The sequence below is a fragment of the Nicotiana tabacum genome, chromosome 12 (assembly GCF_000715075.1).
Source record: "Nicotiana tabacum cultivar K326 chromosome 12, ASM71507v2, whole genome shotgun sequence".
Taxonomy (NCBI): domain Eukaryota; kingdom Viridiplantae; phylum Streptophyta; class Magnoliopsida; order Solanales; family Solanaceae; genus Nicotiana; species Nicotiana tabacum.
The window spans coordinates 123,741,859-123,805,580 of NC_134091.1; the positions used below are offsets into that span (position 1 = coordinate 123,741,859).

A 63,722-nucleotide genomic window follows, 5' to 3' on the forward strand; every position below is an offset into this window, starting at 1 on the left:
CGTTGACGCGCTCAATGCGATGGTATGTTTCTCCACACAACTTCCTTTTATTCTCGACGACCGGAACAGTCTGATTGGTATAAATGGAATTATTTTCGTCTCCATGGATGATCACTTCCTGATGGTTCCACTCAAACTTCACGGCCTGATGTAGAGTAGAAGCTACGGCCCCAGTGGCATGTATCCAAGGTCGTCCCAACAATAGGCTGTAGGTAGTAGATATGTCCAATACTTGAAACTCAACATCAAACCAGGTTGGGCCCATCTGTAGGCTGAGGTTGGTCTCCCCAATTGTGGCCCTTTGAGACCCATCAAATGCTTTCACATTCATAATTCCTACTCGTATCTCGTGCAAGCCTTTACCCAATCTTTTCAGAGTAGTTAATGGACATATGCTGAGACTCGAACCCCCATCTATCAGGACTCTGGCAATGAATTTGTCCTCAAACTGCACTGTGATATGCAGTGCCCTGTTGTGACTTAGTCCTTCTGGTGGCAGCTCATCTTCATGAAAAGTGATCTTGTGGATTTCCAACACTTCCCCTACCATGTTGGCAATTTCTCCACTGGTGATGTTATTGGGTACATAGGCTTCATTCAACACCTTCATCAAGGCATTCCTATGCGCCTTAGAGTTTTACAGCAGTGATAAAATGGATATTTGAGCAGGGGTTTTGTTCAGATGATCAACCACAGAATATTCTCTCGCCTGCACCTTTCTCCAAAGATCATATGGGCCAGTCTCAATGACAAGCAGCTTAGAGACGGCTTCTTTGCTTGTTCCTCCCAAATGCTCGAGTGTATAAACCCTACCATCTCTGGTCATGCCTTGCGCTGCACCTATTTCTTTCATTTTTGCCTTTCCTTTCCTTGTTGCTTCCGCAACATAGTCCCAAGGTATAGCATTAGACTTAAAAAACGGTGTAGGTGCCACCATCACGGTGAAGGGTATTGTTACTTCAACCTCAAACGGAGTTGGTGCGGCTACCTCAACTTCAATCGGTGTCTGAGTTTGTACCATGATAGGTGTGAGAGTGACTGGAGATCTTTTAGGATTATCCCCTTCTCGAATGAGTCCAATTGACCCCTCTGAGTCCCATTCTTAATCGGTCTCTATCACATTTACCCCTTCACCCATGTGATCCGGGAGAGGATTGTTATGGACATTGGGTGCATCCTCTTTTGCCTGTATGACATTGGTGTTAATTAATGTATGAATCTTATCCTTCAAAGTACGACACTCATCAATAGTATGACCCTTCATGCCTGAGTGATAGGCATATGTCTTATTTGGGTTAATCCACTGGGAAGAGTTTTCCATAGCAACGACGGGAATGGGAGTGACATAACCGGCAGCCTTTAGCCTCTCGTATAGTTGCTCTATGGGTTCAACAATTGGAGTGTATTGTCTGGGTGGTCTGCGATCGAAGTTCGGTCTTGGATTTTTGTAATTTTACTGGGCTAGTGGTGAGTGGTAGTATGCCGGTTGGGTATTATAGGTATGGTAAGTGGAGGCAGGTTGTTGGTATTGGGGAGGTGAAGGCTGATATGTGGGTAGAGGTGTTGGGTATGTGAAAGGAGACTTCGGACCTTGGGCTACCATTACTGCACCCACTTCTTTCTTCTTAGAGACACCTCCCGACTGCAAAGCTTTATTTGTGGCCTGAGTGCTTCGAAATTCGTCACCATTCCACTTTTGATCCCTTCTTCTATTCTCTCTCCCAGCTTGATGATGTCAGAGAACATATGGTTTTCAATAACCATCAACCTTTCATAGTATTGTGGGTCTTGAGCTCTGACGAAGAACTTATTCATCTGTTCTTCTTCCAGTGTTGGCCTTACTTTTGCAGCTTCAGACCTCCACCGAGTAGCATACTCATAGAAAGTTTCCGTTGGCTTCTTCTTGAGATTTTGAATGTAGAAAATATCTGGTGCGTTTTCTATGTTAAACCTGAATCGATCCATGAAATATGATATCATGCTCACCCAATTAACCCATTTCTTTGGGTTATGACTGATGTACCAAGACATGACGTCTCCGGTAAGGCTCCTCATGAACAGCTTCATGCGTTTCTTTCATCCTTGCCAACTCCTACAAGCTTGTCACAATACATTCTCAAGTACAACTTCAGATCACCAGTCCCATCGAACATTTCGAACTTAGGAGGTTTGTAACCTTCTGGCAGTTCTACATCTGGCTGAATACACAAATCTTTATAATTCAAACCCTCAATGCATTTGCCCCCTTCGACACTTTGAACTCTGCCAGTAAGTTTCTTGAGTTCTTTTGCCATGTTCTTGATGAGCAAGTCCTTCTCGGCAGATTCGGGTATGTATAGGGTATATTGTGGGGTGTGGGGTACGGTTTCCACATATATGGGATTTCTTTGGTGAACTCTAAGAATTTGGGCATAAGGGTGGTCATTGGTTAAGTTTTGGGGATCAGGGGTAGGTTGTGGTACGTTATGAGGAGTGTGATAAGTGGTGGTTTATGGATATTGAGTCAGGTGGTGATGGTGTTGTGGAGGGGTAGGTACTGGTGGAGGGTTGTGGTTCTGAGGAGGTGTGGCGTATTGATGTGGTGCGGGAGGATTCGATGGTGGGTTTTGATTCTGCGTATTTTGGGCAGGTGCCGGGTTTTGGACATTTGTGTTTTGTTGGTTGATATCAGGGAAGTTTAGGGTGAGGGAAAGGTTTGCCAAGTTTTGGACCTGCTCATGTTCCCCTTGTAGCTCTAGTATTTTCTGTTCCGGGCGTAGGACCAATTCATTCTATGCTAGGGTACTCCGACCATCCGGCGTTTCAACATTTTCTGCATTGTCCTTTCTAATACCACTTAAATCGTCCATCTTTCCTTTCCCTTTGCTTCTGCCTTTAGGATCACTTGGTGGAGGAGGAGGTGGAAGACCTCTGGATCTAGTGTAATATGCGGATGATGCTAGTATGCACGAACTAACCTTGGGGAATGGGAATAAAGAAAAGAAAAGAAAAACAAAAAGGTATCCAAGTCAATAAGGAATATTGAAAGAATGCTTGCAATATTGAACATGCTTTGCAAAATCATGTAACAGATTCGTGTCCTAATTTGGAGGACCTCGTTGTGCCCGAGGTAGGCCTAAGCGACACATCGACTTGGAGAAAATTGATTCCAATAATTGTGTCATTTCATTAATACGAAAATGAATCAGATCCTTACTAAAACGACAATAATAAGAAAATTACTAATGGCATTTGCCTTATTACAATCGAAATCTAAAACTAAGCTAAAACGTAGTAAAGAAAGTAAAGAACATCATTTCCTAATCTACTTGGCCCCAGAGGGACCTTCTCCATGCTTGGCCTTCTTGGATCCATCAATCAAGTTCCCCAGGCCGCGCATGTCCAATAGTAGGTAAGCCCTTGCTAGATGCCATCCCTCATTGCCTTCCGTATTTTGACAATCTGAGAGCCTCTTCCTCATTTTCCCCTCAAGTTACATTAACCCTTGCTCCAAATATTCCAATCTTTCTGTTAATTTAGTAGAAATTTCCTTCCATTCGTTGATTGCTTCTATATCCACTTTGTGTTGTTCCAAATGCCTAGCTTCAGACTCGAAAACCCTCTTGCGCAACATCCTATACTTGACTTGTGCTTCAGCCGCGTCATCTATAACCCTATTTTTTAGATTAATCCTTGGCTTGACATCTCCCGCTATATCATCTACCAACCATGATGGGTAGAAGTATACATGGCCGACATGATACCCGTCTGGCTCGATAGTGTCTTTCTCCACAATGACCTTTTGATTCCACATATGTTGTGCCTCGAACTTGAACGGAATGATGTTCTCTTTAAAGTCTGCTTTGTAATGGACCATGTTGGAAACCCGAGGTATAACCTGCTTTCTTCCCATTTGCCTCATTGCCCTTATAGGAGCATAAAGATAGATAACTCTTAACCCGATCAGCACTAAATGAGTGGTTTCTCTTGACTTGATGATGAACTCGCTTCTAGGGAAATATTCGAACATCCAATGTACCTTTTCGTCATCCAAATTGATGACGAAGCGTACCCAGCTCACAACACTTCTAGGTTGCGCGAACCTATCTAGGATAAAAGTCATTCTTTTTGGATGATGGTAGGCTATGTAGTCATACAATGGTTGTCACAGAAGCTCCTGACGATATTCACCTCTCTGGAAATGTTCTAATAACCAAACCTGCAGCAACACATTACATCCCTCGAAGTGCCTATACCCCTGCTTGCATCGATCTAGAGCTTGGTACATTTCGGCCAAGATTATGGGGATGATAGTGTAAGTTTGTCCCTCAATTCCTTCCATTAGAGTCCTAGCGACCATGGCTAAGCGAGTGTGGATCTTCCCCCCTTTCATCGGAAATATCAGCAACCCCAAGAAACAGACAATGAACACAAAAACTCGGCGGTGTGTCCAACCCAAAGAAGTAATGGCAAGTTTATCATGGTGAAGGAGATATGACTTGCTATGCCCATAACATTCATAAAGGAATTAAAATGGTATGTATGACTTTTTCAGACAGAGTAACTCATCATTTTTCTTGAAACCCATCATTTTCAAAAAACCGCGGGGAGTGCGATTTTCTGGTACTAATAAATACGGACTATCCCATGGCAGCCTAGCGAAACCTCATATTTCCTCTAAGAGAGAAGTCATTTCTACATCACCAAAGCAGAAGATAGCTCTTTTCTCATCCCAAAACATAGTGGAGGCCTCAATCAATGACCTGTTTGGCCGAATGTCCAATAAGGAAGGTAAATTACCAAGGACCCTTTTTATATGATTCTTGTCACTAGGTGAAAAGTTCTTCCACCAATCAAGCAACAAAGGTGGGATGTTTTGGACCATGCCGAACCTGGGGACTTCGTGCTTCATTTTCTACAAACAAATAGAATTAGCCCTTTCCCCCTTCAGATTCGACTATTTACACACTAATGATCAACATATTGGCCTATTTTCTCCAAGTAATGCACATAACGTGACGGTGTCCATTGGGATTGTGAAAATCCCGTCGGACTTTAGACAAGGCTTATCTTAGCGAGCTATCACGTTAGCAACGTTCTAACCCGCACTAGATTTAACATGATACGTGTACATTTAATGTTGGAGTGAGGTTTCTAGAATGGCCTAGACTGGTACTCCCAAGTGGAAAACTTGAGAGGGAAAGGCACGGGACCGTCGACTGTACCGTTGATCGACTAGTCTACCACAAATAAGCCTTTTCAATTTAAAAGGGGAATTTTGGAAGAGCGCGGACACTCATCAAGCGCCACTATGTTGATAATTGGCACGAGTGGAGTATGATGTGGAGCATGCTTTATGCAAAAATAATAACACATTTCCAAGTATTTGCATGATAAATATGTAAAAAGCAGTAAATACAGTATTAAGGTAAAACATGAAAAACATAAAAGAAAGACAAAGGAAGAAGTTAGTCCGTGGAATATATGCGAGAATGTAATAAGGGAGTAGGGATGGGAGAGGCATGATATAGCTAATGAAGAGCAGTTAGAGCAATTAAGGGCGAATAGGGAAAGAGATGTACACATTATAACGAATTTAAGTAAATAAAGGTGGAGAAGAGAAGGGATGTGCATGTTATAACGGGTTTAAACAAGTAAAGGTGAACGGGAAAGGGATGTGCATGTAATAGCAAAATTTACCAAATAAAGATGGAAAAGGAATGTGCGTTTTATTCCACATAAGCCAAGTTCATTATGATAAGAGCCTAAGTTTCCTCAGCAGAGTCACCATGTTGTCGCGCCCCTTTTTTTCTCGCAAAATCGGGCTTCGACACGTGACAACTCTTTTAAGGAGGTATTAAAAGAGGAGAGTCGCCACCTAACAATTTTTAAGGTATGTTAGGGCACCTATTTTGCAAATGACTCTACTTTAACTAGTCAACGCCACTAAAGATCGGGTAAGGGCTCAAGTTACCTCAAAGAGAAGGTGTTAGGCACTCCTCGAGGTCCATAACTGTGGGTCTCGACCAAACTTAAATTATATGGATTAGTCTATGTGATCAAATAAGCAAAGAGAGAACAAAATCTAAGAATTTTATTACAAAGAGATCTTGAATAGGGAGGTGCAACTATTTTTCCGTTCTAATAGGGAGGGGGTCCTAAGTTTTTTAGCCTAAAGGATCACTCCATGCAACATAAATAATATTTTGCAACCCCCTTAAGATAGGGTGTTACTCATATTATCCAGCGGGCACAGGCTATCATCTCCTGCTACCCGATTACTATGTTAAAGTCATTTACCTAAAAGCATTTAATTCAATTCTAAGTCGTACCCTACGCGTGCACTAACCGTCCCATATCTATGGTCCATGAGGTATTGGACCTCTATTTGGGTGGTTCTAGACTTTACTTAGGCTGCTCAAAATAATAAAACTAGGCGACATACAAAACAAATTGGACTTCATGTAGGGACATTTAAGGGCTCAAGTTAGCCTCCACACTTAAACAACAAATGCACGCGAAACAGGTTCTCACATTAGGCGTTAGACAACTTCGAAACTGAGGCAAATTAAAGCCATTAAGCCCTATAGACATGGTTTCTATGTGACCTTGGATTCAAACGTGCATGTAGTCTTAGATGCAAGGTGCCACTTTAAATTTATGGATATGATTTCCAAACAACGATACAGTTTAGGGGTATCTAGTATTGCAATTACAAGTTATAAGTGATTAAGCCTATAGACATGATCTCTAGGTGATTTACGCAGTGGTTGGCAGTGATAACCATTAGAAATACTCCGAATTACTCAGTTTGATCCTATGGGCATGCTTTATAATAGTGGCACGGCTAAGCAATGAAACAATGTTTGGAAAGTTCAGCATTAACACTTTAAAGCGAGTAGTAATACCCTATAGGCAGGATTTCCAACGATTAATGACTGTAGCTGATATTTTTTATACTTAGCCCCTATAAGCATGTTTTCTAGGTGAGCAATATGATAACAATAGCAAATCAACCAATTAAGGTCCTATAAGCAGGTATCTAATGAATATGCTGCAGTTATGCAAATTGAAAGAATGATCATCGACATTTTTAGTTCCTGTAGGCATGTTGTCTAGCAGTAGACTTAGGAATAAATAAAATACTTATGCTTTGATAGTAGGCAAGTTGTGTGAGTGTGTGATTTTTCTAATAGCATGATTTCTACCAGTGCACATGGAAATTGAATGGCATATATATAGCAGGTTTGACAACAAGTAGACCATACGAACCCTATAGGCGTGTTTTCTACCCTTTCTTGGAGTATATCCATTTCCCCGATTTCACTAACACCCCCAATTATTTATTATAAAATTATTAGAGACCCAATAATGAATGTAATTACAACATATTATACAAGCAATAGTAGTAGGCCTATAGCAGGCCCAAAAGGAGATACCTAGTGTTTTCTGGGCCTTCAACAAATGCTTTCTTCACAAATAGCTTGCCCAGATCCCAACATGGGCTATATTCATCAGCACAGCCCAGAAACTATAGAGGAACTCAAACCAAACCAAACAGCCACAGATTGATCATATGACCCAAACATTGAATCACACAGAAACCACTTAAACAACCCAATTTACATAGTCAGCAGATAGAATGAGGAAAGAACTGAGTGTCAGAGATAGCTAAGGTCTCAGTAGTAAAGAGGGTGGCCAAAGAACCCCAAATCCTAGTGCGTCAGAGTTCACAAGGGTCTCAAATGGACCCCGAGCAGTGTTCAACTAGGGAGGTCAATAGAGAAAGTCTTAGTGTCCTTGGCTTTCAGCTGGCCAAAGAGTGATAGATTCAGAATAGTGTAGGCAACAAATGAGAGTGAGAGAACAATGGTTAAGGGACAGAATTTGAAGAGATGCACTTATATTTAGAAATAAGACATAGAAAAGTTGTCTAAAATACATAACATGCTAGTTGAGAAGGTCAACAAGACTTAGAGGCAGATGGCTATTACAGGTTCAACACTTAGCAAGAGATAACACATTGGTAGAAAGCACAATGAGAGTTAGAGGAGAAGCAAATTTCCTGAGATCACAAGGTTAACATACAAAGGTGCATAATACCAAAAAGGTCTAGGTAGGGCACTAACTTAAAGGGTTAAAGCCTAAAGGTCCAAATCATGCTGAATATCCTCCATAACACCAGAAAGCAGACATGCCAATTTATCACTAAGACAAACAGTCTCAAATATTGTAAGGAAACACAGATTAAGATAGTCATTCTAAAGTTTCAAATAATCACTAAAGGGGTAAGGAATTGAGGAAGCCAAAGACATGCTGAGTAACACAATAGCAGGGGAGCAAGTCATAGATTATAACACATTATAGATGTGAGGCAGTCATTGCAGGAATTCAAAGTAGAGTAGGAAAGCAAACTCATGTCAAACAGTAATGTAGACATTCAAGTACCAATACATTAGGCTAAATGAACTTAAGAGAGTCTAAATTATTCAGGTGAAGCATATTCAAATAACATATCTCAAAAAACTGGAGATTTTAAGTAAAAGGCCAAATGCTAAAGAGGTTCAAATCAAAATACGAGTGCAATGTTAGTAAATTTACACGTAGAGATGGTATAAGAGCACATTTAGGTCATGAAATTCAGAGGGGTGAATATGCAGGACATGAACACAGAAGAATGAAATAGTAAAGCCAAGAGACTTACCAGTTATCAGTTGAATAAACAAACAACAAGAAAGAAAAAATTCCACAGTGCTCTAAATGTCAACAAAGAGCAAGAACCCAGATTCTTGGTGCGTCAGAGTTCCCAAGGGCTTCAAATGAACCCCGGGCAGTGCTCGCACTAAGAAAAGTTGAAAATCAAATCTCGGTGGCCTTGGCTTTCAGCCGGCCAAGAATCTGAGTGTATAACAAGAGAATAAGAGAACAATAGAGTAATCGCTTCGATTTTTAGTGAATCTGGGTGATTCAAAGTCTGTCTCAAAGGGGAAATGGGAGGTTTATATAGTAGAAGGAATCAAGCAAACAAACAAGTAAAACAATCAATCAAACATAAAGATAGAAAGAAAGTACCATATGTTATCAGTAATGGAATGGATAAAAGGAAAAGTATAAAATTTCGAACCCTAATTCGACAGAAATCAAGGAATCGACCAAAGGTTTTTGGTGAATCGGCTTATATCGTCTTGCCATGAATGTATATAGACGGAATAATGATCAGAATCAAAGGTTCAAACCACTTTGGTTCCATCTCAGGAGGTCTTGCTTGCCAAACTTAGGCAAGCACCTAAGTAACACCACAAACGGACGACCAGTACCAAAGGGCTTCAAACATGGTAAAAATATAATGGTCGAATCCCATTATCAGTGGGATTAGGAGAGGGAATTAAGGGGAGGCGGCTAGGGTTCTTTAGAAGAGAGAAGGGGAGGTTAAGAGTGTTTAGGGGCGGCGGGTTAGAGGGGAATGGGTTAGGGTTTCAGGTCTAGGGTAATTAAAAATGGTGGTGTGATTGTAGACCGTTGATCTTGAAATATCAACAGTCGAGATTAAGGGATAAGCGGGACGGGTCATTTGGAACGGGTATCAACCGAGTTAATTACTGGGGTCATTTGGATTGGGCATTGGGGGGTTGGTCCAGAGATTTGGGGCTTGTTTGGTCCGAAAATTGGCTCAAAATTTGGGCCAGCCTTTAAATAAGAAATTAAGGAAAAATATTTTAATAAAATAGTTAAATAAATTATAAAAATATTGTTTATGTAAATTAATACCTTAAAACAATAGTATAAGATTATAAAAATGTAACATATTATTTTGACCCTGAATAAAATGACAAATGTAATACAATTGTAAAATATAGGCTATTATTGTGAGATTGTACAAATAGCCTGAAAATACTAATATAATTATAAAAAATAGAGTAAAATACCATAAGCAAATATTATAGATGCAAAATAAGGATTTAGGTAATTGAGTCATCACAAAATAATTTGAAGGAATAATTAATAATTATTCAAGCAATTTAAATACAAAAAATCAATTTAAAAGCTCTAAAAATTATTGAAAATGATAGAAGATGCTCATAAATCTTGTAAATTAAATAATGATGCAAGTTAATGTTTTGAAAGCATATACGCTTATTTGCAAAAAATATGAGGGCAAAATTGGGTATCAACAAATCCTAGGGAGTTTAGATTCCACCTTGTCTTGTTGACAAACTAGACAGGTGCGCACGTATACCTCGATGTCGTCCCGCATCTGAGGCCAGTAGTAAGACGACTCAATCAGGGCCAATGTGCGTTTTTTCCCTGGATGACCTACCCAGGTAGTGTTATGACCCTCTTTCAGTACAATTGTAAAATATAGGCTATTATTGCGAGATTGTACAAATAGCCTGAAAATACTAATATAATTATAAAAAATAGAGTAAAATACCATAAGCAAATATTATAGATGCAAAATAAGGATTTAGGTAATTGAGTCATCACAAAATAATTTGAAGGAATAATTAATAATTATTCAAGCAATTTAAATACAAAAAATCAATTTAAAAGCTCTAAAAATTATTGAAAATGATAGAAGATGCTCATAAATCTTGTAAATTAAATAATGATGCAAGTTAATGTTTTGAAAGCATATACGCTTATTTGCAAAAAATATGAGGGCAAAATTGGGTATCAACAAACCCTAGGGAGTTTAGATTCCACCTTGTCTTGTTGACAAACTAGACAGGTGCGCACGTATACCTCGATGTCGTCCCGCATCTGAGGCCAGTAGTAAGACGACTCAATCAGGGCCAATGTGCGTTTTTTCCCTGGATGACCTACCCAGGTAGTGTTATGACCCTCTTTCAGCAGCGTACGCCTGAGATTTGCCCACTTGGGCACGTACACCCTTTTGCTAGTGGTGTATAGGAGACCGTCTTCTTCCCAAAATCTTTGATTCTTGCCTTGACTGGCCAAGGTAAGAAGTTTCTTTGCTACGGGTTCATGTTGCATGCCCTCTTTGATGGTCTCGATAATGCCACTACTTGCTGAGCTAACAAAGGTTGTCAGCACTATTTTGCGACTTAAAGCATCGGCTACCACGTTAGCTTTCCCTGGTTTGTATTCCACGGTGTAGTCAAACTTGTCTAGGAAATCTTGCCAACGAGCCTGATTGGCGGATAGCTTCTTCTGGTTCTGGAAGTAGCTAGTTGCGACGTTGTCGGTCTTGACAATAAAATGAGCCCCCAACAAGTAGTGACGCCATGTCCTTAGGCGGTGGACTATGACCGTCATTTCCTTCTCCTGGATAGTGTAACGCCTCTCGGCATCGTTCAGCTTTCGACTCTCGAATGTTATAGGATGGCCTTCTTGCATCAATACTCCTCCTATAGCAAAGTAAGACGCATCGGTCTGAACTTCAAAAACTTTAGAGAAATTAGGTAGGGCCAATACGGGCTCCTTGGTGATGGCTGCCTTAAGTTTTTCAAATGCCTCCTGGCATATGTAGCTCCATTTCCACTCCTTGTCCTTCTTCATCAAGTCAGTGAGTGGGGATGCAGTAGCCGAGTAACCGAAGATGAATCTCCGATAATAGTTGGCTAAGACTATGAAGGACCGAAGTCTCGGTACCTTCGTTGGAGCTTCCTTGTTCTGGATAGCTTCCACCTTGTCTCTATCCATCCGGATTTCCCCATGGCTGATGGTATGCCCGAGGAACTATACTATGGGTTGTGCGAAGCTGCACTTCTCACGTTTTACGCATAGATCGTTCTCCCTTAGTACCTTGAATACCCTGCGAAGGTGATCCGCATGGTCTTCCATGTTGTTTTTGTAAACCACAATGCCATCTAAATAGATGACAACAAACTGATCTAAAAAGGGATGGAACAATTTGTTCATCAACATACAGAATATTACAGGAGCATTGGTCAACCCAAATGGCATTACCAACCATTCAAAAGCCCCATAGCGTGTGACGTAAGTTATTTTGGGCTCATCTCTGTCGGCGATCCGCACTTGATAGTAGCTCTTCCTCAGGTCCATCTTAGTGCATACCTTGGCCTGCCCCAAGTGGTCAAATAAATCAGCAATCAGAGGGATGGGGTACTTGTTCTTCACGGTGACCTTGTTAAGGGCCCGATAATCAATACACAAGTGCATGGTCCCTCCTTCTTCTTCTGAAATAAGATATGAGCTCCGTAAGATGCCTTGGATGGACGGATATGGCCAGCCTTTAGCAACACCTTGAGTTGCTTCCTCAATTCCTCTAATTCTGGGGGTTTCATGCGATAAGGCGACATGGAAGGTGGCTTTGCCCCTGGAACAAGTTCGATATAATGATCAACATCCCTTCGTAGTGGCAATTGTTTGGGAAGTTCCTCCGGCATCACATCCTTATTATTTTCAAGGACTTGCTCAATGCAAGGAGGCAATAATACTGCCTCAAGGGAGTTCTCGACGATTCGCGTCAAGGTTGCAAGAAATATTGGTTCCCTTTTCTTAAAACCTTTCACAAGTTGCATCGCGGACAGATGCATTCCATTTTGTGGCACCCGAAAAAGGGGCATAATGCACGAGCCTCCGGGATCGCTTATATAAAGCTGGTTGAGACGCGATGAGATAAGCGCATTGATCTCATACCAGAAATCCAATCCCAATATGATATCAAATACGTTCATGGGGGCAACGGTGAAGTCCGTCAATCCCTGCCAGCCTCCTAAAGCAATGTGCATGTTAGGATCAAAGCCATGAACGGTAGTGGGGAGGGCATTGACGGTCTTCAACAGCGTGTCGCTGGATACAAAAACAAGTCCAAGATCCCTAGCTCGTTCCTCTGTCACAAAATTATGTGTCGCATTTGTGTCCACCATGATGTGCACGTCTTTGCCGTTCATCTTGGCATCGACAAATAATGATTCACGCGTCCTCACACGAGGTGGTTAGGAAGCAATAGCGGCAAGGGTCATGTGGTTGATTAAGGCTATATGATTGAACAAGCCCACAACTTTGTTCTTCCATTATCCCGCACCATTAGCTGGTGCTCCATGCTCCTCGGGTTGCTTGCCAGTTGGCGCAGCTGTTTGTCTTTGCTGCTGGTGGGCTACAACTATTGCTTCTAGTTTGCTCAGTGTAGGGCAAAATCGAGCAACATGAGAAGAGTCTCCGCAAAGGTAGCAAACATCCCTTTGAGCACCTCATCTCTTCTTCTCCTCATAATTCTTGTGGAAGTGGGAAGAGTGGTTGTGGTTGCCTCTGTTCTCGTTGCTCCGGTTAGGAACATATTTGCCTTTACCTCGATGGGTGTCCGTCTTGGGAGCAGCAGCAGCTTGGCTCCAGTTGTTATTTCCCTTAGACGCTCCGGTCCGGAAATCTGACAATGATTCGGCTATTACAATAGCCTCATCTACGGTGTCGATATGTCGCCTTTGCAACTCTTGTTTGGCCCAATTCTGCAGGCCATCCAAGAAACTGAACAATAGATCCTCACTGGTCAAGTTGGGGATCTGAAGGGTAAGTTTGGTGAACTCCTTCACGTACTCACGGATGGAGGATGTTTGCCTAAGCTCCCTTAACTGTCGGCAAGCCTCGTGCACTACATTTTAAGGGTAAAATTGTTATTTTAGCTCCTCTTTGAACTGCTTCCATGTATTAATGGAGCATGTTCCTTTCTCCATATCTGCCTTCTTCCTCCTCCATCAAAGCATGGTGGTGTCATCCAGGTACATGACTGTCATTCGGATCTTGGCAGCATCACTTGCTATGCTCATATGTTCAAAATAAGCATCTAATTGCCACAAGAAGTTTTCCACGTCTTGAGTGCTTCTTTCACCCCGAAATTCTTTGGGTTTAGGAGCCTCAATACGAGTTTCTCGAACAGTGAAGGGACTACACCCGCTGGCTCCTGTGGTCTCCTCTAGACGCAGTTTTAAAGCCTTAACTTCTGCCTGCAGGGCAAACAAAGCCTCAGTGAGCTTGAGTTCAAGGTTGGTTAGCCCTTCGTCTTGCTCCTGAATGTTCCCTTTGACTTCGCCAAGTCCATCAAGGGCAAATGATTCAAGGGAACATAAATTGTTTTCGGCGGCGACAATACGACGGTGCAAGGCCGTCAGACCAGTTTCTACCAAAACCACCCTCTCATCGAGAGTTATAGTTTCTGAAGTTTTGGGTTCCACGTAGGATAGAAACTCGCTATCGAGTGGTGGAGATGCGTCTCTGACCCTACTTTTGTCGCGCTTCCTGGCCATACCTCTCTGTACTTCTAAGTTCTCTTCAACGTGGGTTTCTTCTACGTTGCTATGTGAGTTCTTAGCCATGTAAGAACCTAAGCTCTGATACCAATTGTCACGGGGGCGATTTTTCAAAGGCAGCGTGGGATAACCCTATGAGCAAAATCGCTATCTAAGGCTTTAGTCCTAAAACAATGAACAACACAAATGGCAAACACACGAAACAAGCAAGAAAGCACTGAAAGAAAGAGACTAAGATATGGGAGGCAAGTGCCATTTTCTGTTGTATTTATCAATTATCTGTTGCTTACAAAGAATGAGCCTAATGACTATTTATAGAAATCAAAATGGCTATACAAGGGGAGTGGTTGGCAGGGCTGGCAAGGCTGGCAAGCAGCCTGGTGCATTCCAGCCTGGCAAAGTTGGCAAGCTGCCTGGTGCATTCCAGCATGGCAAAGCTGGAAAGTCAGCTTAGAGGGATCCTGCTGTCAACCATGGCCCAGAATATCAAAGATGCTCTTTCACTTTCGGCTGTTTGTCCCTTGGTGTGCTGACTTTCGGCCAAAGATACTTTTTGATGGCATCTCATGATTTTCGTGAGGCCTCAAGTGTTTTCCCACTGATGGTTGTCCGAGATTTGAGCTCGGGTAAGCCTCGTCGTCACTGGAATTGCGGAAAATTAATAGGTGTGATGGCGGGGCGGTGCACTAGGCAACTTTCTCGCTGATTAATAACTTAGTAGCAATGGTTATGCAGATATTATTTTTCTGTATTACCAAATATCATATTATTTCAAACGAAAATTTATGTTAGAATTATTTTTAGTAATGAGCTCTTCATAGAGATTATAATACACATATTATTATACGGTAAACACAATTACACGATATAGAGATACAATTATGTGGTGATTTATAATAAAGGAACTACAATGCAAGAATTGCGTACCAAGTCTTGAACCCGTTCTACTAATTAATGGATGTATAAGTTCTATTTAAACAAAAATTTAAAATTTTATTAAAAGTCTTACGATATAAGACACCCATGATTTTCAGTTTTACTTAATTGCAAAGTTACTAATTAGTCTGTGGTACTTTTACTGATACACATATTCTTCTTTTAAGTTCTATCACTCTTAAAATAATATGGAGGTCCCTACATGAGTTATACATATATTATTATAATAACCTAAATGATAATTAAACATTATGTTATTAATGCATAGCTTTATGTCGGATTTATTTTTTCTTATGCAGAAAACCGATCTCTCACGACTTACTCCAAAGATTGCAGTCCCCTACTCTGAAAAGTGAAAATAATCCAACAAATGTGCTAAAGAAAGGTATAAAAGGGCAGCCCGGAACATAACACATTCTATTTCATGCAATAGAAATCATTTTTCAACAATTAGTATTTTCAATTCTATACAACAAAATGAAACAAATAAACACATATGTTAGCTCGTCAACAGAATTAAAATTGAAGTCGCTGCATTACAAACAAGGCTTATTATATAATCGATGGAAGAGAAATCCACAAGATAACCTCTCTCTTTTACTATTATTTTTAACTAAAGTTAGAGGTAAAAGTTACTCAAGATTAATTATAGGGATAGCCAAAAATTGGAACGAGTTTAGTTTCGAGATAATGTTAAGAAAATGGACAATAAACATAACTCAACTTCAAACGCTAACGAATGAGGTCAGGGCTGGAGCTAACTCTTTCGTTACGGATTCGGCTGAACCCAATAGTTTTGGTCCAAGTATTTGTCTTAAGAAAATTATTGAATATGTATAAATTATTAATTTATAACTCATTAACTTTAAAAAAAACTAAAATCTTGAACAAAGAAATGAAAGTTTGTACTTTGTAGTCATAATTTTGCCACTATACAAGCTTATGCTACTGCATTACAAACAAGGAAATAGAAATCAACAAGAAGACTCTTTCTCTTTCAACCAAAGAATTTAGGATCATATCCATTGCTAGAAGTGGCAAGAATATAGTAAGCAACAATATGACCAATTGAGCCCCAAGCAAGAACATCAACTATGTTGAAACCAACAGGGTCATTAGATTTAAGCAGACTAACATATTCTTTAGCTCTGGAATCACCAGCTTCAAAATGGCTCACTCCATTTTGCTCAGGCAACCCTTGTTTGGCCACATTCTCTCTTTGGAAATTGAAGAAAACAAATCTTCCCAAGAAAAGTGATAGTCCTGTGCTCAAGCTAATAACAAGAGATGTGTTGAGCTCGGCTTTAACACCAAGATTGCATCTTTTCTTCATGGGTTTGTAGGAATTGACCTTAGTGTTGAGAAAAACACAAGAATCAGTTGGTTTGTTGAGAGGTCTTAGACCTTGAAATGTTGGTGTAGAGAACAAAGAAGAAGCCATGATTACAGCAGAGTTTTTTTTGGAGAAGAGGAATTGATCTTTAATTTGGATATTGGAAATTGGAAAAGTTCAAAGATGAGGTTTATACTCACTAAAGGCTTTGGGAGAAAAGAGATAGATTTTGTGAGGATGGGAATGAGGCAAAGAAAGATTTTGGATGGTGAGTTGGCTTTGCTTCATTGGTTTTTCTTGGATCACAGATTCTTGCCCCAAACATAATCTCTTCACTTTCCATAAACATTTACACAGTCGGATCTTTTAAACAATCAGGTTGTAAGTTTATCATAGATAAATTTCTATGAGAAACATTACTGCTCCCTCCGTTCATTTTTACTTGACACGTTTTGATTTGTATAATTTACCATGCTACCCATATTAATTGATGCATATTTTATTGGATTTGAAAAAATGATTTAAAATGAATAATAAATATCGTAGGTATAACAGGAAAATCTTGATATGCGTAAAGTGACAAGTAAAAATAAAAATCTATTTTTAATATACATGTCAAGTAAAAGTAAACGGAGGGAGTAGATATTTTGATAGAAATAGTAACTAACCTGCTAAAATAAGTTAAACTATATTAAGTGTTAAAGAATATCTAGATTGTTACTGTATATAACTTAAATCCTAAAGTAATATGTGAAACCAAATGAACATAAGGATACTCAGAGAGAAATTGATTACTAGTAAAAATTTTCATTTAAAAAATTCGATCTAAAAGATAGTAGGTGCGACAAGGGGTGGCAAACGGGTGGGTCGGATCAGATATGGGCGGATCGAAAAAGGGTAATGCAAAAAAAGAGACATATTGTCTGATCCGACCCATATTTAATACGAATAAAAAAACAGATTAACCGGCGAATAATATTGATATACATATTATCCATGGCTTCTTGAATATGATCACTTTTGGAAGAATTCTTAATCTCCCACCACCACTAGGTGTGATCGTACTCACTGTTTAGATGGTACATTCATGAACACTTGAAACACTTGATGCAATGTTACTTGATCAATAGACAATGTTAAATTTTACGTGGAGATTATTTTCTTTACTACTGCCAACCAAGCATCACATAAACTTCGAGTGTTGCTCCACCCTGAGTGGAATAAAATGAATTTCTTTTTTAAAAAGGGAGAAAAAAAAAAGAGCTATTGTGAAGCCTTATTAAAGGTGGAAGCAGCAAATCGCTTATACCGAGCTTCCCACCAACAGCTTTGCTTTGTAGTTTTAACTCTTTCTACTGGCGCAGCATTACTGGAGGCTTCTGATCAAAAGAACAAGATCTACTGTGTTGGAGTAACACTGCCGGGTAGCTCTACAACAACCTGATGGTCAACATGAGCAAATCTCAGAACTTATGAGCCACCAAATAATTGTTTATATTTATCATTGAATTCAATATCGACTTGACAAAATGGAAAGTAGGTGTATCCTCTATCTATGAACAACTAAAACGACCTAATCAACGTTCATCGTTGCTTTATGTCGAAAATACAAGAAAAAAGGAAAAAGGCTCACTTCTCAAAATTATGTCGGTACAACTTCAACAGCATCAGGTGACATCTGCAAAACATACAGTCCAAAGACGATAACCAGCAATACCAACTGTATCAAAAAATAGGAACTATACTTGCAGACTCCCTTCTGCAGCGCTCGTGTTTTATTAGTGCTGGCCACATCATCACAGTAATTTGCTAAACTTTCAGCCTGTGACTTGAGCATTGCAGTCTTCGTTTCTGAATCACCAAGCTTCTTCACCATCCGTGCTTGTTCTGTAGCTAATATCTTCTCTTCTTCCAAGAGGGTAACTTGATCAACTGCTACAGCTCTCAACGTTTGGATTGTTCTCGATATTGCCAGATACTCGATTTCAGCTTCAATATTCTGCTTAAAGAGGCCCTCAAGCTCTCTTTCAGTGTCCTCAGTACTCTGGTGCAAATCATTTCCTGTTTTCTTTTCTTCCTTCTTTGAGTCACTACTTAAGATGGCTTCCAGCTCAGTAACTCTGGCTTCCTTTAACTTAAGCAAGTCTGCTTCCTCATTAAGCTTATTTTGCAACAGTATGACATTCTGCTTTAAGTTAACCACTTCAGACTCCAATGAGTTAAATGAATGTTGCACACCATTCCTGGATTGTGACTGCTCAGATGTGCTCAGTCCAGGAAAATCTGTGTCATCTGAACTGAAATCTGAAGGTATGCCAATATCTTTGAATTTCTGAATTTCTGCAGAGAAAAGAACGTAAATTAATTAATATCAGATAATGATATTTCAAGGAGTAACTGATTTCTTCCGTAAGTATATTGGTAAGTAAAATACACGAATATGATCCACAAGATACATGTAAAAGAATTGGCTACATATCACACAGTTAAGAGGGAATAAACAGCTAGAGAAACAAAAACTAAAAGTGGTCTAAAGAGCTCAAGAACGGTACAAGATCATCATCCCAATTTGCACGCCTTCCTTGGACCAAAAGCAGGTAAAGCTTAAGGACATATTGGCCATTAGGAAAGCAAGGGAATTGGTCCTTAAGCTTTACTCGGTAGTGATTCATAGAATAAGCGGCCAACAAGTCTTTCGCCAAGATAAAAGCCCTTTCGGTCCATAAGAAAGTCAGGACAGTATTTATTCGAATCAATTTACCATTTGTTGTTTCAAAAACTTTAGATCAGATTTATGTTTAATCTGTTGACTTTAAGGAGCATAGAATATTCTGATCACGTTGCAGAAGAGATCTGGTTTAGACATTCATTCAATTTCTTAATCCTTCCTCTTTATAGAATTAATTTAGTATTATGAGAATTCTGAGAGAAATTTTTCATTTTGCCCTTGATTTTATTTATCCATCTTCTTGATTGTTCTGCAGCTTTGCTATTGATACAACTCAAAAACCCAACCCTCCAGATATTCTTTGTATTCTGGAGTTCTTACTTTTTACTCCCTCCGTTTCAAAAAGCATGAACCTATTACTATATGGGGGTTCAAAGAAAGTTTTCTTTGACCATATTTTTTGCAACTAGTTTTTAAATATTTTGAACTGTTAATAATTGTGTTTTATAGTACTTTTTATGTAGTTTTTAAATATGTAAATTTTATTTCAAAAAACATAAAAAATCTATGTCCAAATTCACACTGAAAGTTAGTCAATTTCACCCTCGTACTCCGAAAAGGTTCAAACAAATTGAAAAAGAGGGAGTATTGTCAATCACCAAGGTAACATTTGTGGGAATGGAAAACTAACAGAAGAGAATACTCCAACTCTCCGAGGCATTTAAAACCCCTTTTTTATTGATCAGGACATTTTCTTACCCAAATCTGCCTTTAACTTCGGCTGGAAAATAAATGCAGTTTTAAGTCCCCTATGTCAGCCACTACACATTCAAACTCCTTATCTTCCACACCAACATTATAGGCTATTCATACTATCAATTCTCCAAATTATCTACTCCCCAACCTTTTTTTTATGATCAAAAGAAAAACACAACATTATAACTACCGCGAGTGCAAATATTCTAGTGCTAAAACTACTCCATTTCTTGAGAAAGCCAACAGCGTTCTAGTAGTAAATAGTAGTAACACATTTATCCACCTTCAATGTGCAATGTCAGAATTTAGCTTAATGAATAGATATCAACTCCTTAAAGAGTATAACCAACACTTACTGTACTAGCTACAAACAATGTTAAATGATTACCTAATGCAGAATGAAGAACTTAAAGGCATGTAAAAATTTCTTCAATAAACTTTTTTTATTTTGGTGGCATGATCTTGAAGCAATATATGCATCATAGCCAATACCAAATATAGAATAAAAATAATTAAAAATTCTTGAAGAAGAGTGGATCTAGCCACACTCAGATCCTTCTACTAGGTACATAGCCATTAAGATTATCAATACTACATGATTGAATTTCATGACACTACTGTCGCCTCTTCCTGCAACAATGCCATTCCTAAATTCTAGAACAATGACCAAATTTGTCAAAAACTGAAGCTCAAACTTTGGGGGAAGAAGGGGCGCGTGCCCGCGCAGTGGGGAGGGAGAGGACATTACACATAACTATGCAATAACTGCCACCTTTCTTATCCATTTCTGAATTTGGAATAAACTTCTGACTAAAAAGAAACCTGCTTCACGCAATATATTGAAGAAGCAAAGAAGAAAATAGAAATCATAATCACCCAAAAAAAAATCATACGAGAGAAGTATATATTCGAATTGTTCAATGAAAACTGAAGATCTACCTCTTTCAAGTTTTTCCTGAGCAGCTTGAAGGGTGAAGATAGACTCCAGCAGAGGATCATGATCTGTGGACGACCCCTGGTTCTCACTCCTCTCTTCTTTAACATCCCAGGGTGATTCAGCAGCTAGATCTTCTTGAGTTTCATAATTCTTACCATTTCTTCTGTCTAGACAAGTCTGAAGATCCTCGCTGACTGGCCTTTCTCTGGCAAGAGCTGCATCATTGAATTGTCCATTATTCACTGACATTCCATCTTTAATACCATTAATTGTTACATGATTATTACTCTGCATACAGAGAAAATTGGAGCTCTGTGAGTCAGACTCCATGCTGGAAAGAGAGTTTTCCTTCTCGATTTTGACCCTTTCTCCTCTAGGCTTTTTACTAGTTTCAGCTCGACCCTTTCCTTGATGAGACTTCTGAGCTAAAGAACTCATTTTCTTCCCACTCAGACTCATCTGCCCATTCTTATCAGGCACATAACCATAGACCACAGGGGATTCGTACCTTGCTTTTGGAGCACTGGCTGCAGTCGAAGACCTACTACTCCGATCCTCACTGTTCTCCGAGTCCGTGGCACCAAAAATTAGAGGCCGATCAGCCAGCCCAGGATCACCAATTACACCAAAGGCATCAACTAGAACACCAGGGCTCCTCAATAGTGCATTTGTTGAAGAAACAGATCCATCACTATTTTGGATTGCTCCAGCAGACAAATGCACAGGTTTTGCGGAATTTGCAGCGGCGTTCGACAAACCACGCTTCAACAACTTACCACTGTCTGTGTTACTATCCCCATCCTTGTTCGATTCCCTCCTGATCCTTCTCCATTTCTTCAAGCCAAACCCTTTAGATATCGGTGAGGATTTCACAGGGGGAGGTGAATCCACTCCCTTACCTTTAAATTCATTCGAAATAGGGGTATTAATCTCAACAATACTAGACCCATTGTTTTCAACCTTGTTTCGATCAGGATCATCCAAATCTTGAAGTGTGGTCATTGCTTCATCATCTTCCACAAAGTCAAGCACTGATCTTTTGACCTTCCAAGTCCCAAAAAAAAAAAAAAAATCTAGGGCTTTAGCCTTTTGGACAACATGAAGAAGAATCAGATCCAAAACGAGAACAAACAACCATCATTCCAGCTCATGGGGACCGAATATATCAAAATTCTCTATTCAATGAATGGACTTGAGTTATATACACTGGCACTGTAAAGATCAGTGGACTTGTGGACTTTAACCTATTATAGCAGGTTAGTTATCATTTTTACCAGATTATCAATTAATGCTTATCAACGGATTTACCTGCAATTAGGCAGTAAGTGACCTGATAGTGAAAAAATTATTTACACAGTTAGTACATACAACTTAAACTCTAAATGAATTACATGGCTTGGGTAAATCCCAGCTAAAAATCAACATAGTCGCGAAATCAAATTTGTTACAGTAACGATAACTAGTTGGATTTAGCTAAAGGAATCATTAATATCTATTATGCTCAATTTAGAACAAAAAATTAATTCGTTATTGGCAAATCCGATGTAAGTAGATTTGATTGTAGTAATTAAATAAAATTAGCGCACCTTTTCCTCCATGATCGTGGATTTGCAGAGAATGGAGATGAATTTAGAAGAATATGGAAACCCTAGAATTGATGTGGATTTAGAAATTTATAGCCACAAAATTCTCAGAACTAACTATTTGGGGGAGAAGATCGACTTGGGGAGTGGGGTAGATCGGGTCGGGTTGGGAGTAGTTAATAATTCTTATCTTTTCAATGATTTAATTATATGAACATAGGAAGGAGTCAGAGTGTCAGACTAGTCACAACATTTTATTTTTATTTTCTTAACTAGTGACATAACATTTGAGTTGTGATTTTATTTAATAACCAATAAATCCTCGAGGACAAATGGTGTCTATAGATAATGAATTCGCCCCTCTATTTTTTTTTTTTATTTAAGGCGGATTCTAGAATTCGTGACATGACATATTACAAGTTATGCTCCTACCACTAAACCAAAGCCTGAGGCATTAGAAATAATAATTTATAGTATTATTCTTTCTATTCAATTTATATTATATTTTCTTTATTTAAGGATATTTCAAAATACTTAATATTGTTTCATAAATACTCAGGTATCCTGTGAAATTAGTCAAAATGCGTGCAAGATGGCCCATATGCCACGGGTATTAAAAAAATACTCAATATTTTGCCATAAATACTCCATCCATTCTAATTTATATGATTGTATTTGATTGGACACGAGGTTTAAAAAAAATAAAGACTTTTGAATTTTGTGGTCTAAAACAAGCCGCAAGAAGTTGTATGACTATAAATCATCTAATCAAGAGTAAAATGATAAGTTTAAAGCTAAATTATTTTTAATTATAGAAAGATATCATTTTTTTTAGAATAGACTAAAAAAAGAAATAACAACAAAATCTCCCGAAAATTCACAAATGAAGTCTGATCTAAAAAGGAAATAGTTTGACATAAATTGAGATAGAAAAAGTAGTACATATTTTGTACAACTATCAAAATACGGTACTTCTTATAACATATCTTTTTCCAATATTGTGGATGACTAATGGTGGAGCCAGCAATTTTAATAATAAAATTCAAAAAAATAATCTTCTGACATAAAATAATTTTTAAACTACCTTTATCATTACAAGAAGATTCAAAAGTTTTATACTATTATTTGCTCTATTTGAGCATACGATTTTTCAACAAAGATTCAATTGAACTTCTTCTCTAGTTGTGGCCCTCAGCTAAGAACCAAATTTAAAACGTTAGTTTAACTTCTTATTATATTAGTGATACGAAAGGAGATATTAAAACAATAATTAAATAGTTAAATTCAGAGAAATATCGTATCAATGTTTAAATTTAAATTCTTGGAAGTCTACTAGCTCTGTAAAACAATATCATTAATTGAAATGAAATGAGCATTATAATTTATATGAATTGAAACGAATTGGGTATCTGTTGATAACTTTTTTTCCTTCTTATAATATTTAAATCAAGAAGGAGAGCCTTGGCGTAACAGGTAAAGTTGTTGTCATGTGACCAGGAGGTCACAAGTTCAAGTCATGGAAACAGCTTCTTGCAGAAATGCAGGATAAGACTGCGTAAGATAGACCTTTATGGTTCGGTCCTTTCCCGGACTCAGTGGCGGAGCCACATACACCAAAGGGGTGTCAACTGACATCCCTTCGCCTGAAAATTACACTGCATAGCTAGGTAATTTTTTTTAAAATATGTATATATACTATATAATGACACTCTTAACTTCTTGATGAGTTTATTTCTTTATGTTTTGACTCCCCTTAATGAAAATCCTGATTCCGCCACTGCCAGAACCCCGTGCATAGCGGAAGTTTAGTGCACCTAGCTACCCTTTATAATATTTAAACCAAATCAACGTGTTAAAGTCGTGTACAATTACATTCACATAACATGAAACGAATTATATAAAATTTTGAGAATTGAGACAAATAAATGGGTGAGATGAAATGAGAAAGGATTGGGTGGAACGTGGGAGAGCCACAACTTTTAATAAGGAGATGAGAACCAAGTGGGACAACGTAGTGTGCTGATGATCTGGAAAACCACATGACGCTAGTGTTGACGAGGAAAAAAAATGGAAAATGATAGTGCAAAATAATCGAAGTGGGGGTAGGGGGTTAAATCTTGGAGTGTTCTATTATTGATGGATTTATTTATTTTTTAATAATCATCCGAGCTAGTTTGTGTATACCTCGATTAAGTCCACAAGTATTTTCTATTTCACCAACAAAGATAGCGGGTAACTTTAAGCACTAAAGCTTGGATAGATAGAAAGAAATAGGCTAATATTTTCACCTCCGCTAAAGTTTGAACCTGAAATCTGATGATTCTCAATCGAGATCGTCCATGAAATCTTCTGTTTGAGATTGTTAGAAAAGAAGATATGGTTTTCGATATTGGGGTCCTAGGGAGTAAATTGATAGGCTATCAAATATTTACGAGTTAAAATAATTTTTCCTTCTTCCTTTCGATTTTCCAGGGCATTTGCGCAAGTGGCCTTTTTTAAGGCCTATTTAAATTTTGTTGCATTCGACTGAGCTAACGGCAGCATGATTAAATAAAGATATGAATTGAACTTAAATAAAGATGTTAGAATTCTTATTGCCAATCCCAACTTGTTTGGGACTGAAGCGTAATTGTTGTTGAGCTAACAACAATAAAATTTAAAGAGTTGCCTCAAACCAGGCCATTCAATGCAAATAATCCCAACTTTTGCAGAAATATGACACTTTTGGGGTGGTCTTTAGTTTTTGAGCCCCGCTTGCCCTATGCGCAAAATTTCAAGGTCAAAAATTAAAAGTGTTGCCCGAGAGGCAAGCGAAGGATAACACTTGTTAAACTTGAAGTTCTTTTTCTATGTCTCGTGCTAGAAAATCATAAACCAGCTCATGATCTTGCCTAAAAACCAAGCTATACATCATATAATCCCCTGAAAGAATGATAAGTTCATATGAATCAGAGGCACTATCTTTTCCTCTCAGTAAGTTATCAAAAAGAAAGTTCCCACACACACACACACACACACACACACACACACACACACACATATATATATATATATATATATATATATATATATATATATATATATATATATATATATATATATATATATATATTCCCATGGAGAACTCTTGCTCCAGCTTGCCCAGAGCTAGAAAGAAGTTGCTCACTCTACTTTTACCCAGAAAGGGGGGAGTGAGTAGGAGTGACTATCATACAGAAATGAAACTAGTAAAGTAAGATGCTGAAACTCTTGCTTTCATCTCGTCTTTACTCTTCCTACTTGGTGAAAGTGTTGCATTTGCCACATTTCTCATTTCATTAGCTTTCACCCTTTGTCACCAAGGTATAATCATAAGGTAAAACGTAACTTCGATTCATCCAACACTCATGTCAGACTTTTGGCCCATTTCTAGATAGGATTTTGAGAACTTTACATTGGCTTCAGAATGGAATTGCGTACTACAAGTTCCGTGTATAATGTTTTAAGTCACAGATCCGAGCACTGCTCCAAGCGAACTAACTCTGATGTTTAACTCTGATTGTATGAGCTACTTATTATGAAATCATTACAAGTTTAACAATCAAAGAGAACTTCAACTCCATAAGACGGCAATCCAATAAGAGGCTGCAACTGGAAATCAAGAGAAGAAAAGAAAGATTAGAAGGGGATTCAAAGATCTATGTTATTCAATGACCAGTCAAATCCCAAAGATTCACTCGTCCAAATTTGAATCAACAAAACAAGCAAGTAATGCAATTTCCACGATGCAGTCAACAGGATAAAATGTTTTAAAGAGTACGTGATGATGTCTGCATGTACATACACGAGTCCATAACTTAAACCATTCTAGTTTAACCTAATTTCCATGACTAAGAGGTTACATTTGTCAAGAAGTATAAAGTAAATCATAAGAGGTCAAAGTAAAGAAAAGAAAGGCGTGGCACAACCAGCAGAGGCGGAGCCAAGATTTGAAACTTATGGGTTTCGGATTCTAGCCATTTTAAGTTATTAGATCTTAAATTAATAATTTGTAAATATTAAATAGATTTCTTAACAAATACAGAGTTTGGATCAATGTTACTGAGTTCAACCGAACCCGTTTCTCGGTCTCAGCTTCGCCCCTGGACACAGGTTATGATGCAATGTCCAGAGCCTTTTTTGTTGAATCTGCTTTAGCAATCAACAGGTTTCAGGAGCAAAGTGATTGTTTTTATTTTGGTTAAAACTAAATACAACTGAATCACAACAACTGATACAATTTTGTCAGACTAAGTCAGGCTTCAATTTGGACCCCGAAAAGTTTCCATCAACCGAACCAAGTTAATTGTATGCCAAACACTACTATAAATCTTCCAGTATAGCTTTTCAATCCCTCTGATGACATGTATTTTTTTTTGCAAGCAAATGTATAGACAGCAGAGCAATAAAGGAAGTAGTTGACCACTAAGCTTTCAACAAAGTAGAAGAATTTTCCAATTCAAACAAGAGGTGAAACAGCAAATGAGTAAAAGAAAACCACATTGTTGCCTAACTTCCAACAACAGGGAAGGGGGGAAGGGCGAAGGGTCCATATGCTAGAAACAAGCAAGATCTTGCCGAAGGCATACAATGTTACAAAAGTTGCACTATTAAAGAGCTAGTATTTGACAACTGACATTAGGCTTAGCATAAAGAAAACTTTGTGATAATACATCTCAAGAAAACCTGGGTAATAGCACCTTAAAATGGCTTCCCAAATTCTTGTGTCGGCTGCTCCCAGCCCGTCAGAAAGCCTACAGCAAATACATTCAGCATACTTAGAGACGAAGGAAGACCACAGATACCTGTTATCTTAATTCTCATCCATCAAAAGAGAGGAGCAGAAAAGAACAGACATTTTTGTACATGCTTATGGCCATATAGATGAACATTAATCTGCTAACTAAGAAAACTACAATAGCGTTTTTTTTCCTAATTTTGAAAGAACGTAGTCCTCATAAGTAGAGCAAGCCACTTAATCAACAAATGAAACAAACCTAATGTACTATCCTTACCAAAGGAACATGGTTTTATTTATTTATTTTTCTTTTTTTTGATATCCGAGAAATCCCCGATGGCCAATGGCACACGGTTCTAAACTCGGTGGATAATGGGTTCACCCCTCTACCCTTCTCCACTTAAACACCAGGCTTTAATCTATGGCTAGGATTTGAACCCGTGACGCGCGCCTAACCCACACATCACGCATTGTGCTCTTACCATTAGACCAAAGCCCCGGGGGCTCAAAGGAACATGGTTTTATAATACGCGTAATCAGAAAAAAAACGAATAGCGAAAACATCAATGAATGTACGATACAGGTAAGGATCATGGCAGAACCATGGACAGGTGCGTGCACACACACAACTCAATACAAAGTTCAGATTCAAAAAGTGTTGCTTAGAGATCTTTAGCATACTTATCGGAATTTCTCCCAAGGACATATATATTGAATCATCGTCACCAAGCATGCCCTGAAGGAAAAAGAAAAGTGATTAAGAAAATATACAACAAGGCGTTTTCATAAGCATTCAACAGGAGGTTTTGCACTTTCACTTGTAAGTAAAGCAGAGAAAACTAATCGTAAAATGGAAAAATTGTACAAATATCAGTGCGAAAAATTCACTATGAAAACTATGGCATTAGTACCTCTCCATTATGGAGGCCCATATCATTGTGCAAAGAATTCATATCTTCTGGTAGAGAAGAACAGTTTGCTATATCATTCCCAAGTAATTCCGAAATCATAAGTCCATAACCGTCCTGAGCATTGGGTATATTGTTGGTACTATGCGCATTATTAGAAAAACCATCTGTTCCACTGAATACAACTTCAGACCTGTGTAAAAGGCAACAACCATCTTATGGGATTTTTTTTTTTTAAAATGATAATAACAAAAGCAGTTAAATCAACATGAAGATGGAATCAATAACTAATTCAACAAATGAACTGAACAAAAGAAAAAGTTTTTAAAAAAAAGATAAGTAAATTGGAGGTGTACTCTAACCTTCTCTCTGGATTACTGAAAGCCTTCTCTTCTTGTTCAGAATCATTTTCCAAATCAATCACCTCAACGTCTCTCCCATCAAAGCCAGATTTAGCATATTTACTTGCATTAGAGTTACTACTCATGGTCAGATGCATATCAACCGGTGCTTCTTGTTTTACACCTTCAGCAATCACAGGGAAGATATGAACAGAATTGGCATCATGATGTTCATTCACATCAGAAGTTTCCATAAGATTGAGATCAAAAGTCTTAAAGGAAGCCGGCAAAAGTTGCTTTTCCGTGAAGTCACTGCCTAGCCTCACATCACCCTCGGGTATCATAGAGATGTCTACCAATCTCTTCTCCTCAGACAGAAACATTACTGGCTCTCCGTGTGATGTCCTTGGTTCCTGTGAAGTCAGCTGTTTTTCCACTGAATTAGAACAGTACAGAAAGTCATCTGAGAAAGCACTTTTTAATGAAGCCAATTCTCTAGGTCTCTTAGTTCCCCCCTTACAATTGTCATCGTCATCCAACTCTCTTTTCTCACCTCTTCCCGTGGTTATAGAACTGCCACTTTCAATTTCAGTTAGCCCCTCTAATTTCTCTTCCTTCTTCATTAATGTACTTTCACGAAAGGATGAGGAACTTGTCTCGTTCAACTGCTTAATGGCATAAGTAAGACATGATTCTTCCTCCGTGGACGGCGCTTTCAATTTATCAGAATTGAGGCTTTTCACATCCACAGGGATGTCTTGGGAATGCACTTCAGTTTCCTTAGGGAGCCCGCCCTCATGAGCATTCTCATCTACAGTAACAGAATCATGACAAACCTTCAAATCTCTGTTTGTCAGTGAAGAACGTGTTCTTGTGGGAACGTTTCCAAACCTGCATAAGCTAAGTAAATCATTAGCAGTCATGCTTGTCTGGTTATGTTCTTCGCTGGACAACTTTACTTCTAAATCCTCATTGCCAGCTGTTTTCTCCAAACCGTCAGTACTATTGGGAAGATTAACCGGATCAGCTTCTTTCTCGGACATTTCAATGTCATCGGTTTTCTCGTTTGGTTCAGGTTGAACCTCTGATGGGAGATCAATTCCAGTGTTGATGAGACTTGTCTCTTTAGCAGAATCTCCCGAGGCAGGTTTTGAATCACCACCCGTTGACTCCTCTGTACTCTCTATATCTGGATTTGTTTTACCTGGAAGAAGGGAACTAGGTAACATCTCATTACTATCTTTAGCCACTTGCTGTTCATCTCTATCACGTGGGAAAGCGACATCTTGACCATTCATATCAGTGTAGGCCCTGGCTCTAACAGACGACCCACTTCTTTGCAATTCTTGGTTGATCTCAGAGCTGTAATTTCTAAAGGATTCATTTCTTCTCCTTCCTCTCATATAATTTCTTGAACCCACCGAGTTATGTTCATCAGCAAACATTCTCCTATCACCTACAGCACTCTCGAAACGTGAAAGAGCTGATGTCCGACCTTCATCAACATCTTGTCGGTTAAATCCCTGAAAATTCCCAACCGGGCTCTTTAAGTTACCATTTGGCAATTTCCCTGAAAGAGCGTTCGGTGGCAGCAGCCCTTTGGAAACCAGGTACTCAGCTGCTAACCGTCCAGCTTCCATGAAAAGGTCATTTCCATGCGAAGGCTGCTGAAACCCAAACTGCTTCGATTGACCACGCCCAAATCCACCTCGATTATAGTTTCTGTACTCCAAGTTGTGCAATCCACGACCTCTCGCTGTTCCTTCTGGTGAAACCCGCGAGGCAGTAGCCACACCACCCATCCCCATTGAACTAGACTTATACCCAGCTACCGGACTCCGATGCCTGGCGTGCATTTTTCCAAAAATTGGATCCTTTTACCTTTAAAATGTATATTTCTTTCCAAATTCCTCAAATGATCAAAAGGGGTTGAAGAATTTCTCAAGGTTTCAGTACTTCTTCACCAATTCAAGTTGTACTTATAAGGGATTCAGTTCTTCAACCAAACACAAGCTAAACAACAATTGTTGTGTCTATAACCCTTTTTCAGAAAGCTAACAAGTATATTTCCTTATTCTTGTTCCAAATTCATAGGTCACTTAAAAACCGAACTAAAACTAAATAGTCAATAAGGTCAAAGATCCAATCTTTACAGATCTGTTAAGTGGCAATCAAGAATTTAGCAGCAGCAGTGTTACCTTTAGGGAAATGAAGCAAATGGGTTTCTCTGAGTTGCAAAGCTTCAATCGTTATTGTTTAGGGTTTCAGATCCATTTCATCATCATCAAATGGTACTCCTCCTTGCAATTTCCATACGAAAATTAAGATATAAACTGATTAAATCCATTAGGGTTTATGATTTCCTTTGTTTTTTTTTTTGTTTTTTTTTTTTTTTTGCAATTTCTGATCTGGTCAAAGAAATCAACTAGGTAGAGATTAGATCCAGGACACAATCATACCAAGTGACAAAGTCGATTGTCAAAAGATTAAAGAAATTGTTTACACTCTAATTAACTGTGTGCTGGAGATTTTAGATTGGACTATTGAAAGCAGAGCCAAAGGAGGATCCAATTTTATGCCTTAATGTAAAAAGAGAGGGTCGATATTATAATAGTGTCAAAGAGACGGACCGCAAGATATTGTTGTACTATCAAAAATATAGACCATATATGATTTCTTATTTTATTTTTTCACAGACAAGAAATTATTTAGGAATTTTCGTATTTTTAATGAATGATGTGTGCTAAATTTTTATAACTTTTAGGGGTCGTTTGGTATGTTGTATAAGAATAGTGCAGAATAAGGTGTATTAGTAATACATGGATTAGTAATGCATGAGTTACTAATGCAAGCATTAGTTATGCAGATATTATTTCTTATTTACTGTTTGGTGTGGTGTATTAAAATTATAATGCATTGCATAATTTTTAAGAAAAATAGTTGTTTGCAAAAATGCCCCCCATATTCTCAAGCTTTAAGGGACTTTAAGGATAATTTTGTCTTTAACCAACCTAATGCATGCATTAATAGCCTTGGTATTACTAATGCCATGGTTTTCTATGCATTACTTATACATAGGATAATACCAAGTATGATGTATAACTAATACAAGTATTAGTTATACACAGGTTGAAAAAATGTATCAAATAAGGTATTAGTAATGCACAAAGCTAATGCTTACATTATTTTTTCTAATACCTCCTACCAAACCACCCCTTACTCGCTTAGTTGACTGCTAAACTGCACTGGTAATCGATATTTAATTCACAATAGTTTTAAGATACGTGTTTATCGCGTCAACCACTAATATATAATCTCTTCATTTTAATTTATGTGAACTTATTTGATTGGGCACGAAGTTTAAGAAAAGAGAGAAAATTTTTAAACTTGTGGTGTAAAATGAGGCACATATATTTTGTGTGACTATAAATCATTGCATAAAGGTAAATTGTTTCCAAATAAGGAAAGTGATCATTTTTTTTGGCACGGACTAAAAAGAAAATAGGTTCACATAAATTGAAACGGAGGAAGTATCTTATTTATATATATATATATATATATATATATATATATATATATATATATATAAAAACAAAAGGTGTGTACCCCATACCTTTGAATACACAACTTTAAAAAATTATGTACATATTTTTAAATAATGTATTTGAGATATATATATATAAATATCAAAGAAATATGTGAAAGATCTTAAAATTGATTCAATTTAGCTGGCTTAATAAAGGAGTAATTATTTTCCACATATCCCATATGCTTATTGTGACTTCAGGTTTTGCCTCCAATTACTGAATATCATATATTTGAGTTCATGAGGTTATGGGCAATAACTTTCTTCAAAAATTTCCGGAATTCGAGCACGTGGCCCGAGGGAGGGTGAATTTAGGAATTCTTCAATTAGGGTTGGGAAATCACTTTAATAGTTAGGATATGAACTTTTGAACATGTATTGACTATTTTATATAATATTTGACTAGTTTCGAGTCGTTTGGCACCGAGTTGAAGGCTTAAAGCACAATTGTGGACCGGAAAGTAAGCGTTGAGACGAGGTAAGTCTCTTTTCTAACCTTGTAAGGGGTAATTAACCCCATAGGTGAATTGAATTAACATGGGCTTCTATTTGTGGGGGGCTAGGTACGTACGAGGTGACGAGAGTCCGTACGTAGCTACTAATTATGCTTATGTCGGGTAGTTTAGGACCCAAATCATATTATACTTGTGATGTTTGCACCCTACTTGTAATTTAAGTGCCTAAACCATATTGGAACTTGATAAAGGAATTGTAAAAGGCTGACTTTTATTTACTTGAGTTTTGGACGGGTTACTTGATTTTTTATTTCTGAGATAACGCTTCAAATTTGAACTCCCATTTCTTGAATCTTTTTCTTGAATTCCACTGAATTTACACTAAGTCGGATTCTATCTTCTTAGTAATTCAAAATTCCTTCAGCCGGCTACCGTAATCCCGTCGTCGGAAAGGAAGGGCGATACCAAATCTCCGCCAAAAAATAGAGAATTACACATGTGCATTTGATAGATTGAGAAGGAGCAGCCTGTAATTTTGGACCTTTTTCACGCATTTGTTTACCGTATAAAGAGATAATACTTATCAAATTAGTCTGTTGATATCTTTTCCCCGGCGTGCGTATCGGGTGCAATCGAACGTCACTGCACCACCGAATCAACCACCAGCAACATCTACTTCTGTCGCTTCCTCTTTTAAATTAGATTGCGTCGATAAGTTTCTCTTCTTCGATACCATTTGCCATTTCTCCATTTTCTTGAATACAAAGAATTTGAAGGAGAAACAGAATTTAGCGGATTGGGAAGCGCGTCCGCACATCCTCGACTGTAATCCAGGTTCTATTTTTCTTGTATTGTATTTGCACACATCTATTTACCGTTGCCTTGCCGACAATTTTTGTTTGTGTACACTTCTATTAGTTTTGGTTTCCTTGCCGGTAACCCCTAGTTGGATTAATTGTTTTGGTAGACAGCATTTGCTTGTTTTTCTATCTTTTCTACTAGTGTTTTAAGCTTAAGTTTTCATCTATACCTTTTAATTCTTTGTTTGCATATGGGTAGTTTCTTAGACATGGTATATTCACTGTTCTAGTGCATGCTCGCGTTACTGTTCTCGTAGTAGCGCCTTTGAGTTGTTTTTTGCTCTCGGGTTCCTAGGCTTGTAGTCTTTCGTTCCCGCTACTTGTTCTTAGTGACAGTGTTTACCTAATATCTTTTGCTTATAGTGGCGGTAGTGAACGATATGAGAGTAAGGTCATGTCCTCGGATGGGGTGGGGTAGGGTCCAGGGGTGGGAAGGGGGTAAGGAAGCCTCTAGGACGAGAGTTGGACCTTGGAACATTGGGACATTGACGGGGAAGTCTATAGAGTTAGTTAAGATTCTTCAGAAGAGGAATATCAACATAGCGTGTGTTTAGGAGACTAGATGGAAGGGTACTAGGGCACGAGATGTAGACGGGTTTAAATTATGGCACTCAGGAAGCGCTGGGGGTAAGAATAGGGTAGGTATTTTAGTTGACAGGGACCTTAGAGAGCTCGTGGTCGAGGTTAGTAGGGTAAATGATAGGTTGATAAGTATTAATCTTGTAGTTGGTGGGTTTACTATAAATGTGATTAGTGTATACGCTCCTCAGGTAGGTTTGAACTAGGAGGTCAAGAAGCGATTCTGGGAGGATTTGGACGAGATGGTGCGTAGTATCCCGCACACAGAGAAGCTGTTCATTGGCGGAGATTTCAATGGCCATATTGGGGCTAGTGCTAGGGGTTATGATGATGTGCATGGCGGGTTCGGTTTTGGGGATAGGAATGAGGGATTTAATTCACTGTTGGATTTTGCTAGAGCTTTTGATTTGGTTATTGCTAACTCAAGTTTTCCGAAGAGGGAAGAACACCTGGTCACTTTCCGAAATTCAATGGGCAAGACTCAGATTGCTTATCTTCTCGGCAGGAAATGCGATAAAGGTATGTGCACTGATTGCAAGGTCATCCCAAGTGAGAACCTCACGACCCTACAAAGGCTCCTAGTTATGGATCTGGAGATCAAGAAGAGTAGGAAAAAGAGGACGGTGTACAGGCAACTTGACCAAGGACAAAGCTCAGGAGTTAGGGGAGAAGTTGTTGGCTATGAGGGTCTGGATGAGTAGGGGGGACGCGTCTAGTATGTGGTTCATGACTGTGAATTGCATTAGGGTTGCTGCTAGAGAGGTCTTAGGGGTCACGAAAGGCTCTCCCGGGGGTCATAGAGGGGACTGGTGGTGGAATGGAGAGGTCCAAGGTAAAGTGAAAACTAAGAAAGCTGCTTATTTGAAGCTAGTAGAGAGTACAAACGAGGAGGAAAAATGGTCTTATCGGGAGTGTTACAGAAAGGCAAAGAAAGAGGCAAAGTTAGAAGTTACGACGGCTAAAAATGCGGCGTTTGCTTATTTGTACGAGGAGCTCGGGGGCAAAGGCGGGGACAAGAAGTTGTACCGGTTGGCCAAGGTGAGGTAGAGAAAGACCCGTGACTTAGACCAAGTCAAGTGCATCAAAGATGAGGATGGCAAAGTATTGATGGACGAGGCACTTATTAGGAGAAGATGGCAGACATACTTCCATAAACTGTTGAATGGGGAGGGGGGTAGACGTATTGTGCTGGGTGAGTTGGAGCACTCCGAGAGCCGACGGGATTTTGGGTACTGTAGGCGGATTACGGTAGAGGAAGTAGAAGGGGCGATGCGTAAGATGTGCAGGGGCAGAGTGACGGGGCCAGACGAAATCCCGGTGGAATTCTGAAAGAGCTCGGGGAGAGCAAGTTTAGAGTGGCTCACTGGGCTGTTTAATGTTATTTTTAAGACGAAGAAGATGCCTAAAGAATGGAGGTGGAGCACGATAGTTTTGCTTTACAAGAACAAGGGTGATATCTAAAATTGCAACAATTATAGGGGTATCAAGCTGTTGAGTCACACTATGAAAGTTTGGGAGAGGGTGGTGGAGGCCAGGGTGAGGAGGTGTGTGTCTATTTCCGAGAATCAGTTTGGATTCATGTCGGGGCGTTCGACTACAGAAGTGATTCATCTGGTTAGGAGATTAGTGGAGCAGTATAGGGAGAGGAAGAATGACTTGCATATAGTTTTTATTGACCTTGAGAAAGCGTACGATAAAATCCCGAGGGAGGTCCTGTGGAGGTGTTTGGAGGCTAGTGGAATTCCGGTAGCGTACATTAGGATGATTAAGGATATGTATGATGATGCTAAGACTCGGGTGAGGATTGTGGGTGGGGACTCGAAACATTTTCCTATGGTAATGGGGTTGCACCAGGGATCGACTCTTAGCCCGCTTTTATTTGCCTTAGCGATGGATGTACTGTCGCGACACATCCAAGGGGAGGTGCCTTGGTGCATGTTATTTTCCTATGATATAGTGTTGATTGACGAGACGCGAAGCGGAGTTAACGCGAGGTTGGAGGTTTGGAGATAGACCTTGGAGTCTAAAGATTTCAAATTGAGTAGAACCAAAACAGAATACTTGGAGTGCAAATTCTGTGACGGGACCCATGAAGCAGACGTAGAGGTAAAGCTTGATGCTCAAGTTATCCCCAAGAGAGCGAGTTTTAAGTATCTCGGGTCTATTATCCAAGGTAACGGGGAGATTGATGAAGATGTCGCACATCGCATCGGAGCAGGATGGATGCAGTGGAGGCTCACTTACGGTGTTTTATGTGATAAGAACGTGTCGCTAAGACTTAAGGGCAAGTTTTATAGAGTAGTGGTTCGACCGGTTATGCTATATGGAGCTGAGTGTTGGCCAGTCAAGAACTCCCACATCCAGAAGATGAAAGTAGCATAGATGAGGATGTTGAGATGGATGTGTGGGCGTACCAGGAGAGATACGATTAAGAATGAAGTTATCCGAGACAGAGTGGGAGTAGCCTCTGTGGAGGACAAGATGCGAGAGTCGAGGCTGAGATGGTTCAGACATGTTAAGAGATGAAGCATTGATTCCCCTGTTAGGAGGTGTGAGAGATTAGCCATGGCGAGTTTGAGAAGAGGTCGAGGTAGGCCTAAGAAGTACTGGGGAGAGGTGATTAGACAGGACATGGTGCTGCTTCAGCTTACTGAGGATATGACCCTTGATAGGAGGGTGTGGAGGTCAAGGATTAAAGTAGAAGGTTAGTGGGTAATTTTTAGTTGCTCACCGATAGTCTTAGTAGCACGCTTGTCCCTTCATATTCTTAGATTTTTATTACGTTATGTAGTTTTGTTCGCCTCAGGTATTGTATCTCTTGTTGCTAGTATTTGGTACTACTTATCCTTTATATCTCCCTTTTTCTTTTCTCTTCCCTCTTTCTTCCTTTCTTGCTATCCACTTCTTCTTATTACCCTTCCTGATCCGAGGGTCTATTGGAAATAACCTCTCTACCTTTTAGGTAGGGGTATGGTCTAGGGTCATAAAACAGGAATTCATGATGATTTCCAATTTTTTGTGTGCTAATATCCACGCCATCTTCATGAACTCGGGCGAAGAACTCTGAATCACCTAAAATTTTGTGGGCCCATAAACAATTACCTAATGATCAATAGTCATTGCTTCGCCATGACCGTTACTCATTTTTTGGCATTTTAGGGCCATATAACAAGAATTCAATACAATTTTTAATTTTTCGTAATGTCCATGTCATCTTCATGAATTCAGGCGACGAGCTCCGAATTGCCTAATATTCTTTGGACCCATTAGAAACGGTCTAATGAACAATAGTCATCGGTTCGCCATAATGGTTCCTTAATATTTTGCGTTTTAGGGCCGTAAAACAAAAATTCGAGACGATTTCCAATGTTTCGTGTGTTAATGTCCACGCCATCTTTATGAATTCGGGCGATGGGCTCTGAATCGCCTAAAATTTTATGGGTCCATCAGAAATGGTCTAATGAACAATAGTTATTGCTTCACCACTATTCCTCATTTTTAGCATTTTAGGGCCATAAAACAGGAATTAAGGATGATTTTTAATTTTTCGTGCGCTAATACCCACGCCATCCTCATGGATTCAGCCGACGGGCTCCAAATCGCCTAAATTTTTTAGGACCCTTCAGAAATGACTTAACGAACAATAGTCATCGCTTCGCCATGACCGTTCCTTATTTTTTGGCATATTAGGGCCATAAAATACGAATTCAGTGCGATTTCCAATGTTTCGTGTGTTAATGTCCACGCAATCTTCATGAATTCGTGCGACAGATACCGAATCGCCTAAAATTCTATAGGCCAATCACAAACAACCTAATAAATAATATTCATTAATTTTCCACGACACATCCATATTTTTTGGCATTTTAAGGGGATAAAATAGGAATTTAAGATGATTTTTAACTTTTCGTGTGCTTTAGTCCATGCCATCTTCATGAATTCAGGAGACGTGCTTCGAATCGCCTAAAATTTTGTGGGCCCATCAGAAATGACCTAATGAACAAAATTCATTATTTTTCCATGACAGTTCATCATTTTTGGCGTTTTAGGACCATAAAATAGGAATTTAGAATCATTTTCAATTTTTGAGTGCTAATGTCACGCCATCTTCATGAATTTGGGCGATGGGCCCCGAATCACCTAAAACTTTGTGAGCCCATCAAGAACCACCTAATGAAAAATAATGATTACTTCGACATGATTGTTCCTCTTTTTTTGGTGTTCTAGGGCTATAAAACAGGAATTCAAGGCGATTTCCAATTTTTAGTGTGCTAATGTCCATGCCATCTTCCTGATCGAGGGACAGGCTCTGAATTGACGAAAATTTTGTGGCCCCACAAAAATGATCTAATGAACAATAGTCATTACTTTTTCATGACCATTCCTCATTTTTTGGCATTTTAGGGCCACAAAAAAGGAATTCAGTATGAGTTTTAATTTTTCGTGTGCTAATGTCCATGACATCTTCATAAATTCGGGCGAGCTCTGAATAACCTAAAAACTTTTGGGCCCATAAAAAATGACCTAATAAATAATAATTAATATTTTGCCATGTCCATTCCTCGTTTTGGCATTTAGGGCCATAAAACAAAAATTCAAGACGATTTTCGATTTTTCGTGTGCTAATATCCACGCTATCTTCATGAATTCGGGCAACGAGTTTCGAATCACCAAAATTTTGTGGGCTCATTAGAAACGACTTAATGAGAAATACTCATTGCTTCACCATGTCCGTTCCATTTTTTTAATACTTTATGGCCATAAAACAAGATTTTAGGATAATTTCTAATTTTTCGCGTGCTAATGTCCACGCCACCTTCGTGAATTCAGGCGACATGCTCTGAATTACCTAAAATTTTGTGCACCCCTCAAAAACGACCTAATAAACAATAATCAATATTTTTCAATGACATTTCCTCATATTTTGATGTTTTAGGGTTATAAAAACAGGAATTTAGGATAATTTTTAATTTATCGTGTGCTAATGTCCATGCCATCTTCATGAATACATGCTACAGGCTTCGAATCGCCTAAAATATTGTGGGCCCATCGAAAACGACCTTACGAACAATAGTCGTTGCTTCGCCGTGACCATTCCTCATTTTTTGGCGTTTTAGGGCCATAAAACAGGAATTCAGGACAATTTCTAATTTTTCGTGTGTTAATGTCCACGCCATTTTCATGAATTTGAGCGACGGGCTCCAATTAGCCTAAAATTTTGCGGCTCCATCATAAATGATCTAATGAATAATATTCATTGCTTCGCCATGACTGTTCCTCAGGTTTTGGCATTTTAGGGCCATAAAACGGGAATTCAGGATGATTTTTAATTTTTATATGCTAATGTCTATGCCATCTTCATGAATTTGGGCGACAGGCTCCGAATCGCCTAATATTTTGTGTGGCAATCAGAAATGACCTACTGAACAATAGTCATCACTTTGGCATGATTGTTCCTCATTTTATGGCATTTTAGAGCCATAAAACAATAATTCAAGTTGATTTTTAATTTTTCGTGTGCTAATGTCTATGCCATCTTCATGAATTTGAGTGAAGGGCTTCGAATCGCCTAAAATTTTATGAGCCCATAAAAAATGACCTAATGAATTGTAACGACCCGACCGGTCGTTTTGAGCATTTGCACTTTGCTCGGTAGTTTGAGGGCATGAGTAGCTCTGTATGATGTATTACAACTATATGAATGGTCGATTTTGATTTTCAGGTTATTCGAAATCGATTGGGAAGAATGAATTTTATCATTAAAGCTTTAAGTTGGAAGAGTTGACCAAGTTTGACTTTTATGAATTTGATCTCAAAACGGAGTTTTGATGGATCCGTTAGGTCCGGATGGTGATTTTGGACTTGAGCGTATACCCGGATTTGCATTTGGATGTTCCTAGAAGGATTCGGCACTAATTGGTGAAAGTTGGAAAGTTCATAAGTTTGATCGGAAGTTGACTTTGATGATATTGGGCTCGGATTATGGTTTTGGAAATTTGAATAGCTTCGTTATGTTATTTGGGACTTGTGTGCAAAATTTGGGTTCATTTCGGGTTGATTTGATATGTTTCAGCGCGAGTTTTGAAAGTTGAGAGTTCAAAGTTCATTCAAATTCGAATAAGGTACGATTCGTGATTTTGCTGTTGTTATGCGTGATTTGAGGCCTCGAGTATGTCCGTATTATGTTATGGGACTTATTGGTATGTTTGAACGGAGTTACGAGGGGCTCGGGTGAGTTTCGGGGTAGTTTCAGACCATTTCTAGGCAATTTTTAGTTGCTGATTTTTGGCTACATGGGTGTACATTGCGATAGCATGGATTTGGTCGCGATAGCAAAGAGAAAAATAGGAAAAATGGAGTTGTGACCGCAAAGAGAAAAATAGGAAAAATGGTTGCGATAGCCTTCACGCGATCGCATAGAAGTAAATCTCTGCTGCACTGACCCGACTTTGGAATTATAATTTGCAATCTATAAGTAATTTGAAGATGATTTAAAAATAAAAGTTGTTGCCCTTTGTGTACAGTTTTCAGAAAATTAAACTGTTTATCATTTGGAGTTTTGTACAAAAAGTTATGGCTAATACACTATAAGCTATCTTATAATAGTTTGGAAGGGTTAAATGAAAGGTTCTTCATCATGATCGCAGAGAAATGGCCGTGATCGCATAGGGTAAAAATTGTCCTGCAAAATTTTGTAATCGCGATTGCAAGGTTTGTGGCTGCGATCGCGAAGGGTACCCCTGGAACAATGTATAAAGTACTCTATTTCGAAGGTTTCACACATTTTTGCATATTTGGAGCTATGGAGCTATGGAGCTCGGATTGAGATAATTTTTGAAGCGATTTTTGCCATATGGATTGGGATAGTGTTCTCTACTTATTTTTATTATATTTCATGAATCTATCTTTGTTTTTGGCATATGATTGAGGATTTCAAGAGAGAAAGTGGGGATTTTGTCTAAAATTTCATAGAGTGTATTTTCGAGATTTAAAGATCGATTCAGAGTCGAATTTGGATGAAACTAGTATGATTGAACTCAAAATTGAATGGGTTGTCAGATTTTGTGAGTTTTTTCAGGTTCCGAGGTGCGGGCCCGAGTTTGATTTTCTTGGTTGATTTTGGGCTTTTGAGTAAAGATTCGACATTTATCAATTGGAATTATTTTCTTAGACTTTATTTGATGTATTTGAGTTTCTTTTGGCTAGTTTCGAGCCGTTCGGAGGTCCGTACGTGTAGGATGGTATTTTTGGAGCATCGTTGTCTTGCTCGGTATTGGATTTATCTTGTTCAAGGTAAGTAATACTTCTAAACTTGGTGCTGAGGGTATGGACCCCAAATATGCGTGATATGTGTTTAGTGTTGAGGTGACGCACATGCTAGGTGACGGGCGTGTTTGCGTGCACCGTGTGAATTGTGACTTGGTTATTTCTGTGGTACTATGTAGTCACCTAATCTCATTTGTATCCATGAAATATCTACGTGCTAGACTGATTGAGCTGTGATCCATGTTAGAAACTATGTCTGGGCTATATGTTTATCCTTTTAGGACCCACTGGGGTCATTTTTGCTGTTGAGTTATCTGTTTATATTGAAATTACATACTCAGTCATACGCATTCATCTACATATCATATCCCAGTCTCTATCGCCATTTATCGATACATCACATCATTATTTTTGAGCTGATTTTCATGACATTGTGAGCCTGAGAGACTGGAGAGATTGATGACTGAGTGACGTCGAGGGCCTATTTTTGAGTGATATTTATGGGAGCGGGCTGCACACCGCAACATGTTATTATGATTTACGTCATGGTTGGCTTATTATAGCGCTTGGGTTGAAAGAGTCCCTCCGGAGTCTGCACACCCACGGTGAGCGCAGGTACCAATGAGTGTGAGTGCCGAGAGCGAGTGCTGAGTGACTGTGAGGACTGGGTGACTGGGAGGAACGAGTGGATTGATACTCGAAGAGTATGCATATGGTTGTTCACTATGTTGTATCGCATTCAACATGCGCATTTGTCATATATGCATAGAGATGCATTTTTCTCATATTGTATGGTATCACGTCATTCATGACTTCTCATACACATTGACATATAGGCATATAGATGTACTTTCCTCATGCCATTTGATAATGAAATATTTACCTGTGAAAAAGTTTTGGGAAGAAAAATCACAGTTTTCAGACTTACTCATATTTTTGGTGATTTTGGCAAAAGATTTGAGTTTTATTGTAATACTTGAAAAGCAAATGACTATTTTTCCGGAACTGTGAACGAGATGAGCATTTTTATCGTAGAGTTATTACTTGTGTTACTTTCATTATATTGTTATGAACTATTGCTGGTTATTAGTGTCAGACTCTGACCTTTGTCCCAGCTCGTCACTACTTTCAACCTAAGGTTAGGTTTGTTACTTATTGAGTACATGGGGTCGGTTGTACTCATACTACACTTCTACACCTTGCATGCGGATGTTGGATGTTGATGTTGTTGTGCACGGCGGGAACTGAATTTGAAGATGTACTTGCGTTCTAGTCATAGCTGCCTCTCGATCATGGTAGCTTTAGAATTTTAATTTGTTAATGTATATTTCAGACAGATGATGTACTTTATTTCATAACAGCTTTGTAAACTCTAAATCTTTGAAGCTCATGATTTGTACTACCAGTCATTGAAAAATGTATTAAGGTTCGGTTATTTTATCTTTTATTTGTCTCAATAAATCTCATTAAATTGGATAGTTGTTAATTGGCTTACCTAGCGGGTTGCGTTAGGTGCCATCACAACTAGTTAAATTTTGGATCGTGACATGAATAATGGTCATTGCTTAACCATGACCGTTCCTCTTTTTTTTTTTAATATTTTAAGGCCATAAAATAGCAATTCAGGATGATTTTCAATTTTCTGTGTGCTTTAGTCCACGCCATTTTCATAAATTGGGGCGATGGGCTCCGAATCGCCTAATATTTTATGGTCCCGTCAAAAATAGCCTAATGAACAATAATCATCGCTTCATCATGACGATTCCTCATTTTTTATCGTTTTAGTACCATAAAATAGGAATTCACTGCGATTTTTAATTTTCGTATGCTAATATCCACGCCATCTTCATGAATTCCAGTGACGGACTCCGAATCGCCTAAAATTTTGTAACCCATTAGAAATGACCTAATGAACAATAACCTTTTCTTTTCCACAACCGTTTCTTATTTTTTAGAATTTTAGGGCCATAAAACAGAAATTCAGTTTGATTTCCGATTTTTCGTATGCTAATGCCCACGTCATCTTCATGAATTCGGGTGACTGGCTTAGCATCGCCTTAAATTTTGTGGGCCTATAAAAAATAACCTAATGAATAATAATCATAGCTTTACCAAGACCGTTACTTCTTTTTTTTTTTTTGAAATTTTAAAGCTACAAAACAGAAATTCAGAACGATTTTTAATTTTTTGGCGTTTTAGGGCCACAAAATAGGAATTCAGGACGATTTTCGATTTTTGTGTGTTCATGTCTACGCTATCTTAATAAATTCGAACGACGGGCTCCGAATCACCCAAATTTTGTGGGCCCATCAGAAAAGACCTAATGAACAATAGTCATTGCTTCAACATGATCGTTCCTCATTTTTTGGTATTTTAGGGCCATAAAACAGAAATTTGGAACGATTTCAAAATTTTCGTGCGCTAATGTCCATGCCATCTTCGTGAATTGACGGGCTCCAAATCGCCTAAATTTTTGTAGGCCTATTAGAAATGATCTAATGAATAATATCATTGCTTCGCCATTACTGAACCTCATTTAGGGCCATAAAACATGAATTCAGGATGATTTCCAATTTATCGTGTGCTAATGTCCATGACGTCTTCATGAATTCGGGCGACGGGTTCTAAATCGCCAAAAGTGTTTTGGGCACATCAGGAGTGACCTAATGAACAATAATTATTGTTTATCCATGAATGATCCTCAGTTTTTGGTATTTTAGGGGCATTAAAGAGGAATTCAGTACGATTGCTAATTTTTCGTGTGCTAATGTCCTCGCCATCTTCATGAATTCTGGCGATGGGCTCAGCATCAGCTAAAAGTTTTTGGGCTTATTGAAAATTACCTAATGAATAATAGTCATTATTTCGCCATGACGATTCGTTATTTTTTTGAATTTTATGGCCACAAAATAGGAATTCAAGATGATTTTCGATTTTTCATGTGCTAATTAATGTCCATGACATCTTCATGAATTTGGGTGACGGACTCCGAATCACCTAAAATTTAATGGGCCTATCGCAAATGACCGAATAATAATCATTGCATTGACGTGACCGTTCCTCGTGTATTGAGATTTTAGGGCCATAAAACAGGAATTCATGATGATTTCCGATTTTTCGTGTGCTAATGTCCACGACATTTGCATGAATTCGGGGACTTTGTGGGCTCATCAGAAACAACTTGATGAACAATAGTCATTACTTCGCCAAGACTGTTCCTTATTTTTTGGCATTTTAGGGCCATAAAATAGGAATTTAAGATGTTTTCTAATATTTCTTGTGCTAATGTCCACGCCATCTTCATGAATTCGGGCGACGGGCTCCAAATCGCCTAAAATTTTGTGGGCCCATTAGAACCGATTTAATGAACAATAGTCAATACTTTTCCATGATCATTCCTCATTTTTTGGCGTTTTAAGACCATAAAACAAGAATTTAGGACTATTGCCAATTTTTCGTATGCTAATGCCCATGTCATCTTCATGAATTCGGGCGGCGGGCTCTTAATCGCCTAAAATTTGGTGGGCCCATCGTTTCTGATGGGCACATAAAATTTTAGGCAATTTAGAGGCCGTCGCTCGAATTCATGAAGATGACATGGACTAAAGCACACGAAAAATTAAAAATCGTCATAAATTCTTGTTTTATAAAACGCCAAAAAAAAGAGTGGTCACGGTAAAACAATGACTATTGTTCATTAGGTCGTTTCTGATGGGCCCACAAAATTGTAGGCGATTCGGAACCCGTCGCCCGAATTCATGATGATGGTATAGACATTAACATACGAAAAATCGGAAATCATCATGAATTCTTGTTTTATGACTGTAAAACGCCAAAAAACGAGGAATAGTCATAGCGAAGCGATGATTATTGTTCATTAGGTCGTTTCTGATGGGCCCATTAAATTTTAGGGGATTCGGAGTCCGTCGTCCTAATTCATGAAGATGGCGTGGACGTTAACATACAAAAAGTTGAAAATCATCCTGAATTCATACTACTCTTTTTTTCTTTGTGAGTACTCGTATAAAGTCTTAATAAGGAGAATGGTACGTCTAATCCAGATCGAGTTGCAAATTTTCGTATTTAACTCAAAAATACAGAGAGTCACACAACCAAATTGCTCAGTTAAAGTTCAGCCAATGATACAAAAATAATAAAGTAAAACAAAGATATGGAAAATGAGTTTTAATAAAGAATTATTGGCCCAAACTGGTAAGACCAGCAGATGGAGACAGGAAGTAAAAGATTGTTAGGTCAATGTGACTCTACTGCTACAATTTAGCAAGATAACCAAGTTATTTCCAGGGGAAAATCCACAATGTAACATGTGGTTGACGTGAACCAAGTAGCATGTGTCCCGACTGTATATGTATTAAGAAATTTACTAAATATCTATAAATATTTGACTACGAACCCACTTATTATTGTAATTAGCTTGACGTCGTTGTAGCAACCCATAAACTCAAAATACTCGATCCGCCTCTGATTACTTCTGGTCTTCATTGCACTTATACATGCTCAGTTAAGCATATACAAACCAGTAAAGTAACTATTACGTGATACACAGATGATGTCACTCTATAAGCGCGAAAGCACTTCAGAACATTTAGCAGCAGCAGCCAATCCACTAATGATAGCCCCTTCAACATTTGGACTAACACAAAAATCTCCGCATATTGCCAGCCTTTTCTTCGCGTCCCAAAGGCATTTCTCATCTCCTGCTATGCTTGTTGCTGGAAATGCACTGCCCCTGAGATATTCACATGCAATAGCAGTATAATTATGATATGAAATAGAGTACAACATAAAAACGAAAAAACTGCGCGCGCCTTGAGAGAAGAGAGAAGAAAGGATGGTGTCTTTATAATTCTATCTTTTTTCTTAGAGGGCAGAACAGAGATAATTTTATAGAACTAGTCGACGCGGCAATTCTACATTTTCCAGGAATGCATGTCTAAGCACTTCAAACAACAGCACGACTATACAACTCCAGGCTGATTTTTATTTCATGCCTAATAAGGTTCCAAGACATAATTTCAGCTCAAAGATGCATAATTGCGGATTGCCTCTCAACAATGAGAAATCTATAATTATCTACATATTTCTGTTGGATAATGGTCATGTCTTGGCTATCTTGAGCCTACATCTACTATTCCATCGGGTACATGCATCCTCCCGCTAATACAATTTATACAAATATCAGATATCTCAGCCCGCAAGGCTTAAACTACAGGGAAGATATCACCTATCATTTTTTGTATCTACTGGAATTCGGACCCTAGTCACCTATGGTCTTAAATCCAGCTTTATCGACCAGGCCACACCCTGGGGTGAAGAACAAAGAAATTAATATTATCATGGCATTTGGACTAAGTAATCAGAATTCCTGATTACATCAAGATAAGTCACGAAATGTGAAGAGCACTACAGGCACAATTTGATATGTGATTGTAGGAACAGCTAAAGTCCCACTGTTCTGAAGCCGATACCAGAAAAAAAATAAGGAAAATTCCCCGCTCCCCAACAACAACAAAAAAACGAGAATATTTGGATGAGAAAAATTGATAAAAATAATGGATTATTCACAAGTAGGTATAATAGCCTATAATTAGTTGTGGTAGGTAATCAAACCATATAGTAAACAGAATGCATCCACCAATTAGAGGGTGATTAAGTCCAGATGCGTCGTTGAACTTGTAAGTGATGAACAGTAATTCCTTACGTGATTGGATAGCTTGATAGGCCTTGTTAAGATATACTAAAAGAAATTTTCAAGTGCTTATTGGATATGCCAAGGAACAGCTCCATTATTAGGAAAATTCAAAGGGAGAATATTTTGTCTGTTTCAGAAAAAGGATTGCATGCAGTAAACGAAATCTGAAACTAAAACTGAGCAGTTGTATATGTTAGATACCAACCATCGATGAGCTTTCTTAAAAAATGCCTGAGGTATATTGAGCTTTGTGCTTTGAAATTCTTGAAATAGTTCTTCAGCTACTTTTGTTAATGTTGCACTCGAAGGCTTCTGAAGTCCTGTCTTGGCAATAACATCCCGAGCATACTCCGCAGTTGAGTGCAACACCCAGCATTCACTTCATTGGGGGAAAGAAAAGCGCAATATGATCAAATACAGCACTAGTATATATAGGTGGAAATATTATGCTCAAGTCTCCTCACAACATTAATCTGCTACATCTATTTTTTGTTTGTTGTTGTCAGTCACAATATTGATCTTCTCATTAACAACATAAACATATACCTATTATGTGAACGTCCTGGTTTGCTGCTGTCACAGTGTGCCCAACGTAGAACTTCTGAATTCTTGAACGAGAAGCCTCTTATTGGTATCTCAAATATGAAAGAAAGAAAGACATATTCCATCAGAAATTCTTGTCAACTAGTTGAGGCTAAGCAGAAAAAAATCACTTTTTTATTTCGATCTAGTGATGGGATCATTCAATTAAATGCTTGTTCCTATAACCATTTTAACGAACTCAGAACAAGCAATGAAGTATAACATCAGACGCATTTTAGAAGTTAGCTGAATCTAAACAGAAATGAGTAAGGGGCAAGGTAAAGTGTATTGACGACATGTCTACTAAAAGAAATGTATCTATGGGCAGAGCATATCTTACCTCAGACAAAGGCTCTTCAAACGCCAGCATGAGAGCAAAGCGCGGACTAACAGGAATTTCTGTTATCTTCAACGGTATTTCTGGAAATTTGCCCATGTCTACATGAAAGGAGCTAAGACCTCATAAATAACATTGCTAACATGTCTTGATTGAAAGAAGGTTACATTTCTTATACTGGAAAAAGAATTAGTCATGATCCAATAATAGTCCGCTCAAATGCAAATCTTGTTAAGTTATCAAAAAACACCAGCATTTAAAAAAGAAAAAGTGATCAATGAACGAAAAACCAGTCAGTCTGACATAAATATATGTCAAAAATATATGAGCGTAACATATACACAACAGATAACACGCTGAAGAGTTTTGCATGACAACACAAAAGCAAGGAGTAAAATATGCATGAACATAAACAGACTCTGTTAAATACAATCATCATTAAGTAAACCCTCATATTATTCCTTCTTTCTGGATCACATTGACCAAATATATTTAGATAATCAATTCAATTTATCTTGAGGCGAGGGTCTATTGGAAACAGACTCTCTACCTGCACCGGGTAAGGGTAAGGTCTGGAAACACACTACCCTTCCCAAACCCCACTCGTGGGATTACACTGGGTATGTTGTTGTTGTTGTTGGACCTGAACCATTAAAATATGGAATGGCCACTAGCGTATTGTAAAAACACGAATAAATAACTGGAAGTAAATGGCATATCTCACAAAAGCAACTACTACATATTTTATTATGTGGGTCTTAAATAATGCAACTGCAATCAACTAACCCTTGAATCAAACCAATGAAATTATAAACCAACAAAAAGAATGTACGTAGAGATATGTCTTACCAATAGGCATAGGTTTTCCTGTTACATTAGTGAACTTGGGAGAAAATGTACTTTTATCTGATGTCACGACTCCCGTAAAATAACCAAGACTTTCGCCATCTAAACCCATCAATGACCATGAATCTTCATTATCCAACCACTCCAACCTCCCAACACCTACCCCGAACCTACTTTGAACTCCTACACAGTTCAAATAGAAAATTAGTAAACTCAGGTAGGTGGTAGTTCATGTTAATTAGGGAAAAGCATTTCAAAGAATGAAATCCAGCAATATCGATAACATACCAGGCTCCTGGCATAATGATTTACAAATTGAATTCATTCCTGGAAAACCGACATATTTCTTGTCCGAACTTTCCTGAATTAAAATAAGAGTAAGAGAAAGAAGTATTAGTAAAACCTTATTATTATATGCATGTCAACCCTGTGGCTATGTACTATTATTAAATTGCTATGGCCGTAAAGCGCAAAATGTTCTGTAGAGGAAAGGAAACACATTTGCTTTTATCATTTTCAGTAGTGGTTAGAGCCAATACATATCAATGTTCTTTCTTTATCTCAATGATCTTACATTTGATCATTTATTAGGAATTTCCCAAGATAAACTGCTGACAAATCTTGAATAATCCCTTAGTTATGACATGTTTGAAAGTTCAATCCAAGTGAATAAATTGAATAAATGTATAGACCTATAGTCATCCACATGAATAGTCAAAGAGAATCAAATCTTTTTATTTTCAATCTTTTTTATCTTAAATATTGACACAACCTTACCAACCTATCAAACTCATTTAAAAAAAATAGTGAATGTAAAACCCCCCCCCCCCCCCCCCCCCCCCCCCCAACCCCCAAAAAAAAAAAAAAAATTTAGAAACAACAATTAAACACGAGCTACAAAGAAATAGTCCTCAATGTGTAGAAAATGACAATGGTCAGAGATATTATAGTAGGAATAATACATAAAAAAGGCGGGCAGGGTCCGAGAAGGGTCACATCCCGAGAGTTATGATGTAGGCAACATCCCACATTCATGAAGGGAAGGGAAGGGCCACACCCAAAGGGTACGATGTAGGCAGCATTCTGCGTTCACGCAGGGTTCGGGGAAGGGCCGCATCCCAAGGGTACGATGCAGGCAGCCTACCTTGATGCAAGCATCAACGGAGATATTCTAGTAGGAATAATACATAAAGAAGACTAAATACTAATACTGGAAATTTGTGGAACCTCTTCAATATCAAGAAATTGCTTAGAAGCAAAATCAAAAGTAGCAAATTTTTCTTTCCACTCAGCAACAAGTCCTTTTGATTGCCAGTCACAAATAAGTCTCAGCACATCAGGATTACTGGCAGTGAAATAAGGAGCACCGTGATCAAAATACAGCTCCCTCCCATCTTCAGCCTTTTCCCTAATTAAAGATCAATTTTTTACAAAAAAACCCATTACATCAATTCTTGATTATAGTTAAAACATTTCAATAGGAGCAATTAATGGTAATTAATTATAAAGAAAAGGTATATTACCTTCTTTGAGACATGCGGCCACCTGGGCCTCTAGCAGACTCAAAAAGGGTAACTGAAATTCCATTCTTGGCCAAAGTTGATGCACAAACAGCTCCTGAAACTGAAAAAAGAAACCCATTTTTGTTAGTTTTGTAATCAAATTTTCACAATTTTGGACAAGAATGGAATATCAGTTGTATTTGGTGGCTTACTTCCACTACCAATGACTGCAACTTTGGCAGCAACACTTGTCATGATTATAGCAATAGAGAAGAATTGATTGAAAAAAGTATTGGTCAAATTTGATGTATTGGAATTAAAATAGAGTGATTGAAAAAAGTAGGAGTTGTTATTTATCCACATCCATCTTAGGAAAAAAAGAGTTGTGTCCTTTAAATGCTACCCAACAAAAGTAATGTTTGCTTGTTTGATATTTACGGCTATGGTGGGGTTGTATTAAAATCTTGAACCAAATTCTTTTAAAGATTGCAGCTTTTCATTACTATTAAGTTAGGAGATGGTAATATCAGGCTTCATTCTCTTTTAGTTTTATGAAATCCAAAGACTTCCCTTTTTGTTGTTTTAGAAAATTCCTATTTTCCCCTTCTTGACATGGTGGATTAATATTGGCTTCTAACTATACTACTCCATAATTTAGCAAATAACTAGATTCACTGTCAAATACAGTGCAAACATCTTTGTCTATGATTACTTTGAATTTATAGATATGTTATCCCATAAGAGATAAAAAAAAAAGTATAACTATAATACTTAGGCCAGTTTGTATGCATGTCGATTAATTTTACAGAGTACCACTTATTTTCATCGGAGGCGGACTTATCCTTTGGGTAGGAGGATCAACGTCTCCCGGTAATTTCGGAAAAAATTATATATATATATATATATATATATATATATGATTGACAACCTAAGATTTAAATCATATGCAATTGCATTGGTTGATTTAGGAGGCACAACTTTGACTTTTAGTGTTTCGATTTCGACCTAGCATTTGCTCAAATTTTGGTGCCCCTCCACTTTCACTTAAGTTTGGACAGACGAAAGAAATCACCTACTAATATTTTTATCTTCGTATGAACACAAGAAATATAAAGATCCATATTACATTACAAGGACTAAGCTCACTTGACATTGCTGCAATTAATTGGATTTTCAAAAAGTGGAAAAAGGTGACCTAATGCTAAGAAAGAATAAAGTAGTGAAGGGCTGTTATTATTACTACTACAAAAACAACACTTCACTATAAAAATCAAGTTTTTTCGGAACCAATTTTTATGTTATGTTATAATATATGTTCTCTATAACAGCACTTCACTATAACATGTAAAAATATTCGAAACAAACGAGATTTGAATATACTGTTTAGTAGAAAAGAACATAGGAATAGTCAACTCCCAATATTTTGAATCAAGTTGCCTACTTTTGAAGTTTATAAGCTCAAATTCTTAAGCTGACATAGAATTTCGTTTGTGGTAGGCATATATAACTTGCTCTATATTCTTTAGACTAAACACAACCTGTAATTCTTCTTTATATACTTTTATTATCATGTAATTCTGGCTAATTAATACTCTGCGTATTTTGCAAGATGGTGTGAAATATAATACTAAGATGATAAAATCTTATAATATTTACTCATTTTTATATATACTCTGTGTAAACATAATAGCATCACTTCTCCTAAAAACGTATCAAGCAACAATATTTATCAGGTACACATATATTTTTTTCTCGTATAAACATAATCTTTAATTATGTATTAAAGTTGCACGACCTATAAAAGTGGTTATTTGAATTTCATTTTTGGTTTCATTCTAGGTACAGATGAAAACGATTGGTGTGTGTTTCAAAATTTTGAAAAACAATTTATTCAATGAAAAAGCTTTTAGAGTGAGTGAGTTTTTAATATTTGAAAACACTTTTACCGAATGATATTTAATTACAAATTTTATAAAGCTTTTTTATTTTTTTTAGTTTTACTTTTCAGAAATTTTTTCACTTCTTTTTACACAATTTTAAGTTTGGTGGTTGACCTTGGGTTTTGGGAGTAGGTCAAGGTGTGTCCATGGACCCAGAGACACATGTAGGCGCCATAAAATATCAGCCAGGGCCACGTGTTAGGCTGATATATTTGAATAAAATATCTTATAATTTCTTTTTGTTCCAATTTATGTTAAATCTATTTTTAGTTGTATCAAACCAATATAATCTCACAAGATGAGATTTGGGGAGGGTAGTGTGTACGTTGATCTCACTCTTATCTTATGAAAGTAGAGATTATTTCCGATAGACCTCCATATCGAGAGTGATGTGATTAGGCAGGACATGTGCAACTTAAGCTTACTAAAAACATAACTCTCGATATGAGGATATGGAAGTCGAGAATTAGGTAGAAGGTTAATAGGTAGGCATGCATGTTTATTATTCATGCCGATAGTATTAATATTAGTCTCGCAATTCTGTAATTTTTTATATGCGAATTTCTTTTATTGTATGTGATTTCCTTCGAATTATTATTTCTAAATTTAAAACAAGAATAACAACAATCCAGTAAAATCATACAAGTGGAGTCTGGAGAGGGCAGAATGTACGCAGACCTTACCCTTACCCCGGAGGGGTAAAGAGGCTATTTTCGAGAGACCTTCAGCTCAAGAAAACGAAAATAGACAATAGAATTTGTGACAACAACAAAAAATCATAAAGATAATATAAGCATCGTAGAAAACAAAAAATAAATGAAAAAGCAATAACAACAACTAGTGATAGAGCCACCGTGTTATGAAAACAAAAATTGAGTGGACACAAACTTACACCACTAATAATCCAAGACAACACCCGAACAGGCTAGCCCCACCCCGATAAGAATGGAATTATTCTTTCTAAATTTAAAAATAATATAATTGATACTTTTTATTTTATCTTACTGAGAAATTTTTATAATTAGATAAATAATTATTACATATTTAAAATAATAAATTTTAATTTTTTTATAACTATACAAATATTATATTATGTTTAGTATCATAAATTTCAAAAAAAGAAAAACTTTATGCTCAATTAAATTAAATAAGTTTATTTAAATTAAAAGAATTGAGTAATTTTTTACTGTTAAATTAAAAGATAATATTTCCGGGTCCACTCGGTACTTTTGACTTTTAAGCGCCAAGATTACGTTCTTATTTCACTTTCTTCGTAGCCTCATAAGGGAGGAGACCAGAAATAGTCATTTCTTCATCGTTGTACTGCTATTTCTGCAGCGTGTCTGCAATTATTATTAGTACTATTTTGTATTATTAGTGTGAACAAAAAATATTTCCAAGACTTGATTTAGAATAATATCAAGACTCTATGACTTAGATCCATTATCTTTCCCATTTCTGTTCTTGGTAATTGTTCTTACTATAGTACCAAGCCAACAGAAACCTCAAAAAACATTTGCCAAAAGAACAAAAATTTCACCTGCTTTTGTTTTCTGCTATTTTTGAGGTACTTCTCAATTCTTTGTTCTTTGCTGGTTCTTATTCTTTTTTTTTGGTTTTTCTACTTTCTTACTGTTTTTCTTTTTTGTGTTTTTCATGATCTTGATTCCCCATCTTTATCTATAACATACAACAAATGGCCTAGTTGATGTCACTTTTTTTGTTTTTTTATTGATGTTACTTTGAGATCAAGAACCAAGCTTAAATTAGTTGGTCTTCTCAAAGTTCCAATCTTTTTAAGAATTCCTCTAAATATTTGACTCTGTAGTTCCATTTTTTATAGCATCTGCCCTTCTTTACTGGTTATTGTTATTGTGTTTCATCTATTTCTTGGTGATGGTATTATTATTTTTATGGTTTCTGTTGATGGTAATGATATGTTGTCTCTTTTACTCTTTTTATTTTTCTTAAGCCGAGTTTCTATCAGAAACAACTCTGTGCTCCATAGAACACTACCCTCCCCACACCCACACCTGTATAATTTTACTGGGTTGTTGTTGTTGTAGTTGAATCTTGGTTGCTAATTTTTACCTGTACTTCTTGTTCTTCTTCCTTTTGTCTTTTTTGGATTTTCTGGGGTTGAATTTGAAGTAAGTATTGAGTTGAGAATACCCTTAATGAGCTTTGAAAGTAAGATACTAAATTGATACAGCTCAATTAGATAAACATAAATTATATGTGCTAAATTTGTGTATTTGTATATGCTCTTTTATTTAATTTTTTTCTCAAACAAGCTAATTATTGGATATGAGTGAGGCGACGCCACGATTTGAAGTTTATGGTATTAAATATTTACATGACTGAAGATTAATAATAATAAGCTCCAACAGAATGAGCTGTATTTTTGGCTCAGAAATTGTTTCATTATGCTTCACTGTTTTTTTCTCCTTTTCCTTTGAGTTCCTGTCTTATTGGAACTTAAACATGATACTTTGCTGCCAATATTCATTCTTAGGTGCATTTTCTTTAGCCTTGTCTGCTTCCGTGTTAGAATAGTCCTATGTCGGTTATAGGATGGGGTAATTGGTCTCTTTATATAGTCTTATGCAATCCTCACGTCATGAGCTAGCTTTCGAGGTTTATTTAGGCTCAAAGTCCGTTTCTTGAATATTCCATGCCCCGTCAAGTTGATAAACTGAGTTGAAATTCAATGAAGAAGGAAATAAGAAAACAAATAGTAGCTTTAGAGGAAATAGAGATTGAGGATAGTTTGACATAAGGAGAAGGTTACCTTTAAATGCAAGTCAATAAAAGAATAGTGAAACTAAACTTAAATCACTTAACTCCATCCCGCAGTTTGGACTTTCTTTATATAGTACCTTCTTGTACCCATGTTAACCATGATATGTTATGCTATCCTTTTTATATAGTAGTGCATTTCAATAAACTATGATATGCCAATTTACTGAGCAGTGAGACTTTTCTTTAATTTTGCAGGCTCTGATTTTGGTTTTGGTTTCGGTTTCTTCTGAAGCAGCTTTTGATTGATATCATATACAGAAGGTCACTGTTGCATCCTAAAGTTATGACTTGCTTCCCTTCTTTATTCTGTCGAAAACATCATCCATCAACTAGGCATCCGTCCGAATTTGATGATGGTAAGCACTATTGGTCCGCCATATATATTATTTTTGGATGTTAATTTGTTCAGTATATCGAAAACAATCTAATAAATTGATTCACAACAGAGCTCTCTGGTGTCAAGAACGTTATTCTTTTCTCCTATAAAGAGTTAAGAATTGCCACTGATGATTTTAGTCCTGTCAATAAAATTGGAGAGGGTGGATTTGGTTCTGTTTACAAGGTAATGACGATTTTTTCCCCTTCTGTATTGATATGAATTGGTGGTTCAAATATTATGTCTTTAAGAAGTCTTATACCTTTGGTTTTTTCTATATGATGGTACGAGCAGGGAAGGCTAAGAAGTGGAAAGATGGCTGCTATAAAGGTCCTTTCTAGTGAATCAAAGCAAGGTGTCAAGGAGTTCTTGACAGAAATTAAAGTAATTTCAGACGTTGAGCATGAAAATTTAGTCAAACTCTATGGCTGTTGTATAGAAGATGATCACAGGATATTGATCTACAACTATCTTGAGAATAACAGCCTTGCTCAAACACTTCTCGGTAATTCTTATTTTTTTTTTTTGGGACTTTTAGCAAAATTTTAGATGTTACACCTAGTGTTTTAGACCTTGTTTGAGTTAGTGATTAAGCAAGGATTGTGTGTGTGTGTTCTGTTTGGGGGGGGGGGGTGTAGATTAAGACGAGTGTTTACCAAGTTAACATTTTGAGACAAGATGTTTGAAGTTTTAGTTCAATTGAGAGCTAAAAGGTCGAGAAGACTAAGGAGTGTTCTGTAATTCACATGATTCAGCATGAAGTTGATGCGAAAATATGGACTTGAACAATCAATGTGTTGTGAGACATAAAACGAGTGAAATGATTCTGTCCTTCTTGCTAGATTTGCGGCAGAGATCCTGCAGTCTATAGGTACTGAATCTTGAAGAACTCCGACGCGTTGTTTCTTGCTCCTTGTTGTTGCTATAGTTTTGCAGTCTTGATAACTATACACAGATTCCTAATGTGCTTTCTCTGAGGCAAACTAGATATGCTGTTAGTCCAATTCCTATCAGCTTTGGATTAGGTTAGATACCCAACAATGTTTCCTCTACTATTTTATAATTTGAATTACACTAAAAACTCCACGATTTCTAGTATCTTGCGCCACTTGAGTGACCATAGCTTCTAGAGGGTTAGATTAAATACTTAAATATAATTCTTCTATATATTTTGCACATAGGTGGAGGTCACAGTAGCATCCAGTTCAGTTGGCGAACACGGACTAAAATCTGCATTGGAGTTGCAAAGGGGCTAGCTTATCTTCATGAGCAAGTGAAGCCACATATAATTCACCGTGATATCAAAGCGAGTAATATTCTCCTTGACAAAGACTTGACACCCAAGATTTCAGATTTTGGCCTGGCAAAGCTCATCCCTCCCAACATGACTCATGTTAGTACACGCGTGGCTGGAACCATGTAAGAATCCTATCTTCAAACTTTGCTGATGTCTCTTCTTACCGTTCTGTTGTCAAGTTCCATCTCGAGTTCGTGCTCAAAAGCATGTCAATAGTAGATTTTTTGAGATCATGGCTGATATGAATAGAGGAATTGCATAGTGTGTTTGTTAATGTCTCATATAACTCCTACTAATAGAAATCAATATTCCTCATATAACTTGATTTCTGGACCTTTGATATGTTCTTAGCTGCTTTACAGAATAGGAAGTTACATTTTATGGTGATACTAGTAGTGACTTGTCAATTGGAGTTATGCAAGTAATTATGTTTTGCGTTTGTGGATGGAATCCCCCGAGAAGAGTTAGAATGGCAGTTTCCGCCCTTTGGGCGGTACCAAATAAATGACTGCATAATATATGGACAATTCACCACTAAAAAAGTATGATCAAATTACTTGTTGTTCAATGTTATCATATTCTGTTGCTTTCTATGGTATAGCACCTTCTGGTTAAGTAATACTACTTCTGTTTCAAATTAGATGAGGTACTTTTCTTTTTAGTCTGTTCCAAAATAAATGACACAATTCTAAATTTGGAAATAATTCAACTTTAAACTTTCATTTTACCCTTAATGAGAAGGTTTTATAACCACACAAATGTCATGGACCCACAAACCTTTTACCCTTAAGCTTTTAAGACCACAAGTTTTACAAGTCTTCTTCTTTTTCTTAAACTCTGTGCCGAGTCAAACTAGCTCATCTAAATTAAAACGGAGGGAGTACCATGTAATCCAGTGTTTCTGCAATCATTATGTTACTTTTGAACCCGCATTTACTTACTCCTTTCTACTAAATACTCTGAGATATAGTATCATACACTAAAATCCACGTCTTTTGACCAGAGGTTATTTGGCACCAGAGTATGCAATTAGAGGCCAAGCGACTCGTAAATCAGATGTTTACAGTTATGGTGTTCTTCTGATAGAAATCGTCACTGGAAGATGCAACACAAATACACGTTTACCAATTGACGAACAATATCTCCTTGAAAGGGTATGACGTCTCAAACAATACATTCATTTTAAAGATTGCGTTATTGCTGCATTTCACTAGATCACACACAAAAAGCGAAATTAATGTGTCCTGATTAATGAGTTCATGCTCTTTAAAACTATACTTTTGGAAGTACATTAAATTTTCTTGTGGCAATGAAATATGAATCACTGAAAGATCAATATAACGACGAAGTACCAATCGAAGAACAATATTGTGTCACGCTTTAAATGACATTCTGAAAGCTATAGTTGACAAGAGTGGATTGCTCTAGTGGTGAGCACCCTCCACTTCCAACCAAGAGGTTGTGAGTTCGAGTCACCCCAAGAGCAAGGTGGGGAGTTCTTGGAGGGAGGGAGCCGAGGGTCTATCGGAAACAGCCTCTCTACCCCAGGGTAGGGGTAAGGTCTGCGTACACACTACCATCCCCAGACCCCACTAGTGGGATTATACTGGGTTGTTATTGTTGTTGTCGTCGTCTGAAAGGCGAAAGCTATAGTTAATCATTTTTGTGTGTGTTACAGACATGGCAAGTCTATGAAAGAAAGGAACTGATATTGCTCGTAGACACGTCTCTGGACGGGGACTTTGATGCTGAACAAGCCTGCAGATTCTTGAAAATTGGGCTTCTCTGCACTCAAGATGCGTTAAAGCTTCGTCCATCCATGTCGACTATTCTCAAGATGCTAACTGGCCAGATTGAGGTCGATGACAATAAGATAACAAAACCAGGCTTGATCTCTGATTTCATGGATCTCAAGGTTAAAACTGCTCCTAAACCTCGCCCTGAACAAATTAACGCGGCATATGATTATGTATTATCCTCAGGATCTCAATATTTAGACAATTCAACTGTGCCATCCACGAGTTCTTCTCAAGCTACCACGACGTTCACAACTGTTGTATATGATCGAAGCATTTGAGCCAGTGGCGGAGCCACCTTATAGGAAGGGTGACACCCCTTCGCAGGAAAAATACACTGTGTAGCTAGTTAAAAAATTATGTATTGACTCCCCTAAATTTCCTGGTATGTTTACTTTTATAAATTTTGACACCTTTTAACGAAAATTCTGGCTTCGCCACTGATTTGAGCAAATATATTCTGCCACCTCAAGATATGGATCTACAAGTGGTGTGAAGGAAAAATTCTGGAGGTAGAGGGAGAAAAATAGTTTGTATTTGGTTGAATATTACTTTCAACTTTTCTTCATTTTTTTGTTTCTGGACTTGGTGTTTTTTGTATCTTGAGTTGATTAGCATCTGTAAATTGTTCACACGTTTTATGTGTAGTTGTTAGAAATAGTGTATGTTGTAAATTTGAGGTTTTGAATTCAAGAGATGTAACTCATTAGCTTGAACTTGGTATAATTAAGTTCCATGTGTATATTTCTGCATTTGAAGGGGTGCTTGGTATAAATGTACGAAGGGGGTGCCAAGTTTTCTTGGAATCAATTTTTATGTTATGTTATAATATATATTTTTTACAGCACTTCACTATAGCAGTTAAAAAATATCGAAACAAACGAGATTGTTATAAAGAGGTTTGATTGTATAAATTGTTGCCGAATAGGCAACACTTGGAACATTAACGCATAAATGCTTTAGGTATCACTTTTAAATATAAAATTAACCACGTTATTATAACTACAATAACAAAAACAATGTTGGACAATCAATCACACCCAAAAAAAAGTATAATACAATATTATCATTATTAATATTTTTTTGAATCAGGCTTTCTAATCCTCATTAAAAGAAATATTTAAATTAATTAATCTTCATAACAATTAGAAAATCAGTTTATAGTTTTACGTCTCAAAAGTTAGAAGAAAACTAAAAATAAAAATATAGTGTATAAATTTTATTAATAATAATTTTATATAAAAATATAGTTTTTATATAATAATTCTACCTCATACCCTATTTTTTCTTTATAATATTGTAAGTTAATTTATTCTTCATATTATTGGTGCATGTCAATCATGAAACGACTACAAACAAATATTAAAGTGTATTTAAGATCATAAATTTCAAACTCAATTAAATAAGTTTATTTAAATTAAAAGAATGAGTAATTTTTAACTTGTTAAATTAAAATATAATATTTACGGGTCCCACTCGGTACTTTTGACTTTTAAGCGCCAAGATTACGTTCTTATTTCACTTTCCTCGTAGCCTCATAAGGGAGGAGACCAGAAATAGTCATTTTTTTCATCCTTGTACTGCCATTTCTGCAGTGTGTCTGCAATTATTATTACTATTTTGTATTATTAGTGTGAACAAAAAATATTTCCAAAACTTGATTTAGAATAATATCAAGACTCTATGACTTAGATCCATTATCTTTCCCATTTTTGTTCTTGGTAATTGTTCTTACTATAGTACCAAGCCAACAGAAACCTCAAAAAACATTTGCCAAAAGAACAAAAATTTCACCTGCTTTTGTTTTCTGCTATTTTTGAGGTACTTCTCAATTCTTTGTTCTTTGCTGGTTCTTGTTCTTTTTTTTTGGTTTTTCTACTTTCTTACTGTTTTTTTTTTGTGTTTTTCATGATCTTGATTCCCCACCTTTATCTATAACATACAACAAATGGCCTAGTTGATGTCACTTTTTTTGTTTTTTTATTGATGTTACTTTGAGATCAAGAATCCAAGCTTAAATTAATTGGTCTACTCAAAATTCCAATCTTTTTAAGAATCCCTCTAAATATTTGACTATGTAGCACCGCCCTTCTTTATTGGTTATTGTTATTGTGTTTCATCTATTTCCTGGTGATACTGTTATTATTTCTATGGTTTCTATTGATGGTACTGATATGCTGTCTCTTTTACTCTTTTTGCCGATTTTCTATCAGAAACAACTCTCTAGTCGATAGGACACTACCCTCCTCACACCTCATACCTGTGTAATTTTACTAGATTGTTGTTGTAGTTGAATCTTGGTTGCTAATTCTTGTTCTTCTTCCTTTTGTCTTTTTTGGATTTTCTGGGGTTGAATTTGAAGCAAGTATTGAGTTAAGAATATCCCTTTTTTTGTTTGTAATATTGTAAGTTAATTTATTCTTCATATTATTGGTGCATGTCAATCATGAAATGACTACAAACAATACAATTTATCCAAATGTTATATTTATTAAATAATACTTCCTCTGGTCTACTTTAATTGATTTTTGACCTTTTTTTGTAGTCCACAATATTTATTTTTCAAATATCAAGAAAGAATTAACTTCTTTTCTTCTAAGTTGCCCTTGGAATAAAGAATTTAGGAGTATTTGTTGTATTTTCAATTAACAGATTAAGGTTAAAATGGTCAATGCCATTGTTAATTAATGCTAAAAATTAAATTTCTTAATATATGTAAAAACAAAAAAATAATAATTAAGGTAATTAAAAAAAATATAATACAATATGATACATTATAAAACGACCCGCCGCAACAATTCAAACAAGCTGTTAAGAAATCCAAAGGAAAAAAAGAACAAATAAGGGCATGACAAATATATGAGGTCCTTGGATTCGCTCTTTGTTCAATGTCAGGTCTCTTGAAAGATTCTCTTTTTAATAATACAAAAATACATGTATTGAATGAGCTATTTCTTATTGTCATGCACTGTATATTTTATGTTCTTTCCCCATATATTTATTTATTTATACTTAATTCTTTAAACAATATTGTTATTCCCTTTATAACATAGTAATTATAAAGTTTTATTCCCAACTCGATATGCATAATTAATGTTTAGGCGCATAAGTTATATTTTTTGGGAATATGATATGTATAGCTGCTTTCAAAATAATAGTCAAATATATATATATATATATATATATATATATATATATATATATATATATATATATATATATATATGTATGTTATATACAAAAATTATACAAATTTTATATACTTTTTCGGCTACCAAAATATAAATAATTTCTGGTACGCACTAAAAATAATAGAGTAAATTTCATGGGTGGCCACTCAGCTTTGTGCTCATTACCCCAAACTCATTATTCTTTCTTTTGTTACATAAAAATCATTTTACTTTACTCCACTTTTCACAAAAATAACTTTAATAATTCTTTATAAAAAAACTCACCTAAAATGTGAGAAAATGACAAAAAATAATCCTTGTATTTGGGGTAAATTCAAATTGGGCCCTTAAATATACTCCTTAGCTATTTTGATCTCATAAGGTTGTCAAAAGTGAGCGTTTTTAATTTTCATCGAAGATTTAATAAACTATGCTTATTAAATATACTGAAAACTAAAATTTAATTAACTAGAATTACCAATATAGTTCCGTCAAATCCAATAATGGACAAAAAAAAAAAAAATCATAGGTGCTCTGCTAACTTAAACATAAAGTTATTATAAAAAATATTATAAGTGTCAAACTAGTTGGAAAGTAAATAAGAAAGTAACGACATACTTTAGCTTTGTAGCCTCCTATTGTAATATATGCATACAGATCACACCTCTTCCGGACTAAATTAAATAGTTAGTATTTGATCCTTTAATCGATAAAAAAAACTAATAATTTGTCCAAAAATCGAACCAATGGATGAACGCAAATTCACCAATCACCACGATCGACTTTAATGCAACTAACCTACATTCAGGTTGAAAATGAGTTACTCCTTTCATGATATACGAATTTTATATCTTCAGACTGTATGATTAATTATGAAACAACAAAATTCAATTATTTTATACCTAATTGCAAGTAAGACTAAATACTTTGATGGGATGGACTTGTCAAATCTAGAAGTCGTAAAATAAAAAATGCACAAAATGCTAGAAATAAATTTTAAAATAACATATTACACCTCAAAAAGTTATACAAAATCTTATAATAAGTCAAAAAGTAGTTAAAATTATAAAAAATACACTTCTAAATGTGATTTCATAGTAATCTCTTTTTCGCATTTTCCATTAAAATAACAATTATAATTTGTTAAATACTCGACGAAAACCAAAAGTAGTCACTTTTGACAGCTTTATTGAATCAAAACAACTAAGGAGTATATTTATGGGAGCATATTAAACTTACCAGAAAATATAAGGATCATTTTTGTTATTTTGTCTCACATTTTAGGTGGGATTTTAACAAAAAATATTCAAAATTATTTTGATGAAAAGTGGAGCAAAGTAAAATAATTTTTATGTAACATCAGAAAAAATAATAACTTTTGTGTAATACGTATAAAACTGGATAACCACCCATAAAATTTACTTGCTTTTCCATCGTTGTTGTCATATTTAAATGCTTTCATGGGTCACAAATGACTCACAATGGCATATGATAGACAGAAAAGGCCAAATTTTACTTAACTATTTTAGATAAGAGATATTTTTCGTTGAGTACTATTCGAAAAATTTAATAATATATTGGTCGGGTTTAAATTGCCGTGGAGGCAAAATACTAGGTGATTTTTTTTTATCTATTTAAGTTATAGTGGACAGAATTCTTAAGGGGTGCCAACTAACACTCTTTCGTCGAAAAATTATATTGTGTAACTTGGGTAATTTTCTTTTAATATGTATATATATACGATATTTTGACACGTCTTAGCTTTTTCGTGGATTTATTTTCTTATATTTTGACCTTCTTTTGTAAAAATTCTTGTTTTGTCATTGGATGTGAGATAGCAAGTAGTCCGTCTAATTAGTCAAGATACACATAAACTGACTCGGTACATGGTGGTTACAAAAAAGATATTGAATATTAGCAAAGATATACAACAAGGCCAAAGCTATGAGCTGTCCCCATTAGAAGTTGACGAAAACGGCATGAAAAGGATAAGAAAACAGTAAAAAGTTTAAGAGTAAAAACATTTGACCAACTCTTATGACTAACTAATAGATAATGTGATAGCTTTTCACAAAAATCTATCTCTAACTAGAATGTCAAAATAAATCATGAATATAGTGTTTTAAATTCTTACGCTATACTTAAATTTAGCTTGATTTTAGATTTGGTTTTGACTTTTGAGTTTAG

General features: G+C 37.0%; 7 protein-coding genes across 7 annotated transcripts; 3 read left to right on the forward strand and 4 right to left on the reverse strand.

Annotated features, from left to right (window-relative positions):
• Positions 1–16,029: 16,029 nt before the first annotated feature.
• On the reverse strand, positions 16,030–16,675 carry LOC107826546 (photosystem I reaction center subunit V, chloroplastic-like). Its single transcript, XM_016653533.2, has one exon. The coding sequence runs from the start codon at positions 16,585–16,587 to the stop codon at positions 16,144–16,146; it is 444 nt and encodes a 147-aa protein (XP_016509019.2). The 5' UTR covers positions 16,588–16,675; the 3' UTR covers positions 16,030–16,143.
• An 893-nt stretch (positions 16,676–17,568) lies between these two features.
• LOC107826547 (WPP domain-interacting protein 1) lies at positions 17,569–22,172 on the reverse strand. Its single transcript, XM_016653536.2, has 3 exons — positions 20,843–22,172; positions 18,113–18,819; positions 17,569–17,919 (listed from the first exon to the last, which is right to left on the reverse strand). Exons 1-2 carry the CDS (start codon positions 21,840–21,842, stop codon positions 18,122–18,124), a joined length of 1,698 nt encoding a protein of 565 aa, XP_016509022.2. The 5' UTR covers positions 21,843–22,172; the 3' UTR covers positions 17,569–17,919; positions 18,113–18,121.
• A 3,530-nt stretch (positions 22,173–25,702) lies between these two features.
• On the reverse strand, positions 25,703–31,077 carry LOC107826548 (uncharacterized protein At4g26450-like). Its single transcript, XM_075227015.1, has 5 exons — positions 28,450–31,077; positions 28,091–28,280; positions 27,861–27,915; positions 27,142–27,195; positions 25,703–26,053 (listed from the first exon to the last, which is right to left on the reverse strand). Exons 1-4 carry the CDS (start codon positions 30,282–30,284, stop codon positions 27,143–27,145), a joined length of 2,133 nt encoding a protein of 710 aa, XP_075083116.1. The 5' UTR covers positions 30,285–31,077; the 3' UTR covers positions 25,703–26,053; position 27,142.
• A 3,073-nt stretch (positions 31,078–34,150) lies between these two features.
• Positions 34,151–34,609, forward strand: LOC107822117 (uncharacterized). Its single transcript, XM_016648620.1, has one exon. It carries the CDS (start codon positions 34,151–34,153, stop codon positions 34,607–34,609), a length of 459 nt encoding a protein of 152 aa, XP_016504106.1.
• A 16-nt stretch (positions 34,610–34,625) lies between these two features.
• Positions 34,626–34,955, forward strand: LOC142167371 (uncharacterized). The gene has a single exon (XM_075227535.1). It carries the CDS (start codon positions 34,626–34,628, stop codon positions 34,953–34,955), a length of 330 nt encoding a protein of 109 aa, XP_075083636.1.
• Positions 34,956–45,346: 10,391 nt separating this feature from the next.
• Positions 45,347–50,673, reverse strand: LOC107822118 (uncharacterized). Its single transcript, XM_016648621.2, has 9 exons — positions 50,367–50,673; positions 50,176–50,275; positions 49,880–50,060; positions 48,941–49,013; positions 48,656–48,835; positions 47,810–47,907; positions 47,434–47,522; positions 47,093–47,266; positions 45,347–45,924 (listed from the first exon to the last, which is right to left on the reverse strand). Exons 1-9 carry the CDS (start codon positions 50,515–50,517, stop codon positions 45,753–45,755), a joined length of 1,218 nt encoding a protein of 405 aa, XP_016504107.1. The 5' UTR covers positions 50,518–50,673; the 3' UTR covers positions 45,347–45,752.
• A 2,694-nt stretch (positions 50,674–53,367) lies between these two features.
• Positions 53,368–59,107, forward strand: LOC107822119 (cold-responsive protein kinase 1). Its single transcript, XM_016648622.2, has 7 exons — positions 53,368–53,661; positions 55,092–55,252; positions 55,343–55,458; positions 55,567–55,777; positions 56,454–56,691; positions 57,573–57,723; positions 58,248–59,107. The coding sequence occupies exons 2-7, from the start codon at positions 55,180–55,182 to the stop codon at positions 58,644–58,646; spliced, it is 1,188 nt and encodes a 395-aa protein (XP_016504108.1). The 5' UTR covers positions 53,368–53,661; positions 55,092–55,179; the 3' UTR covers positions 58,647–59,107.
• Positions 59,108–63,722: the final 4,615 nt, after the last annotated feature.

What these genes read in the sequence shown, in the direction of transcription:
- LOC107826546 (XM_016653533.2), bottom strand. Translation starts at nt 16,587, where the DNA reads ATGGCTTCTTCTTTGTTCTCTACACCAACATTTCAAGGTCTAAGACCT.
- LOC107826547 (XM_016653536.2), bottom strand. Translation starts at nt 21,842, where the DNA reads ATGACCACACTTCAAGATTTGGATGATCCTGATCGAAACAAGGTTGAA. An exon ending in TCAGGAAAAACTTGAAAGAG is followed by an intron (nt 18,820 to 20,842) that starts GTAGATCTTCAG and finishes TTTTCTCTGCAG; the next exon opens with AAATTCAGAAATTCAAAGAT.
- LOC107826548 (XM_075227015.1), bottom strand. Translation starts at nt 30,284, where the DNA reads ATGCACGCCAGGCATCGGAGTCCGGTAGCTGGGTATAAGTCTAGTTCA. An exon ending in TGGGCCTCCATAATGGAGAG is followed by an intron (nt 27,916 to 28,090) that starts GTACTAATGCCA and finishes TTTTTCCTTCAG; the next exon opens with GGCATGCTTGGTGACGATGA. An exon ending in CTTGGGAGAAATTCCGATAA is followed by an intron (nt 27,196 to 27,860) that starts GTATGCTAAAGA and finishes TATTTGCTGTAG; the next exon opens with GCTTTCTGACGGGCTGGGAG.
- LOC107822117 (XM_016648620.1), top strand. Translation starts at nt 34,151, where the DNA reads ATGGTGCGTAGTATCCCGCACACAGAGAAGCTGTTCATTGGCGGAGAT.
- LOC142167371 (XM_075227535.1), top strand. Translation starts at nt 34,626, where the DNA reads ATGTGGTTCATGACTGTGAATTGCATTAGGGTTGCTGCTAGAGAGGTC.
- LOC107822118 (XM_016648621.2), bottom strand. Translation starts at nt 50,517, where the DNA reads ATGTGGATAAATAACAACTCCTACTTTTTTCAATCACTCTATTTTAAT. An exon ending in GGCCGCATGTCTCAAAGAAG is followed by an intron (nt 50,061 to 50,175) that starts GTAATATACCTT and finishes ATCTTTAATTAG; the next exon opens with GGAAAAGGCTGAAGATGGGA. An exon ending in TTTAAGAAAGCTCATCGATG is followed by an intron (nt 45,925 to 47,092) that starts GTTGGTATCTAA and finishes TGAATATCTCAG; the next exon opens with GGGCAGTGCATTTCCAGCAA.
- LOC107822119 (XM_016648622.2), top strand. Translation starts at nt 55,180, where the DNA reads ATGACTTGCTTCCCTTCTTTATTCTGTCGAAAACATCATCCATCAACT. An exon ending in GATTTGGTTCTGTTTACAAG is followed by an intron (nt 55,459 to 55,566) that starts GTAATGACGATT and finishes TGGTACGAGCAG; the next exon opens with GGAAGGCTAAGAAGTGGAAA. An exon ending in ACACGCGTGGCTGGAACCAT is followed by an intron (nt 56,692 to 57,572) that starts GTAAGAATCCTA and finishes TCTTTTGACCAG; the next exon opens with AGGTTATTTGGCACCAGAGT.